The 53,470-nt window shown below is 40.2% G+C and overlaps 2 protein-coding genes and 1 long non-coding RNA gene across 3 annotated transcripts; all 3 read right to left on the bottom strand.

Moving 5' to 3' along the window:
- Nucleotides 1–21,899: 21,899 nt before the first annotated feature.
- On the bottom strand, nt 21,900–26,764 carry and2 (actinodin2). Its single transcript, XM_044021281.1, has 6 exons — nt 26,648–26,764; nt 26,155–26,246; nt 24,894–24,938; nt 24,215–24,378; nt 22,958–23,848; nt 21,900–22,752 (listed from the first exon to the last, which is right to left on the bottom strand). Exons 2-6 carry the CDS (start codon nt 26,225–26,227, stop codon nt 22,360–22,362), a joined length of 1,566 nt encoding a protein of 521 aa, XP_043877216.1. The 5' UTR covers nt 26,228–26,246; nt 26,648–26,764; the 3' UTR covers nt 21,900–22,359.
- Nucleotides 26,765–29,784: 3,020 nt separating this feature from the next.
- LOC122766755 lies at nt 29,785–35,115 on the bottom strand. The gene is made up of 2 exons (XR_006360105.1): nt 34,996–35,115; nt 29,785–30,404 (listed from the first exon to the last, which is right to left on the bottom strand). It is a non-coding gene; the product is annotated as an uncharacterized LOC122766755 (long non-coding RNA).
- Nucleotides 35,116–35,328: 213 nt separating this feature from the next.
- LOC122766207 (serine/threonine-protein kinase SIK3 homolog) lies at nt 35,329–51,220 on the bottom strand. Its single transcript, XM_044021308.1, has 6 exons — nt 50,855–51,220; nt 37,262–37,378; nt 36,656–36,719; nt 35,972–36,133; nt 35,683–35,807; nt 35,329–35,496 (listed from the first exon to the last, which is right to left on the bottom strand). The coding sequence occupies exons 1-6, from the start codon at nt 51,218–51,220 to the stop codon at nt 35,329–35,331; spliced, it is 1,002 nt and encodes a 333-aa protein (XP_043877243.1).
- Between the last annotated feature and the right edge of the window lie 2,250 nt (nt 51,221–53,470).

Below are 53,470 nucleotides of genomic sequence, written 5' to 3'. Positions count from 1 at the left end.
ATATGGGGATTAGGTAGATTGGTCACTCTAAATTGACCGTAGGTGTGGGAGTGAATGGTTGTTTGTCTCTATATGTGGCTCTACCGTGTATGGACGGATGGTCCTTAGTAGCATGTGGAAGAACCATACACAGCCACAACAGCCTGGCAACCTCCTCCTCCTCATGCTGCTCACACACTGCTGTGGGGATGGCATCCAATTCTTCAACCAGCATTTGTCGCAGGTCAGCCATTGTGGTTGTGTTGGTCGCTGTGTTCAGTGGCAGGCCATTTCATTCCATCCTCTCCACCCCCAAATTCTGGAGGTAGTCTGATGAATCCACTCTATGTGGGCGAGCGTTGACATGTTGGAGGATAGAGTTGGGTCACAGGCCGTGGAGATAGGATACGGGGCTGCCACTGGTTGCAGAATCTCATCTCGATGTCTCTCTGCATTGAGATTGCCTCCACCGATGACAAGCCTTGTTTTTCCATTGAGGGAGATAGATGCAGCACACAGCACACTGCCTCCAGAATAAGCAGAATAAGCTGTTTAGCACTGGCAGAGAAGATCTGGCAAGTTTTTCATGGGCACAACCCACGTACTCAACTCTGATGCTTAACCCACAAATGCATCTTCCTCACAAATGTGGCACTGTTTAAAAGGGAAGCTTTTATTGCAAAGAAGCGTTGTTAGAAAGAACAAAGAAATAATCCAAACACAAATGTCTTTACTTTTTGTGCTACTTATCTTTATGTGTTTAATTTTAGATTTATTTCCATCTGTTGTTGGTGTTAATTATTGTTATTGTGACGTATACATTGTTCTGAAACGCATCAAAACAAGCATTTTTATTTTGAAACTCTGCAAAATGTCATCGTAAATCCTCTTCACTGCAATATCATGGTGGAATATTGTGTTATTGGTATAATTTTAGTCTCATATTGCCCATAGTTCTATAGACCTGCCCCCTTGTGACCATAAATTAGAGTTTGACACCACTGTTCTCAGACAATGTTGCTGTTGCCTCCACCTGTCTCGACACAAAGAAATCTCTTCCTGTGTGCAGTGTGGGGATGTTGCCGTGTGGGGGGGGGGAGTAGCAAAAACACTGCTATGCTGAGCTGAAATGTTACAGTTTAATATGAATCAACACAGATTCATCTAAAACTCAACATTCATTTATCATGAGGAGGATTTGTTGTAGCCTTGTTGTGCTGCCCATGATGTATGCTTGTACCTAGCTGGAGTTTCTCATCACTTTGCAAAGGAAGAAAAAAAAAACGTGCTGAGGTTGATATGTGTCCCCCTAACATTCAGACATGTTGATGTAGGGTTAAGAGGCAACATATTCCCTTAAAAGCTAAACAGAGGACGATCACACACCTCCTGTCTACTCGGTGTCACACACAAATCTCAGAGCAGATGCCGCTGCAGCACGAGGATTTCTGTATCCATTCATTCATCTCCACCCACCGTGGGCCCTTCCTCCACCTCAGCACACATGGTTATTCTCTGGCTGGGATCCCACACTCTGTGTGGATAGTCCAACAGTATCTGGCACACCGCTCATCTTAACTGATCCTCTGGCTGACACTCCCAGCTCGCAGCCATGCTGTTGGCAGCAGAGGTGATCGAAGACAACATGTGTGTGTGTGTGTGTGTGTTGGATTTATACCGAGTCTGCTCTCAGCTGGAGCTTTAATTATAGTGGGTCGCAGGACACGTAGTACAAACGTTTAATGGCCAAAAGATTGATACTTTGCAGAAAATATCTGCTTTTCAAACATGAATAGTGCATTAGCAGCAGGGAATCTCTGTTCCTGCCGTGATTGGAGCTATTAAATACAATTTAGAATATCCAGAAACACAAGTGCAAGCCAGTGGCTGAGTGGTGGGTATGTACATTTATATGAAATAGGCTTTATCCTGGTGGTGGAAGGTCGTCAGTGGTGGTGGTGGTGGTGGTGGTGGTGGGGGGGTGTTGTCTAAATTAGTACATTTTGAGTGCTTGTCCTCTCCTGCATTTCCCCTCCTCCCGACTATCATTTCATTCTGTTTAGCTTTTTCCAGGCATTCCTTTGCATATGCTGGCATTTCTCACAGAAACGATATGCCAAGGAAAGTAATATGGTTGTCTGAGAGATTCATGGAAATGCCATTTCTGCTGCTTATTCAAAAATAATGATTAGACAAAAGGTCATTTACGGATGCAGTCTGTGTGTGTGTGTGTGTGGGAAGTTATAATAACTCATGTTGTGGGGACCAAATCCTCCTATAAAGTGACAATATAGGCGCTGTGATTCCTAATAGTGACAATATGTTAATTCATTAAATGCACGGCACAACATGCATGTGTGTGTGGTGCAGATCGTGGGGTTTTCCCATGCACCTGCAGCACGAGTGTCACAGATGAAGTGTGACCTTTAAATGTGTTTAAACATTGACATTTCTCAACATCTGTCATGCGTCGGTGTGTGAAACTCAAACCGTCGACTTTCTTCTGGCTCACATTTCCCTCAGCTATCGGCTCTGTCAGCTCCAGTGCCACACAAAGCTGCCGTCAACAAAATAATTACATCAGCTTGACTACCTCACCTCAGCCCAGTCAAATATGAATTCAAGTTAATGCATTTCTTTTTTTTTTTAAACAATGTGTTCCAGCTTCTGCCTCTCTTTCTCTGTGTGATGTAATATGGACATCGCCTCTTTCTCTAACGTCTACATGCTGAAATGTTCTATATCCTGGTCAGGACTTTGGTAAACCTATACTTTTCCAGTGTTTATATCTGAAAGCACATTTTCCCAAACAAGCCTGATGCCTCACCCTTTTCTCCAACTGAATTTCATTAAATTAGAAAATAAAGTCTGACTTCTTCTAAATTCAGCAATGTCAGTCGATGGTACTGACTCTTAAATAAGCTCCAACATCTAAAAAAAACAACAACAAAACCTCTCAATATGGCCACCCCGTATGTTATGGGTCTCTGTGTCATTCTCCGGAATTAACGTGGAGGACTCGCCTCATTTTTGTTTTAATCTCCGCAGAACATGAATGCAAAACTGAAATTAGAAAAAAAACATTTACATTTTTTTAAGAGTGCAGTTACGACGAACAATGACTCAAATCACTACAAATGTAAAGTGTAATGTACTATCTCTCCATTTATATATACACACACATGCGGAATGATAGCTTGCTAGCTAAAATGATAGCTAGATGTATTATCACTTAAGGAGTGCCAGAAAATATATTATTGTTACATTTTTGCAAACATACTAAAGGTGTTATAGAGTCTGAATTATCACATAAGTTCAGTAAAATAAGTAAATAGCAGACCATAATACAGTTATATACATTAAATATACATTGACAACCTGCACGAGTGCCATGACTTTCTTTGCGTCTGTTTTAACCGCTGTCTTGTTTCTTTTTCACTTCTTGTCAAATGTAGCTTCTGTGATTGTCTCTCCCTCTCTAATGTGTTCCAACACTCTCGCAGTGCCTCGTCTTCCCTCCTCCCTGTGCATATATAATCACTGTCTCATCCTCATTCTTTGTTCCAGTGGTTTTTTTCCCCCCGCATGTTTTTCTTGATCAGCCTATTTGCCTGCCGATGTTGGATTTGTTTGCAGCTTTAGACTGATTTCCTAAGTAACAACGAGAACTACGTTTTGATTAAACCACTGAACCGACTCCCTCTCTCAAGTCCTTTTGGAGTCTAGTCTGATAATTTGAGAGAAAGAGAGCGACAGAGCATTGAATAACCTTGAAGTGGAACTTTACAAGTCAGGTCACTTGTTTGGCGTTTTCTCTGTTTAGCTCCTCCTAGAGTTTCATTTGTTTTCAACTGAGCCAGCGAACACAAACCATGAAGCCATGTCCATGCCGGTCACAATCTGCTTAGCATGCTTCTGTGTTTTTCAATTATAGCCATTCAAAAAAAAGCTGGTCCGATGTTTACTTTAGGGTTTCTTTTTTTTATTGGCACCCATGGGTTCCACGAACAGACGGTGGTGGAAGAGGAGACAACAACCCCGTTTCAATGTCTCTAAAGCTGTGAAGTTAGTTCACAGTCCACCTTCGACATCCTTTTCAAATTCAGCCATCTCTACATTTTAACGCATCTCCATCTCCTCTAGTTGTGACGTTTTTAAGAGGGCTAGTGAGGCTTTTTAGATGAATTATCCTTCTGTATTTCCAAGAGTTAGCATCTACCTGCTCTCTGCTCGCTTTGCTGACATCCCCCTGTGTTCAAGTGCTACGAGCTGTATTACTGCGTGGCTGGTGCAACAAACCAAATCACAGAACCGACACAAACACTGTGTCATAAACACAAGATCATTTTATGACTTAATATAATACATTTCATACAAACAGAACCGTTAAAAGTACACAGAGAGAGTGGAATAACCTGCTTCATTTTAATAAAACACAGCTCAAATTACCCAGAGCATGAGCACATTCTCGATGACTTCCCCTAAAGGAATGAGGCAAAAGTAGCAACGTCAGCCTCCCTCACTGGCATTCAATCCAAATGTCAGTGTTTGCCTTTTCAGCTGTCTGTTTGCAGACTGACATGTCCCTTGAGTTTCTAGTTTGGGAAACATGCTTGCTTTCATTTGAAACCAAATGCTGTTGTCAATGTAAATCAGGTAGGACTGTGTGGCCAATCAATAGAGACGTGAGAAAGGATTCACTCTGGACACCCCCCGGGGACTCATCAATGACAGGAGTCTATTACTCCGGAGTGAGCAAACGTATGGAGGAGCTGCTATGAATTGCAAATGTGAAATTCTTGACTTGCCTGCTATGCAAACTCCATAATGTATTATGGCACACTTGGGAATATGTAGCTATTGCACGTGGCAAGGACTTGCTGCATAAAGACTAACTGTTCACTGAAAATGCCCATTCAGTAAGAATGGACTCTGAAAACTGTGTCTGCTTTGAAAGCACATTTATCATGACTCTCATTCAAGTAGAATTCAGCGTGTGCACATTTAACCCTCCAGGGAGGTCGTCTCTTTGTGTCATGCCGAGAATTCAGCCTGAATCTTTACTCTGCCTTATAAAGAGTAATGAGTACACTGTGTTTTTATTTTTTATCCATCGCTCCGTGTATTTCTGCGCTGTTTAAATTTCCATTAGGACACACTGTGCACTGTACTCAGAGTCAGAGTCACTGATTAATGTGGCTGATGCTCATTTCCCTCCACTTCTTGGTTTAAGCTCTGGGGTGATTACTAAACTTCCTGTGGGGATTTAAAATGTTTAGAAGTTGTCAAAACCTTTTAGTGCCTCTTCATGTTCACGCATAATACACATTACCATTAAAAGGCTTGCACTCCATGTGTTTAATGAATTTCCTGTGCTGTAATTTGGGTATGACGCGAGGATACTTCATCTGAAAATTGAACCGGAGTGATATTTAGCAACATTTATTGGTGAAGTTGGCTGTTGGAGAACCCAGGAAGCCTTCCGTTTGAATTATCACTCAAATATTATATTTAGTTTGTCCACTGTCTACAATTCAAACAATCAGTTTGAACAAACAATTAATTTAATTATGTGAAATGTGAAAAAAGGGCTTTAAAATGGTGCTCAAATGCTGTACATACATTTTAAAAGGTGATAAAACAAGGAAATGCAAAACTGAAGTAAAACAGATAAAGTGTCCAATATTAACTCAATTAAAAATACACACAATAAAAAAATTGTTAAACTTGCTGACAAGTGAAAATAATTTCACCTAACCTTGATTCATATTGTCTGTTACATTCTATCTTTATTGTCTCGTTAGATTGTTATTGTTTATCATTGTTTGCACTATTTACTACTTGTTATTATTGTCGTGTTTACGTATTGTATGCTACTGGGACCTCTTCTTAAAAAGGAATGTTATGTGACCCAATTTATCCTTAGTACTCGCTCTCCAACTTTCTTCACCATAGCAACAGTTCACCCACAAAGTCGCCCGTGTCACAATGACACAGAAAACTTGGCCATGACAAAAAAAACCTGTTGTATAAGATGGTTTATTCATATTTATGTGGCGAGTCACATTTATGACCATTTCAACTGCAATTTCTGTAAAATCCAATATTATTGGATCAGCCACACCAGCCATTTTCAAGACATATACAGTATGTTTGCTTTTTTTTTTAATTAAATGAGTCAAACATCCGTTTCTGGTGGCTGAATCATGACAGAAAATGTGACATTTCAGATATACACTGGCCGCTTTATTAGGTACACCTGTACAACTTCTTGTTAATACAACTATCGCGACTCGACGCACGTAGGCATGTAGCCGCGTTCAAGACGACCTGCTGGAGTTTAAACCGTGCATCAGAATGAGGAAGAAAGGCAATTTGCACGACTTTGAATGTGACATGGTTGTTGTAGAAGTATTTTACAAACTGCTGATGGCTGACTAAAAAGAGATTTTTGCAAAAATGCTATGATGATGCCAGAATTAAGAGGAAAATCTGGTTCTGAGTGATAAAAAGGCAACTGTAACTCAAAGACAACCAAGGTATGCAGAGGACAATCTCTCTCAGTTGAACCTTGAAGCAGTTACAGCAGCAGAAGATTTAGTTTAGTGTTGTGTATACCTAATGAAATGGCACCCAATCTCTAGCAATGACTTATTTGGAAGAAAGAAATATGTGGACCTCTTCCTTTATGAGATACAGCGTTACATAAACATGAGCTGAGGTTTAAAGGTGTCATCTTAAACTAGCTCTGCAGTCCCACTGCACTTAATTTATCCCTCTCTGCTGGTGTCAGGTCATTTAGGTCAATTACGCATCAGCAGCTGATGATGAGCTGAATGCCTGGCTGGAGTTTAGTGTCGTGAGTCTCCTCGCTGTGTGCGACATGCGTGTCCCAGCCCTGCAGCGCCGTGCTTGAATTATTGAACAGGTTCTGTCGGGCTGACCCGACAGTGACCCCCAAGCAGTGGCACAGTGTGAGAGGTGAGCGGAGTGTGACGGAATCGCTCTCCCCGCAGACCCTAAGATACAGTGCATGATTGGGGGGGGTATTAGTGAGAACGTATTAATGATTCATCAGTTACAACAAGTGGCAGAGTGGAGTTGACTGAGGATAAGAATCCAGAGGGATTTGCAAGTGTATTCATTGAGGCACCGGGCTCTCGAGAGGCATACGTTTCTATAGCCCCTCGTTTACGAGTCTGATTGTTGCTGCAGCTGATTATCAAACAGTGAAAGAGCAAAGCAATTCCCTGAGTGCGCCGCGTATGTGGTGTGTGCTCAGTGAGCAACAGGTGGGTAATTTTGCAAACACCATGCCCGCTCCTGGTTCTTCATAACAAAAACAAAACAAACAAAAAAAGAATGCCTTGTTAATTTTCACAGCATCGTTTTGTGTATGCACATCAGTGTTGAGCGACACAGCGGTACAATATTAAAAATAAAATTAAAAAAGAAATACTTCATAAAAATCAACCTGAAAAAGGCTTGAGGGGAAACGAACAGAAAAGAGCTGGAGTTCACTCTCACTCTCCTCCAAATGAGTGCCGAGGACTACTTTGTGCATGTGAGGAGAGCTGAGAGATAATGGTGGTCCATGCTCTAATGGAAGAGCTGCTCTGCTGACGAGCTGCTGCTGCTGTCAAAAATGAAAAAGCTGAAGCCTTGATGGTGCAAAAAAAAACCTCAAAATGTCACTCATGGCATCCTCTCAAAGACATTTTGTGTGTGTGTGACACAAACACATCCTTTATAATGTATATAAGAGTGACAAACAATAGGAAATATGGTCTAAGTGCATACAACTTAATTCACAATAACCTATCAATAATAATAATAATGCTTAAATATCTGAACAGCTGAAGAAAAGAAATCTACTTTTTCTTAATTTCAGTGCCAGTAGTAAAGGCAACATCACTCCAATCTTAAGAAAATGATCATCTTCATAGCTGGCAGCTGCCTTCAGTCTGAACACAAGAGAGAGCTCAGCAAGTCATTTCAATTCATGATTCTGTCTACTTTGAGTTTCTCTTATCCAACATTTAAAACCTGAAGAAACATGACTGTGATGTGTGATGACTGTGACTTGGTGGAAGTCGAGGTTAAAATATACAAAGAGGAACTCACATTCTGTTTAACATATGTCACGTGTGTGTGTGTAAATAAATATATGTATATATATACATATGTATATATGTATATATATATATATACACATATGTGTATATATATATATATATGTATATATATATATATATATATATATATATATATATATACACATATATATATATACACACATATGTGTGTATATATATATACACACACATATGTGTGTATATACACATATGTGTGTATATATATATATATATATATATATATATATATATATATATATATATATATATATAACAATAATAAAGCAGGTAAATAACAAGCAAACTAAAGAGGGCGAGAGAGAACAGAAGGTGCACAGCCTTGAGCACAGAGAGTAAAGGTTTCCATGTGTACAAGAGTGATGAGAGTCACACACAGATGTTCCTGTCATCTCTGTGTTCCTGCTGTTCCCAGTGGATCATTAAAGCAATCATTTGAAATTTCAGGAAATGCATATTTATTTTCTCGACAAAATCTGCTACAACTTCATGAATTGTATGGACAAGCTGTGAGAAATGCCGTTGAATGTATCAAGAGAAAACAGGCGTGCGGAACAAGGACAGAACGTTGGGTCGTGACTGTGTTTCTGTCATATCTGGGATTAGCTTCATAGAAATGAGTGTGCAAAGTGAAGCTGATGCAGGAACGTGTGTAGCCAGCAAAGGGTGACTCAGGTGAAACGTGGTAAGCAGTTGTGACATCACCCAAAAGAATCTAATGGTGCTTTTCCATATACAGATATCATGCACATAAGTATAGAGGAACTCACATCACACAAATACCTTCAAACTGTCTGAAAGGAGCAGGAAAACTACTGGATTAACTGAAATTTACAAAATGAACTGAACCAAATTAGCCAACAAGGACACTATGGAGCACAGAGACTAAATATTACTAGGGAGTCAGGGATAATCAAACACAGGTAAATCACATTATGGCGGGGAAGACAGGACAGGAAGTAAAAGTTAATGTAACCACAAGGAGAAACAAGGAAATAAAATAGGAGACAGAAAACCAGACACAAAGAAGTAAAATCCCAAGGTAAAGGAACAACAATAAAGTCCAAACAGGATAAATGACCTAAACAAAAGCACCTGGAGTAATCCAGAGGTCCCAACACGTCAGTTATGGCTGCCATGAGTGAGTGAGAATGCAAAGAAAAACCCTCGGGCTGTCAGGATTTATCGATTATGAATCAATTACTAAATGAATCGCCAACTATTTATGATATTCAATTAATCAGCTTAGGGTTGGGGTAAGGCCCCATAGTGTTTTATTTGGGGCCGACATTAATGGTCCCAAGTGGGTTAGTCCGTGGTGCCCACTTCAAGCTCATGCCCACTTTGCCCCCGTTCCAGGCTACTTGGGTACTAAGTGGGCAAATTATGCAGGACCCATGGTTTCACTAACATGGGCTTCCCATATGTGGGGCACCTATATTGTCATCCTAAATATAACACTATAGGCCATATAGACATGCTGGCTGGGTGAGAACATCATTTCCATGTTTGGGAAACAACGATTATCATTTTTCAACATTTGCTTGACTGAATGAATCGATGAATCAAGAAAATGATTAGATTACTCGACTAGGACAATACCAGTGAAATGCAGCCCTAACAGAGACATCGCATGTATCCCTCTGAGGCAGTGAATACTACTGTGGAAAAAAGAAAGAAATGGAGTCCAAGGTTGCTGCCATTGAAGTGCAGATGGCAAAACAAGTCGGCACTTCCAGTTATTATTCTCTCACAAAGATGAGAGACAAAGAACATGTCATTTCATCTCTGTTCTCCCTCCTCCTCTACAAAGCTGTAGCAAACTGTTAACCTTCAGCAAATGTGTTGTGACCTTCAAAAAGCACAAGATAAAGGGACATGGGATGGATGAGTATGTATGAGCCCGGCTTTAATCCTGCTGTGGCAACACATTTTCCCCTCCATAATATACTTGTTTTGTTGAACTAAAGTGAAACGCCTCTCTGTTGTGTTTTGTTCTTCTTCAGACGCAGTCCAATCAGATGTGTCCCAGATTATGAGAAGGATGGGGTTTCCAGTCGAAGCCTTAAAGGCGCTATAGATGGTTTCGCAAGAATGTGATCAGCAGAGTATCTGGGTCAAAGAGATGTAAAGAGTCTGACCTACAGTCAGCTTCCACTAAAAGCCAAGAGCAGAGAAGTTAAAAATTTATAAAAAAAAATTATCTAATAAGAATATTCAAGGCAGCATCAGATTGTGAATGCGTGTGTGTGTGTGTGTGTGTAGCTGCTTTTCCATTCACACCACGGTCAATATCAATAAATTCCCCAGGGCTCAGAGTCAGCAGCATTCTTCACAAACTTTAAATATGCTTTAATGGACACAAAATGGAAAAGGGGAAAATTGCTCAATTATTTCCCACACCTGTCAGGTGTTTCATTTAATAAAAACAGAATTAAAGTAGGCCTGGTGGGGCCCCATCCTATTATTCTATTAAGAGAAAATGGAAATCTCGAGGCAGAGATGCAGTGCGACATGTAATTTGTGCTACCAAGGGTTTCTCTCAAAACAAAACAAGCTTTGGTGGCAGAACACACAACAAACTACGCTATGAGATTCAAGATTCAAGATTCAAAGTGTTTATTGTCATATGCACAGTAAAGAAACACGTTTCCCTGTACAATGAAATTCTTACTTTGCTGTCCACTCAAAAACACCAGCATAAAGTAAAAAGTAAAAAGGAGATGCTTTTGTAAAAAAAAAAGTATAAATATACATAAGAAAAATATAAATATTACAAAGAGACTAAAATAACATATATGTGCTGTGTGTTCTCAGTGACAAATACACACAATAAAATTAAAAAACTAAAGACAGCTCTCTGGCTAACTAGTAGTGCTGAATAGTTCCTCTGACGTATCATGGAGGTTTGCCTCTGAAGTGACCAAAATAACACAAATATGGAAATACTGTATATGAAATTAAAGAGTGTTGGAAATGTTTTGGCTAATGTATGTGCACTCACAAAATATTTATTAACATTAGTCTTGTCATTTCTAAATGGTTTGAAAAAGTGAGTGTACTCTGTCCAATGAAAAACGCCAAGAAGTGGGCTGAGAGCTGAGTGAGGGAGAGTGTGGTCTGCATGTGACGCCAAGCTGCAGCTCTTTAAAAGGGGGCGGAGTCTGGGACAAGACTCATTGCAACTCAACAAGCGGTATAATTTGGTTTGGCACAGCATGGTACAGGTTGGAATGGTTAAGTCAGCGGGGCGTGGGCTGTGCCTGATGGCCGCGTGGGTGAGATGCACAGCGTGATGTCGTACTGGTGCGACGACAATGAACGACAACGTGTCGAATGCAACACAGCAGACAACAAGACGACAGACAAGACTGCTTTTCCTGCTCGGTTTGTCTCAACAAGATCAAAACAGACAGCAGGGATTTGCCTCGACTTCAATGGAATATATATTCTAACGTAAGGGAGTGGCATTTTTCTGTCACCAGACTGTACTGCAGCATTTCACTCTTTAATAACACCAGTTATTATGGTACCATTTCTAATGAAATTACAGAAAAAACAATGTGCGTACTGCACCAAACTGTGAAGATTTGTATCTGCATCAACAAACATTATTATCCCCATATACACTGCAGATTTTCACCTGAAAAAGTGCTGTAGGGGCTTGAATGTTACACTTGAAGATTGAAGAAATGCGGTTTTATATTTTTAAATGTGCCATCAGATGTTTCTTTTTACTTTTAGTGAGAGTGGTTTGACGTCTTTGTGCCTCCACATTGCCTCTTCAAACATTCCGACAACAACTCTCCAGACGTAAGAAACTTTTTTTTTTTTATTTAACTTGTTCTTAAAATTGTGTGTGAATTGATTTGCCTGCAGAACTATGTTTTTTTGTTTTTTTTTTTAAATATAGCTCTGCCATCAAACAAGGTCTTTGCTGGTGAAGGCACTCAATAAGCAAATCCTATAGTGATTCAGTGGAAGACAAGGCCGATTTTATCAAACTGTGTAAAATGCAGTCAGTTTGCAAAGTGAGAAAGAGGCTGCTTATTGTTAGAAAACTTTGAAACAGGACTTCTTGCACCAAAGCCTCTTAAATTAAACTTTTCATGAAACAGACTGCAGACAGCCACGGTGTGTGTGCTGAATCCAGAGTGTGTCGTAGAGACTGGAGCTGCAGTGCAACAGTGTGGCACGACTGTGACGGATGGCATAATGAATCTAAAGAGTGGCTAATTTCAGTTAGCATATTCACCAGCTCTGTTATTTTCCACTCATTGCTATGCAATGACTGCAGGTTTGATTGGGAGGTAATGATATGCGCAGAGCGAGGCCTCTCTGAGCCACAGTCAACGCAAACCTTGGCCGCACTGACCCGAGCAGCAAACTCCCACTGCATCGTGGTCTCCTTCACACAATCCAAGGCCAAGCATTAGTGAGGAGAAGTGCTGGTAGCAAATTGTTGTCTACAACACCCAAAGGACTACTACAGCCGAATAACAATAATGGAGATAGGGGGAGTTTTTTGATATAATTATGCACCAAAACCTCAAGGATGCCTCTGACTTCTTCACCTCCTTCCTCCTACAGTTTGTTTTTCTGTACATCTGTCAGTTTCATTTCCTTATTTTCTCTCTCACTCCCTTGTCAGTGTACCTCTCTAAGACTCCATCTGTCCGTGTGTGTTTGCCTGTATCCTTCTCTGAATCCCTTGTATCTATTCCCTCTGCCCACTGTATCTTTGTGTAAACATCGACATAAGCCACAGCTTTGTATTGTTCCTGCTCTCCGTTCTCATCACCGTCCTCGTTGGTCTCGGTGTGAGTCAGTGCTGATGAACAGCAGGCGTCTCCAGGTTTACCCACGGGGTCTGGGCTCTGTTGGCAGAGACGCCAAGCTGGGACAGATTGATGACAAAGCCTGTCAGGGCAGCTCAATGTTATTCAAGGCTAGATTGCGTCTGAAGGGACGTACGCCATGTGGTTAATGAATTAAAGAAGAGGCCAGCCAACATTGATCAGATAAGCAGACAACCATCAATATTCTCCTCATTAAGAGAGTTTATGCAATGGAAGAGTGATTGTTCAGAGACGTAACCACCTGCTCTGACATCTTTTAACATCTCAAGGCCTTCGTTTCAAAATGCTCTTGAAATCCAGATTTTAACTACACAACAAAACTTAGACTTGAATGAGTCCACACCAAGGTTGCATGGTTTAACTTTTCAAAATATTCAGTGTTGACTATAAACAGGAGCACAGCTTGCATTTGTGATGCAGGAATATAGCATCAATATAACCTGTCAGAAATATACAGTGTGATAAGATCACATGGACTTCTGGCCTATTTTCTATTGGCCAACATGGAGGAGGGTGGGGTTTATGAGCTATACAGTGAACAACCACCAGGGGGCAATGAATATGTTTTGAATTCACTTTTGTTGACCAGTCACATTTATCATTTGTATCCATTATACAAAGATAAAGAAGATATTTTTTTAGTACCTTAGTTCCAAGCGAGCTGATAAACTGCCGGCCACTGATTGGTCAGAGAGTGTCGTCACTGGAAGAGTCAGAAGTTTGACGTGCTGAAATGTAGATCAGTTAGAAAGACTTAAGAATCCACATTTCCATGACCGAAATAATAAATAATTATAAATGATAGATTATATTTTCCTTGTTTCAGCCTGATGCTCACAGTGAGTGTCACAGTGTGCTTTCAGACATGGAAGAATGCAACCTGTAACGTGAGGCGACACCGAGGGACATGACAGAGTGAAAGTATAATGAAGCTCTTGGAATGAGAACGGGCTGACCTGATTGAGAGCACATCCACAGCATCTTGACTTATAAGCTGCCACCCTTTCACTTATTCGATGGTATAGCCATCAAACCCATGGTGCACTATCCCTTTACCTTCTGTGCTTTATCTTCTGATTTTTCTCCCCTTGTCTCCTGAAACTGCAAACAAACTCACTTCTTTTTGCAACCAGCAGAGTTGCCCCCCGATGGCCATTCAAGAGAATACATGTTAGGCACTTCCACACCGACTTCAAACTGAATGACCAAAAAAAAGTGCATTACAGAGGCTAGTGGCTGATGACTTTATCATTGTGGCTTCCTGTGGTCTCCTTGCAACATCCCAAACTGGATTTTAACCACTCAGACTTCTGATGTTGCTCATAATTTGTGATAATGTGGTGCAGTAGCGGCAAAGCCTTTCAGTCTCCTTTCCACCTCACTGAGAGGACAATGCTGCCTTTGGCCTTTCAAACATGGAAATCAAAGGAGCAAATGCATAAAATACTGTCATTCATCTGATGAACCAACAACAAAAAATGACTTCAAAAGCCAGATGAAACAGACTCGGTATTTTCAGTTACAACACTGCTGGCTTTTTCTATGTAAAGTATAGAAGGCAAGGTTTATTAAGGAGGTGGGGCGTTAAATAGGATGGTTTGTGCAAAAAACAAAAGTGTGGCTGGTCAACATCTAACAAGACTGTATGTGGTTTCTCTCCACATTTCCAAGGCCATGACACAAAACAAAAGAGGGGAAACGCATCTAACAGGAAACATTTTCTCCACAACAGAATTGGCGTTGTCGGCAGGATACAGAAGAGAGAGACGGGAGGACATTTCTTACAGGACAATGATTTTGATGGCACAACTTATTGGTTCACTTCCACAGCTAAACACCACCATCATCATTAGCATGATTATTACGAATTCAAAACACAACAGGCATGATTATTTCCCACACAAAACAAGCAGGGCCATTAATTAGAACCAAAGCTCGTTCTCTCTAAAAATCTGTTAAGTTAACAGAAACATCCATCTGTAAAAAGTTCACGAGATGACTTTATTCCAAAGCAAACTGAGGGCTTATACAATACTGACCTTTCAAATGACTCACACTCTCTTTCTGTCACATTCACTTCCTCAAACAATGCTCAGTCTCCTACCCTGCTAATCATTTGCATTTCCCATCATCTCTAAAAACAGAAATATAATGCAGAGAGCCGACAACCACAAAATATAATTAGCATATGTAGCGCGAGTGCCGAGGCCCCTGCAGATTCACGCCACACAAACTCCTGTCAGTTTATTGCTATAGTGTACCTTTTCACTTTATTGCCTCACTCATATGAAAAGCAATACTGAGGACAAGGCAAAGAAAAAGAAATTCCATTCTTCAAATTGCTACTTTAGACTCAATCAGTCCTCTGCTGGAGAAAAGAAATGGCAAGAGAAGAAAAAAACAACTCTGCACTGCACTCATCTCTGGATCAGAGATACATTTCTGTGCCACTTCACAGTTGGTTCAATGCAAAATCGGAGTTCACGCTGCATGCATTTATTTTGTCAGTGCACCTGAGTAAAGTACACGAGGAGGAACTACGTACTGGTTCATGAGAAGAAAAAGTTTTTTTTCCTCCCTGAGCAAAGGCTACAGTGGACTCGCCATGCATAATGTCTAGCTAGCTCTAGGTTTGTTGCTCACAGAAATTGTGAGATGTGAATAATTCAGGGCATCTGTTCCAGAAACAGAGGAATATTTCCTCCATCCATCCATTCATCTATTCATCCATCCATCTATCCAGCACCTCAATGAGATTAGACTGCAAAAAAGCTTATACTAATTAAGCCCAGTATTAATGACACCTACAAAATCTGCAATATTAGAATCATAGATCTGCATCATCAGATTATTACTGTGTAGGTAGGATTGGATATCATTTTCACTGTATTATTTAAAGGAATACTTCACTGACTTGCATTTAGCGTTGTATTACTAGAGCAGGGATAGTATATTTGAAAAATTGTGCTTCCCAAACTCAGTTTCCCCTGAGACGAGAAATATCTTCTTTCTTTTCTTTGTTATGTGGCCACCAGTGACACTTGGACCTGTTAGCGTAACTGTTAGCAAAGATGGCGGACACAGTTTACATTCTGGGAATGAGGTGCCGTCTCGACTCAGGGGAAACTGAGGTTGGGGAGCACAATTTTTCAAAAATACTTCCTCTATTCTAGTAATACAAAGCTAAATGCAAATCAGTGAAGTCTTCCTTTCTTCTTCTTTTCGATTCCCAACCCCATTTAGTTGATCCTGATTGGACGTTTCTTGCCAGAAAATGCACATTGGGAGACATTTGCCAGTAAAAATATGATCAACAAAAGAGAGATTTTATTCAACCTGATTGTTCATCGTCTATGCAAAGTGAAAAACCCTAAAAGCGTTAATGATTTCTATGGGAAGGATGAAAAATGTACTTTTGGAGGTCAGCCTACCTCATAACTCGATGTGACACCCACTGTTTCTGTAATGAATCTACTGCTGCTGTAGTGGATGGAATGACACATTAACATTAATTCACAAGAATAATATGTTATACCTCTGTACATATGTAAAGAATATCTGTAAGGTTGCCTGGCAACCTCACCATGAATGTCAAAGCTCCCAGCTGTTCGACCACATGAACTGTCAATTTCCACATGTTAAGAGTTTTTTGTCTTTATAAATTATTAAAACGCTGGAGTGCATAAAATGTTGCCCCGTTGACGCACTGTCATACATCAGCGTGTCCACCATATTGTGAGAGGCAAGTCCACCCAGTAAACCAATACAGGTAGACCCCCACAAAAGTTTAAAACACTTACGTCTACGTTCAACAGAGTTTGATTAATCATTTTATATTAAATTATTTATCATGTAAGGTACTAACACAGAAGCAAATCAAAAAGTAAGACACTTCAACCTGAATGTATGTGTATATACACACACATATATATATATACATACATATATATATATATATATACATACATATATATACATACATATATATATATACATACATACATACATACATACATATATATATATATATATATATATATATGTATGTATATATATATATATGTATATATATATATATATATATATACATACATACATACATATATATATATATACATACATATATATATATACATACATACATACATACATACATACATATATATATATATATATATATATATATACATACATACATACATACATACATATATATATACATATATACATATACACACATATACATATATACATATATATATATATATATATATATATATACATATATACATATATACATATATATATATATATATATATATATATATATATACATATATATATATATATATATATATATATATATATATATATATATATATATATATATATATATATATATATATATATATATATATATACACACACACCTACATATACTGTATATATACACATATGTATGTATATGTATATGATTTAAAAGTTATAGAAGTGTGCTTTTGGTTCCATGGATCATTTTTAATAACATGCTTAAATCCCTCAGGATCTGTTTGCACAGCCCCAAGCAGCACATGAATGAGGCATCTCCACTGATGCCACTCACAATATTCATGTATATATGCTGATGATCGTGAGGCGACTACTTCTTTAATGTCTATGGTTCCGTCCTGTTTACGGTCTGTTGCTATGACTTGAGATATGAAGCAGCGTCATCTCTAACTTTCAGAAAGGAAAGGGAATGACTGTGGCGCTCCTTGTACAGCACTCAAAAGCTTTGAAGCACTTGCACACGTGATTTCTATCAACTCTGACTCTATGATCTGCTTTGTACAGGAGACTCCAACCATTCCAGGGTCAGGAAACCTTGTGAAGCGACGTAGAACCACCACTACTTTGTGCTCTTTAAATTCCACAGTGACAATTTATGTACAGTTAAGTCCTCTTCTGCTTCAGAGAGCAAAGTCAAGAGGCAGAGAGGGGGAGAAAGATGAGACTGAGGTGGTTTAAAGCAGCCCCCCACCCCCAGTCATAATCCCTTTGGCGTGGACCCTCAAAGTCCCTTGAAACACCCCTGACAGGTGCACATCCAATCAGATTGCATATCATTGACAATGTGAATTATTCACATGAACAGTCTACCGCTGTATCCTCCACATGGGGGGAGCCAACAATCCCAGCGGACATAGGGTGAAAGGTGGGGGTCAAATCCTGGACAGCCCATTGCGAGGCCAATGGGCTTTTTCTTGTTCTTTTCATTTAGTCGCCTTATTGTAGTGAAATTACCTCAGTTATTTACATGCATCACTAGTGATGTGAAAAGGCCTTTAATAATTTTATTTGCAATTGATACGAAAATATTATAAAAAAAAAAAACTTACTTACTGTCATGACTGAAGATGAGCTTTCACATGCAGCTCAGGTTTAAGTCAAAATCTCCTCACAAGTGGATCAGGTCGGTACACAGGTCCTCTCCGGCTGTTTCCATACAGGTGAAGAGCACACGCTGACGTTATAAGGGTCAGACGTGTACAGTCTGTCACGTTCCGTGATATCGTGCTGGTTGTCTGTGGATGTAAAGTACGCGGTGAACTCTGACGGCTTGAAACTGACAAAGTGAGTCACGCAACGTCAAGAGCTCTACAAGCAAACTGGTGGAGAAGAAATGCCTCATACTCTGAGGAAGGTTGAGTGACACAGGTGAAAGCAATCAAGGTGGGGCAAGTGATCAGGGGCAGCAACACAAACAGGAAGAGGAAGTGAAGTGGCCGATGTACCGAATGCCTGTTTTTTGAAGGATAAGAGAGTAAATTGTATTTCTAAAGCAGCTTTATCCTCGACGTGAGGGTTGCAAAGGATACATCGGTGTGTCCTTCAGAGGAGAGGCTATCCCAGAATTCTTTGCACGCCAGAAGAGAAGAAGCAATAAATTCACAACAAATTAAAAAGAAAAATAATAAAGGGATCCATCATGAATAGAACTCATAAGACGAATGAATAAAACTGACGGAAAGTATCAGATATAAAATATAAGAGAGGTTAAGGGTCGCGGTGCAGGCGTATCTGTGGCTCAGGACAGTATTTAACCTCTCGGAGAACAGCCTGCCAGAATTTATTAGGAGAAGAATGGGAATTGTTGGACTAGACTGTCTCATTTCTCAGTGTCTGACTTCTGTCTCCTTCACACTTGCAGCCTTGACCACTAAGACACAGCTTTCGTGTGTATTTGTATGGATTATATCTGCTGTTTGTCATTGATTTCCTTTTATTTTCCTATCTTTTCATCCTGTATAATTTTCTCTTTTTAATTTTCTCTGCCTTGGAGCAGAGGAGAACATTTTTTTTGTTTAGTTTTTTTCTTTTCTTCCTCGGTTATTTAGCGACAGGCAGAACAGAACAAAACAGTAGGCCGTGATGAACCAGTTGACTTAATGTGTTCTGCGGTGACAAGCTGAAAGGCACTTATCTTAATATCAAGATGTTCAAAATACACAGCAATTATTCCGCACACAGGCGTGAAATTGATTGCAAACATCTCCGTCTTCTTCTCCTGTTCACAGTGTTTGATCTCTGCTCTCCTGAGACCTCCTTCAATGAAAATATCATTGTGAACGATGAAAACGCTCGACGCAGCTTCTGCACATTATAGCCCAAAGAAATCAAACATTCATCTTTGGTAAATCGCTCTGTGGAGTTTGGACAGGTTTTCACTTGTATCAGAGACGAGGTAGCTCTATGCATGCGAATGGTTATTCAATTGAGAGAGCGATCTTTATTCGCTATAAATGGTTTGTGTTTTCCACTGTAACACACTCTGTGTCTTTCTATCAGTTGCTTCTGACAACCGTGCTGTATAATGGAGGCAGAGACTCATATACAAGTGAGACAGTTGTGACAGCAGCTGTTTACAGATGGCAGACCTGCACTCACTGAAGCACCGACAAGCTCATAATTTCCCAGCACCACCTGCTGGAAGCTGCTTGTCAGAGTGTGAAGTCGGGAGAAATCAGCTCCATTTGTCATCTTATTGACAGTGGAGGTGAAGTGCAGATAGATAGATATGCGCCTGCTAGCTAAAATGATAGCTTGTTAACTAATATGATAGCTTGCTATCTTAAAGATTAGTTTAATTTAAGTTATGAGTTACATACACAAACACATAAACTCTTTTTCATTACTGTCGTTTTGTAGTTGAAGAATTGGGATTTTTTGAAGCATTCATTCATTGAAGAACTTTCCCTATGAGGTGATTAAAGCCTCTTGTGTGCCACTACATTTTAAGCAAGTGTGAACCTGCAAATACAAACAGAGCTGCTGGTGTAAAAATGGACTAAAGCACAGCTTAGCACCATTTTGTGTTGCTTCAGGCAGTTTTAATTCCTGCAGCACTGCAGCAGACTGTAAAGTCCACACTTTACAGGACAACAGCTACAATTATAAGCATATTTCCACGGGGCTTTCTCGAGTGAGTGCTGTATTCAGCAAGCCATTACCGGGAGTGACTGAGTGTTACCTGCCTTTAAAACTGTCAGTAACAGCAGTGGCGGTGTTCGTCTGCGGAGAAGTTTGGCTGAAAGGCAGACCTGCAGTTTCTCTCCCACAGCTGGTTTTCATTTCTAAAATATGACGCTTCATCTATGGAGGAGAAGATGGCACTGTCAGACACAAACAATCTGCACTGTGAAAAATGCACTCATCAAACAAACTGTTTTGGCTTTTTTTTGCATTCTTAGCTGCTAAACTGCTGCTGAGGACTCAGCCTCAGTTACGACGGCATTCACTCACCATGTACAGTATGTTACACAAATAATTGTTTCGCTCATGCAGCAAACTATTCTGAACCAAAGTTTCACAGTTTCACAGCAAACTATTTTGAACCAAATCACAATAATATTTCGTGATAAGAGTCACTTTGTGCATAATGGAGCAACTCATTCACAGACATATCTGCAAGACATTACATTACATAAAGACAACATCATGGAGAGCAGAGAAACCCAACAATTCACACAATGAGCAAGCACTCAGCGGAGAGAAAAACAACTCTCTGAATGAACCAGACTCAAAGATGTGCAGACGTCTGCCTTGACCGGTTGGGGTGAAAGGAAAAATGGGGGATAGAGAAGAGATGGAGGACAGAAAAGGGGGAGAGAAGGACAAGAGGTAGGTGAGGCAGAAACAGAAGAAACAAATCAGGAGCAGAGTGTATCAAGTTATCAGAAAATTAAACTCAGATTTTTTTCTTTCCTGTGTCGCTGTCTGACGTCCCCAATGCCAACCATCATTTCTCTGAACTGAATATATATATGTGTGTGTTTGTCAAACACTAAAAGTTTAGGAAAATGCTGCAAATTTGTGAGTATCAAAAAAAATCTCCTGTCCCAGTCTTTTTCACTGAATTTGAGTATAATAGATTATCCATACATTGTTTACGATGCTGGTGCAAATCCCAGACACAGGGAGAAAGCTGGTTACACCCTGGACAGGTCGCCACTCCATCACAGAGCATGGTGACAAACATCAATGCACTCACACATTCACACCTACGGGCAATTCAGATTGAATTCAGATTAACCCTCTGCATGTTTCTGGACATGTGAGAGGAAACCACAGAACCCACAGAAAAGCCAGTGACCAGCAACCTTCTTGCTGTGAGGCAACAGTGATATATTATAATAACATATAGCTTATTAATTATATAAGACAATTATAAAATACTTCAAAACACGTTAAAAGCCAGAATCTCTGTGTAAGTGTAATGTACTATGGTTTTGTTGATTGTGTGTAAATAATGAGCTATTCCATTGTTGCACGTTAACTAAAGACACTGATGTGCTGAAATACTGTGAGTATTATATTCGCTCTGTACTTTTTGGAAGCGTGTGACTCATTAAACCTCAACAAAGAAATCTCAAATTTTTTCCATATCTTTTTTTTATTATTATTCAGAACTTCATTAAAAACTAAACAGGTGAATGATTGTGATGTTTGGAGTGAAAGAAAACAACATTAAATACACTCAGAATAACTCTAGAAACAGAGAATGTACAACAGGGAGACACAGCTACACCTACTTTATCACACATCTATACATGTTTTTCTACAAACATAAATACATGAAGTATTTAATCCACACGTTTCACATAATGTTTGGTTTAGTTGGCCCATCTATAAGAGTTTCCCCTTAAAATAAAGAGAGAACAAATTTAAAAACCTTCAGATTTTGTGGGAAAGGGAGTGACTGATTTGAACTGATGACTTGCAGAAGGTTGAGTGATCCATAAAGTCCAGCAAACTACCAATTTACCACCTTTTTTTCCATTTCTATCTAGCAGAGACTTTTGATTCTTCTGAAATGCTATAACTGAAATCTACTTGTACTGACTCATGACGCCCTTGAGGAAGTCTTCAAATCGTGGAACTGCAGACTGTGGGACAGGTCCTTCCTTAGCAGGCTCGTCAGCGGCTTTCTCCTCAGTAGCAGGCTCAGCGCGACGAAGACGACAATTGTAGTCCATCTCTGGGTCGCAGTCGGGGTCAGGCAGGATTATACCACCCTTGCCAGTCTTTGAAGCCTCAATGCCGGAGGGTGAAGCAAATTTACCGCAGTTGGGGTCAAACGGATGACAGAAGGGCTTGACGGGAGCCTTGATGTCAGCCTTGGCCTCGTAGCCAGATTTCACCGGGGTGCAGTCTTTGTCATAGTGCACATAGCAGTCGTGGCCCTCGCTGGTCTTGCCACGGATGCCGAGCTTGTAGCGGACCTGGTTGATTGAGCGGGGTGATTTGAGTTTTGGGTTCAGATAAAAAGCAGATCAGAGATGTGAAGTGAAAACATTATGAAACACCAATTTTTATTTTTAATACATCATTTAATAAACCAAATGGGAAAAACAGTTAAAAGGATCATTCAACAAGCAAGATTACGTTAGGCTAGTCAAAATTTTAAACTAGTCTTGTAATTCAGACCTGGTGTGCGGGGATCTGTGGTGGGGGCTTGCGCAGAGCAGCGGCGACTGCTAGTATGCAGTATGGATCATAGCGAGGGTCACAGGACAGAGGAGCAGGTGGAGGAGCGGGTGCACCCTTGAGGGTGTACTCCAGGACAGGCTTGGTGAGGCCTGACAACTTAGTGGCAGACAGAGGGTTGCAGTCAGCGTCAAACAGAGGGTTGCAGTGTTGCTCTTTAGGAGATTCCTCAGAAAGGGGAGCGGGAGCAACAACGTTGGACACACAAAGAGGATCTGATGGGTCACAGCTGGGGTACATCAGGTGGTAGAAGCCAGTTGGGGCCTTCTGGACCAGGGGGGGCATGCAGTAGGGGTCCCTGGGGTCACATTTAAGGGCAGCGTAGGACGGAGCAGGGGCAGAAGCTGGACGATACCCATACGCTGCTCTCAGATGGTACTGCAGACACTCCACATCCTCTGGGTTGCAGATCCTCAGCAGCTCTGCTCTCTGGTCAGAGCCCAGGAAGGGCTCCAGGACAGGGGCATAGTGGTAGAAGCCAGTCGGGCTCTTCAGGGGCATTGGCAGCATGGGAGTGAGGATGGGAACTGGAACCTTGGATGCAGCTGGCTCAGGCTCTGGGGCTGCACCCTTAGAGACAAGGGGAAAGAGGCAGTAGGGGTCGACATAGGGGTTGCACAGCCTGACCGCAGCGGACTTGATGGAGGAGGGCATCACCATTGAAGCCTTAGGCTTACTGGTGGACTCTGAAATACATTCTGGGTCATCAGAATCAGCGCAGGTCTTGTAGATTTCGCTGAGGTGTGTGAGGTAGTGGTTGAAGGTCGGCCCCTCCTCTGACCTGTGCTTGTTCTGCAGGTAGGCCATGTACAGACGATCCAGATCCTCAACCTGAAGAACAAGATGTAAATGAGGTAAAAATGAACAAATCTCCTCTTCCTAACACAAATTAAAAATAAAAAAAAGAGGTCAAATGAAGCTTTTGCTAGATGAGCACTTTCAGATCATTCCTTTGTGGAAGAGCTTTTACTGCAATTAGAGCCCAAGAATACTATTTTAAGAGCATAATGGCATATTCATATGTTAATGGAGGCATCATCTGATTCAACAGAATATTGCCATGGAATAAAAGAAGCTATCATAAATATATCTCATATCATGTTGCAGGTTTTTTTTTTCAATACAAAAGCTCCTTTTTAAAAGCAAATTAAAGCACCACTGTTAAAATAAAACAATATTTCATCAAACTCCACTTACTCCCTCCTGGTTGTGGGAGTCCATGAAGTGCTTATACCATCCCCAGAAGTCAGGCAGGCGTTTGAACTGTGGCACAGCCAGGACGGGGACGTTCCTTCTGTTACGAACAAGTCTCTTCAGGTTGGCCATGGCGTCAGCTTTCACATCATCAGACACTGAAGTCACTGGTGGGAAAGAAAGTGCCATTTTAAAATGTGTGGACACAAACTGGAATTGTCTACTGTATTATATATTTATATTTCAGACACAAACCATCTACATTTACACCGTATATTGTACTGTTCATAGTAAACTGCTTTAAATGAACGGTTACTCTCATTATCTCTGCAGAACATTTGTAGATTTGATGGAATAAATATCAGTGTTTTCTTCATCATTAGTGCATCATTATCACCATCCTCCTCTGTACTTCTTTTCATTGCTGCTTCCTTCATCATTATTATTAGTAGTAGTAGTAGTAGTTGTATTATTATTATAGTTATTATACTTTTCATCATCATCGTCATTATTATTACATGAAGATATTAAATAATAGCTGACTATCTAAATGGAACATTTATTATAAGATTATAAGGATTGCCATCTGTAAGAATAAAGTAGATTTTTTTTAACGTGCATGACGTGAATGATCTCAGAGGCCAGCGTGTCCTACAGCACATGCCACGTCACTGGTCCTCACCTTCTTCCTCCTTGTGCTGCTCCACTGGCACGGCCCCCAGGAACTCTGTAAAACACAGGCAGCAGCCACATTAGCAGCAGCAGGGACATTAGCTGACGCGAACCAGATGTTGAGCTTTCCCTTCAACATTAGGGAAAATGCTGAGCTGCCTAATAAGCCTCTGGGTAAAACGCGGCAGGTGCTGGAGCCCTGGCGCCCCGGCCACGGGCTGCATCCTGCAGATTAACCCCCTCCTCCTCCACCAGGTAACTCCCTCCCCACTCTACACAGGCCGCTGGAGTTTATGCAACTAATGGGGGGCCTCCTGAAAGTTAACCTGTAAAACTACAAAAGAGTGAGAGGGCTCACACAAACCTATTACCAATACACTGTAAAAGCAGAAGATGGTAAAGAGGCCATTTCTGTTTCCCCTCCTGTGGAGAATATTTTGCTGCACCGAGGGGTTTCCTTCAGAAGTTTATTGGCAGTATAAAAAACACTACAGTCATAAAAGCAAATTCCTCTTGTACATGCCCATCCATCATAATGTATTTTTGACTAAGGAATCAGGGGAAGCACTCAGTGAAAGTACAGCAATGTCATTTTCTAGTCTGGTCTTTCAAATCCTGCCCGCACACTCACTGCAGGTTCAGGCGTCAGGAGCAGCTCAGGGTTAAGTGTCTTGTGCTAAATTATAGCGACATAATCAGCAAAATGTAATTAAAAAATATTCAAATTGATTGTGATTGAGACTTTTGAATAGACGACGCACAAGCGTTCAGCTCTCCAGACTCACACTGAAACTGTCTGAACTGATTTCACTTGGAGCGTTCCGTTCCATCTCATTTGACAGACAAAGAGACACCAGTGAACAGTGCCTGTGTTTTTAATGTATTGCTGTGACCTCAGCTCCTGCACTTTAAATGTCATTCTAACACTGTGCACCGTTACATTACTGTTTTTGTCCAAAATGATTGTTTGTAACCTGTCTCCTACATCTAATCTAATGTTTATTATAGCGTGTGCTGCTTTTACCTGGTTAAATAAAGATTAGAGAAATAATAGTGTATGCAGTATTTGACTCGTGGTAGTAATAGTATCAGAAGTGATATTGTCTGCTAATACTGTGTACACCTCTGTCAAAGATCAGACAAAGTTGGAATTTATTCATTTATTTTATTTCACTTGCAGGTCGCATCGAGATTAGAGTCTCTTTTGCAAGTGGGGCCGAGATAAATGAGACAAATTTGAAGTCGGTTCAAGTGTGTAATTGAAGTCTCACCTGGGAGCAGAACAATGGCTAAGAGGATTCCTGTGTGGATCAGAGACAACGAGGGTTGTCGAACTCGTGCCATTTTCAGCTGTATGTGCTTCCTGCACGGGGAAAAAGGACAGAAACAATTTTCAGTGACAGTGTAACACAACTGTATTCAACTCTTGTGTGTCGTTCAGCAAAACTGTTTCTCTGTGGACGCCAACTCACAAAGAGCAAAGTGAAAGCTTTTATTTTGGAGGCGCTGATATCAAGACAATAGCGAGGATTGGGGACATGTTACAATAATAAGAGATTAGTGACAGAGTTCCAAATGAATGGATGGAGCAATCAAAGCTTGAAATAAGCTTATCTACATGGAAGGGTGTGACATAACCGTTGCTGTGCTCAAACTCAGAGATTGTCTTCATAAAGTTCATCCAGAAAGTTGCAGAAATGTACCGTCGCTCTAATAAATGAAAGCATTAACTTTAGCACATGCAGCATTTACATGTGTCCTTACCTGCAAAGGCGCTGGTGTTGTGGCCTCCTGAGATCACCTCTGGATGCAGCAGCTCTCACTGTGTTCTAAAGCTGTCGTAAGTGTTTACCTCTCCACTCCCCTGTACAGGACAGACGAGCGGGGAAACATTTTTAAAGAGCACCCATGATCATTAAAAACAAAAGGGCATGTCGTACAGCTCTGGCGTGCTGTTACGCCCTCAGTGATTGGCTCCTGCGCTGCCATACATCCAACCAATAGGGGTCCTGTAATTAGGAGAGGTGAGCAGCACGGCCGCTCTCAGTGAGGGAACATTAACAAGGTGCTATTTAGCACCAGGTTTCTTTCCTCACAGGTTTGGAATTTAAGGGGTCATCGTGCGAGGTGACACTGTGTCTAAGCCACTAGTTGATTTTCAGATTTTCGAAATTTACATAAATGGCTCAGTGGGTGTGAAGCCGTGAAATCCACACAACAGGAGGCCTCTTTTTCAGGAGGCATATTATGCAGCCGCCGCAGAGGCAGCAGGGATTTAAAAAAAAACGAAAAGAAAAGAAAACAGAGCAAGATATTCATAGTTTTCTGATGATGCACAAGAAAAAGCATGTATAAACAGAATGGAGCATCAAAAAAAGAGAAGTAAATAACTTTCTCTCCCACTGGAAAGAAACAATGCCTGTAACATTTTGTTTTTTTAATGTTCTCATGTTTAGAGACTGACTGGAGAATAGAAACTACCTCTGCAACGTTAGCTGCGTTGCATCAGTGTACTGACAGATGTCTGCACAGAATCTTCCAGGACTACAGGAACGCAACTCCTTTCACTTCCGTGACGAAACAGCCAAGCAGCGGTTGCACCAGCATGTTTGATAATGTTAATAAACTGGGGGCAAGCCGTCATGCCAGAGGTCTGTGACACCAGCTGCGCTTTTACTGTCGCTCAGCCGTGTGAGGGCAAAACTACTTCATTTTACACGTTTCAATCCGATTTTATCAAGAGCATTTTCCAATTGTACAATTAAGAAAGTGATTATTGCTAAATAAAAGGGTTATTTCTCATGACGTGGAAGTTGGGACTGAGGTCATTAGAACAAGGCGACATACAGCAAGACACTAATGAAGCAAACTGCTGCTGCTACAGAAGCCAGAACTGTGACGAGCAGCGCGCCAACACTGCTGGATGGTGCCACGTAGCCTGGAGAGCCTGACAGTCTGCACATGTGGACTGTATATAGTCACTTATAGAGTATGGAGTATGAATATACATACAAGTTCATTAAATGAACCTTTTCACTGAGAGAAACCTTAGCGTACGGATAGATGGAGGTTACTTAATTCTTGTATAAAAGTTTTAGAATTGAACCAAATTGAATGATTATTGAACGATTTGGTTTTAAGTGTAGTTTTCCTTAAAGGATACAGTAGACGTATCAACTGTTTATCAATAACCCCTAGCTGACAAGATATCACCCTATCTACCCTTCATCTAACTATAATTTGTTAGGAAAGGAAATGATAGGATAGGATAGGATAGGAAAGGAGGGGATGGGATGAGATGGGAAAGGAAAGGAAAACATGGGATAGACTTTACTTACTATCTTGAACTTTACAGTGTCTGCAGTGCAGTATAATACAGCATATACCTCACCTCCCTCTTGTCCTTTCTCTCCCCCACCTTTCCTTTGTCCCCCATTTTTTCTTGTTGTTTTTTTTCTCTCCACTGATGCCTCGAGTGTTTCCTCATTGTGTGAATTGAATGTTGTGTGCAGAGCCTTGAGATAATGTATGTTGTGATTCAGCGCTATACAAATAAAATAAAATTGAATTGAATTGAATACCATCGGCTGGAAATCACTCAAGTAGAACAGTATAAATATACTATATTAATTTCTATCCTTATTGTCTCTATTTAGATTAAAAACTAAATGTAATAATTCCGCCTCATGCATCATCTGCTTCTCATCACTTCCTGCCTCATGCTTTAGTTTTCTATAGATGATGGCGAGGACTATGACGCCTGTCATTTAATGGTTCAGGAATAAGTGGGGCAATTTTTATTTCATGTATAAAATCACTTTTATTTATATCAAAGGAGAACACGTTTTTGGGTGATGTGAGGCAGGATGTGAGTCAATTGCCTCCGTTTATTGCACAATCTTTTCAAAGCACTAATACTGATGCTAATGTGGTTGCTGGTGTGCCAAATGATGAAGCGCCCCCCTTATTTGTGAAGCCTAAACCAAAGTATAGTTTCACATGGTCTTGTCGCAGGCTGCAGCTGATCATCTGAGATTTGGCTTTATTCCCGTAATATTCTAAAAAAGTGTTTTTTTTCTTCAGCATGGCCCCAATACTCGGTCATACTAATGGACATGTGATGATAACACATTTCTCAGTTTTGCACTCTTTAGAGGTAACTTATCTCCAACTTCTGCTACAAAACCACTATGTGCTATTTTCCAAACCTGGGAATATTATTAACCTTCAGATCAGCATTTTCATTGGCGCTGATATCAAGGGAGTCTCACATCACGGTAAATAACTTAGGCGCCGCATTTGATCAAATCTACCTGAGAGACAAACTGAGAATGACAAATACTATATGTTGCAATGCAAAAGCTCGGCTTCTCTCGTCCATGTTCTGTATGGAAATCCTTTCTTGAAGCGGTCCGTTTAGATGGAGGTGATGTAATCTCGTGTTTACCTGAGGGTTGATATCTGTGGACGCCAACATGTGCGAGGTAAATAGTTTTCCATTTGAAACACTTTTCTCTTTTGTGTAGTGAGTGCAGTTTGTGCCTGATGCTGAAGGCTCAGGGAAAAAACTGCCTATGAAACGAGGCTCTAATAAAACAATTCAATCGTCTTTTTAATCTTTGTTATCATCAACTCAGTGTAGAGCTGTGCAAGCAGGGAACAAGTGATCACAATTAAGTTGGTTTTTTTCCCTCTTGTATATAAAATGGCAAGAGCAGAAAACAAAAATCTGCACGAGGAAGTTAAAACAAAACCTTTTTAGAGCTTTGGATGATGAGATCAACTAAGAATGACTTTCATCCATTCATTTTCTACCACTTTATCCTCTGACCATGTTAAAGACCTAAACAACAAAGAAGTGTTTTTGAGACACTAGAGAAAAAATGCACATGAACATAAAGTAAAATATAAAGTGTTATTTATTGAGTTTTGACCGGTGTCACTCCCATCACAAAAATACAATGTAGACATATGTACAAATTCAAGATGTTAACAGGAAACAGTGTTATACGAGCAAACACGGAGAACATACAGGATGTGACTGTCACGCAGTGTCGTTCAAATATTGTAAACAATCTCAGCAGACCATCACTTCACAAATACCATCTGCAGTGCGCTAAAGGGCGGCAGCATATGGAGCCTTTGCCCATCATATGTATAATTACGCCTCTGAACAGGTGTTCTCGTGCACACAGGAACCTACAATCCAGTTGAGAAGCAGTCAAAGACATGAGCGAGATACAAGCTCATAATTTTGACATACCATATATGAAAGAATCCTTGGGCTCTTGAGAATTTCACAACATCTGGAGCCTCGGACGACTTTTTAAGGTGCTTTAAAACAAAGCGCTTGAAACTAGGACAACTATGAAAGGAAATTGTATGTTATTAGTCGCTAAATGTCTGGTTTGCTTTCCACAGAAAAATGTGCCGCCGAGTCGTGTGGATATCATCCATCACCGCTCTGCAGACAAGTTAATCTTTCACTGTATGTCCTCGTCATCGAACAGATCTTCAAAATCTGTGGGAGGAAAATAAAAACACAGTTATTACGCCGAAGTGACATAACAGCTGGACGACAACACTGAAGCTGCATTTCTTACGTTTCTGCAAATCCAGGCATTTTCTCATAAAGTGGCGCGTCGGAGGCGCAGGGTGATAAAAAATAAATGGATCTGGGAATGCACTTGGTGAGGAGTCTGCAGACTGACCTACCTGGGGTTCCTGCCAGTTTGTGAGGTCAGAGGTCAGCAGGAGAACTGTATGAACATGCTTGATAATACGCGCTACATCACTCGCTGCAGGTAAACCACACTCAACTTTGATTATTTATTTATTTTAAGTAAATAGGAGGACAAATATTTACTTAAATGTCTGCCCTGTAGTGTAGTATACTCAATCCATGTGCAGCACCTTCTTTCAAGTACGCTTTTGTTTAATACTGCAACGATTGATTCATTGATTATTAATCAATTACATAAATAAAACACTGTTTGCATATGTGATGACATTTAAGAGCACCTTGTTAGCTGCTCCTCTTAGCCCTGCCCCACACGTGAGGATTTTCAAATCTGACTCTCTCAATTTTATAAAGTTGGGTGACCACAGACACAAAGAAGGTTTTAATCCTGAGAAAGCCCAGACTAGACAGTCGTGTCAAAACAGAGGACACACGTGGAGGAGATTCCAGGGATTTGCGATCTCACATAAACTTACGTGACTTAATGTGACTTCTCAATATAAATGAAAAAGAAGGCATACTGAGTTAACAGCTGTTGTGTGCGCGCGATGTTTTGGTTATCGCAGGGTCCTGCTCATGCCCCAATCGCTGTCTGTTAATCCCTCACTCTACAGGATCGCTTGGCCAGATAATCTGTTCAAAGCAGCCTCTAACACTGGAGGCACCCACGATTGTTGGAAGGGCCAGATCGGGACTGAAAACTGGCCAATTATCCACTAGTGTGGAGGCATTAGCCTAATATGCTGTGAACCCTGCATTACTTTAACTAGTGCTCATGCACTGCAGTTTAGAATATTAGAATATTTTCAATGAATTCATTAGAATTCATTGAAAAATCCCATTGCATATTCAAACAGCATAATTTTTCTTGAAATGCCAACAACAAAATATCAACAATTCCTATCGCTTTAACAAACTATTGTTCCTTAATGTACAATGAAACAATATATAAAACGGGGCAGACCATAGCTGATGTATGGGTGGGTTGTGTCAGGAAGGATCATCCTCTGTGGTGACCCCTAGAGAGGGAGAAGCCAAAAAACTATATATAAAAACATTATACCCTGCTGTGTTATGTTCATTTAAAGGATCAAATAGCTTTTGCAGCTCCAGATGAATTTCATTTGCTGGGAGAGGGGCCTCTTTTAATAGTAAAGTTTGCAGACCTCAGTTTTAGGATCTACCAGGAGCAAGAGTCCACTAAACTCACACACACACATTTGTGTAGAGTGCACAGCTTGCACAAGTAGAAGTTTATAAATATACTTTAAGTAAACTTTGTGTGTGACTGACCAGTATGAATAAATGTTGGTATTGAATAGTCTGCATTCCTGCGCATAGGAATTTGCTCTAACTGTGCGTCGTCGGCCGGTCCAGTTAGTGCACAAAGTGCTGTTTTCAAACATGTCATCAAACACACAAAAACACACGAGACAAGACAAAACAGCACATGATGGGACACAATATTTTGAGGCTAATTAAAGCCTTATTTTACACTGAGACAATGGAGGAGGGAGCGCCTTCAAATATGAGCTGTGTCTGTTGTTTTTGCCTTGAAGTGCAGTTTCTCAACAGGTTATCTGGTCGTGTATTCAATCAGTTCACACATCTACTGTGTGTGGAAAGTGTTATTTCATCAGCTACGTATAGAGTAGAGTCTTTTGATTTAAACTTTATTTAAAACTCAGGAAGCAACCAAAGTAGAATTAGAATTCCTTCTTTATATGCACACTCTAATTAGTGATCGTGAATTTGACGTCTGCATTTAATCCATCCTTTTTACACACCAGGAGTGAACACACACACACAAAGCGAGTGCAAGAGCAGTGTGCAGCACTGCCTGTGAACAGTGGGGGTTGGGTACCTTGCTCAGGGGCACTCCAGACCTAGACCTGTCCAAGGATTTGTAGCTGTGGCCCCCTGGTTACAACCCCAATTCCACTTCCACTTGGCCTTCATTAATATTTTTTAGGGAGACCCTATTTTTCTCTTGGATATGATTTGGTTACCAAATCAAAATGATATTAGGTTTTACAGATATGGCTGTAAATTTTGCACAAATTTGCTCTTGTCAGATATTGCGATCCGGGTCACGATAGTTTGCCATCTTTAAAAAGTGAACATAGAACATAGAACATAGAACATGAAAGAGTAATAGGTTTTTTTGTGGACAGGCATTGAGTAAATGCCTAAAATGATACAAGAGAATTCACGATTTCGCTGGAAATTCCAATATATTGCAGCACTTTTCACATGTAACCTGAAGGACTAGCCAGTTATTAGATTGTGTTTCATGAGGACCAGAGTTTCTATGTATCAAAGATAAAATGCAATATAGGTAGTTTCACATAAATATAATTTTATGATAAAGGCTTTAAAGAAAGAAACGTATGCCAGTGATTATTTCACGCTTTTCCATTATGCAATTTGAGTACTACTCAACTCTACTAGTATCCTGGTTAAGGGTTAACCCTAACCCTTTTCCAAAGTGGTTCTTTTCAGTGTACAGAATCATTAGAATCAGTCAATTAAATGATTAGGTTGTGATTCGGCTCACCATCGCTGGATTTCTGAAGTGATGTCGCTAAAAACACCAGACTTCTCTGTTAAATACTGAGAATTTAGTAATGCCCTTACTAAATGTTGAAGATGAACGCGTGTTTTAAGTATTTTTTTTACTGGTCTACAGTTTGGCATTGTTCGGTTTGATTCCTGTGTCAGTCCTAACACTTGTGACTCTTCCAGTGACGACACTCTCTGACCAATCAGTGGCCGGCAGTCTCTTGACGTCACATTTTAGTAACGACTCAGTTTGCAAGTACCAAAAAAAGCACCAGGAACTGTCACAAATGGAAAAGCAAAAAAAGTCGAAAACTAGAAAAGTGCTGTTGAAGAATGCTGCCGTTTCAAATCCCTCTCATAATCAAAAAATAATAATAAAAAAGTTCATTCATTTTTACCACATTTTGGCTGGATATGGGAGCATGGTACAACACATGTGAGCAAAAACTGTCACAGCAGTTTGATTTTTGTGACTGACTGAATAAAGTGAGCAAGATGTAGATTGGTAATGTTAAAATCCTTTCACAAATGTAGGCTGTGGGATCAGGAGCCACTTACAATGAGCCTTAAGACAGTTCAGTGGCACACTTTTCTATCAGAGGGCAGAATAAAGGCTGACACCCTAAATGAGCCTCATAGAAAGCGCTACTACCACTGAGCGCCCGCTGAGAAGGCTGTGTGGAATCTGTGTTGCATATGGCAAGAAGTTAAGGCTGTTTGATGTAGCAGCGCCTCCAGACAGAGATCACACTACATTATAAACCACAGTTTGTAAAAGGGGGGCCTGTTGCAAGGAATGTTTGGGGCCCAGTAAAGAAGATTCCTGCTGTTGGAGCAGCAGTTTACCGACGCCAAAGGGTGAAAAACATTATGTGCTAAAAGATTGAATCCGCCCTGACTGACAATTTCCTATTTGATGATGACAGACAGCACGGCGGACTATGAATAACTTGCATTGACACTTGTATTACAAGAAGAGGATCATTACAGCTCAAAAGTGCTGCGAGGCTCTGTCTGAGGATACAAAATGTAATCAACACTTTTCAAAGAAAAAAGAAAAATCAATAAAGAAATCTGAGATGATTCAGATCATGTGAGAATTGTATGAAAGGTGTCTGCTGTTGCCAAAAATCCAACTCTGAGGACATTTAACATTAGTAACAAGTATCCAAGGTTGACACTAAGTGTCTCCAGGGCTATATTTCACACATTCGTTCAAATTAGTTAGCCGACTTTGGCACTTGGCACTTTGATATTGCATCCACTACTTTAATTTCAAATTAAATGTGCTAAAACACAGATCCAGAGGAAAAACTGTGTGACTGTCCAAGTACTATATAATACTACTATAAGTACTATATGTGGGCTTGTTTGTGTGTGGGTCTCTGGAGAATAGGAGGTGGTTATGTTTTGCCTCCTGACAGAGGATAATAACTTTAACATTAACTTCATATATCTATAAAGGACATGCTCTCATTTAGTCTCCCTGAATCACTGAATTAAAAAAGATGATGCTCATTTAACATTTAGATCAAAACTCATCCACAAATGAAAACCCAAATGTATACCTTGTACGCATTTGCAGTGCCGGTGGTGAGGGCAGTATTGACTTTTTTAAGTATCAGTAATCATAAATAACATAAATGTTGTGTTAGCACTGTGGTAGAGGTAAAATGAGTTTTGAAGGTCGAGGGTTCAATTCATGCGGACGTTTCCCACTTAACTTCTCGTTGCTCCTGATGGCTGTGCCAGCAGCGTGTGCATGTAGATGCTAAAACATGGCGGGTGTGTAAAGAAAAAAGCCATTTACCATTGAAGAAGTCAGCATGTACTGCCTTTTCATTGGCAGCGAGGTCCATCAGCAGTCCTGTGCTTCCCCCAGCCTGCGAGAGAACAAACATGCAGGCCAGAGGCAAGTTTAACCAGGAAAAACAAGTAGGGCAGCATCAAAAAAATATACTGAATCAGATTCATCTTTACACATATAAAAATACAATACATACTTTCAATATAGCAAATCCATCTTCAGGCAGCTGGAGACCAGCCGACATCCCGGATGTAAATGACAATTCTTCTCTCTACACCTGGCTCACACAACTGTTTTCTATGTATTCATTGCTGCTGATACTCTCAACTCAACAAGTCACCCTATGAAGGATATTGGAAGCCGGTAAACGAAATTATTACCTGTGGACATGAAGAAGGGGATGCGGAATTTCCCACTGAGGACACGTGCCCGCAAATTTTGTAGAGTGCTGCCATCGAAAGGCAGGGCGCCACACACCAAAACATATAACACCACACCTAAGCTCTGTAGAAACAAAGAAAAGAAAAGAAAGAAGTGAGAAGAAAGAGCAAGAAAAAAGAAAGTGAGTGAAAGGGATGTTTTTCCAACGATGTTATAATTATTTAAAGGCAACAATTCAATTCAAGTACTATAGTTTAAAAAGGCAAAGACATTTAGGATTCCTATTTCTTGAAATGTTACAGTACTCACCCATATATCTACTTTTGGACCATCATACTCTTTCCCCTCAAAAAGCTCCGGTGCAGCATAGGGAGGGCTGCCACACCATGTCTTCAACAGCTGGCCTCGAGAAAACAAGTTACTGAAGCCAAAATCTGGTGGCAAGAGACAAGGTGTTGATTTAATCTCCTTGTTCCCCTCAACAGAGTAAAAGGAGAAAATTGGATCAAACAGGGAAAAATGCTCCCCAAAGCACATACTGTCAATTGCCAAGATGGCCCGAAATCACTAAATGAAGTTTACCCAGTGAAACACGCACCTGCGATTTTGATGTTGAGGTTGTGGTCCAGGAGCAGATTCTCTGCCTTCAAGTCTCGGTGGACGATGTTGCGACAGTGACAGAAGTGCACCGCTGCCACAATCTGCTTGAACTTCTTTCTGGCGTCTTTTTCTGCCATACGCCCATGAGCCACCAGGTGGTCTACACACAGCGCACACACACAGAGCACAGTTCAGAAATGTATCACTGGTTCTCAGGCCACAGTGTCATCTGCTGTTCCAAGTTTCATTAAATGGACTAGATTCTGTTTGAATCATGATTTACATGACTGAAATACTAGGTATAGTGGAAAAGACCATTGGAAACATGCATTTCAACTCAATAAAAGCTCTTAGTAACAGAAGAGACAATACATCGATTCTTAGCTACATCTCGATTTGGACGTGGATGATTCTGAATTGATTCACAAATACAAAGACAAGATGCATTAATTGTTTTATAATCAAATTGTGGCCCCTGATTCGTAATCCTAATCTAATCGTGAGGCACCTAAAGATTCCCACCCCCAGTGAAAACCATGATGGATGACCAAAATCACATTATAAGATGAGTGGCTGTTACATGTGGAAAGGAATGTTGCACATTCTGCATAATTTGATCTGGAAAAGCAAGCTGCAAAAGCAGAGGCAATCCAACAAGGTAAGAGGGGGGAACTCCCCTTACCAAATATCTCTCCACCGCTGGCGTACTCCGTTACCAGATAGATCATCCTCTCCGTCTCCATCACCTGAGGAGATAAGCAAAAAGATGACAAACGTTGACCAACAGACCCTCGGACAGACTAACATCTAGTGATGGGTGGTTCACCCGTTATGCAACCGAATGAGTAAGCACAGTTTGGCATAGAAACAAGAGGATTTATATAGAACAGACGCTGTCAGTAAGGTGTTCAGTGCATGTACAGTATCTGACAGCATTGAAGTTCAACATTAATCATTCAATATTTCAAGTACATTTTTGTGATTATGTGGCATACTAGATTGAAACAGTAGGAGTTTCAGATGATTTGCTAAACAAGTTGGGTTGTGAAAGTGCTGGAACAGGTGTGGGAAGGGTTCTTTTTTTAATTATGATGCCCATGAATCTGGAAAAGTGAGGGGGAGACGAAAGCATATGGGGACATTTCTGCCGTCAACCCAGTACATTTCTGAAGCACAACAACACATCAGATCCTGTTAAACCGACACATATTTCATTTGTTTTCTCCTGGGCAACAGCTCTCGGGTTTAAGATCTTAGTCTCTTGTTGGTTTTGTGTGCGAGTGTGTACCTGGTAGAGGCGGATGATGTGGGGGTGTTTCAGCAACTTCATGATTTGCACCTCTCTGAAGATCTTTTTCAGGTTCTCATCATCCAGCTGGGTCTTATCCACTATTTTTATAGCCACCTAGAGACACAAAGACAAGAAAAGGATTGAGGGAGAGATAAGAATAAATGATGAGAGAGAGTAAAGTGGTGGTGGAGAGTGTAAGATTTGGAAGGCAGAAAGACAGAAATAAAGATAAAAGATAAATTATTTTTATCGGTTTTCTTTAAGTGTTCACAAGATCTTGGGCCATTATAGAAACAAGCAATAAATTAATGTTAATGGTATTTAGCTGACACTTAAATTACCGGCAATAATTCCAGGGCATGGCCCCAGCACCTTTGCAGTATCACTGTGATGACACAACAAACAGAGGAGACAAGTGCTACGAAATCATTGAGGAAAGAAGGTGCGAGTCAGATCAAGTCTAAGACGACATACACACTACTAAGCTTTCATTTGAAAACTACATTTTTCATCTGCATCCAAACTAACACGCCTCAAAATCAGTCAGGTCTACAGGGCATTCACATGCCGGTGTGATCAGGAAGCGGATTATCTTCTCTGCAGTTGTTTGCTTATTTTAAGGAAGTAACACCAATGAGAAACAGTACTAAAAACTGTAAGAGCATGGATTTCTACTACGAGACAGATGACAAGGAGAAACTGAAGAAAGTGTGACCGATAGGAATCAGGAAGTGAATGAGGGTAACTCCATGGTAGCTTTCAAAGTTCTATGTAAGCTAAAATGCAGCCCTGGACTTTTCAAACTAAACAGAGTCAGTTGAAACTTCTTAATTTTGGGGGCTTGAAAATGTTGGAATAATGTGGACGACCTGCCTATGTACAGCAGAATTTATCAGTTTTTAAATAAACGTGGAATAATGTAGATGAAGCCTAAAATGACCGAGTACAGACACTACATTTCCATTCAAAGTTTAAGCTGAACTAAGGTTTTAGTTGGACCATGCTGATGAAGCAGAGTACCTTGTCCCAGTATACATAAATTGGTGAGGAATCGAATTAAAGAGTGACTGCCTATGCAAAGTGGTGATAAACCCTCTTCCAGCCTGTAAGTGACCAGCAGATACTGGTTTAGCTTTCAGCTATTTGTTAGCTTATGCAGTATTTTCCACCTGAGTCCTACCATCCGTGAAGTAAAAAAAAAAAGTAAAATCTGATAGAATCCAAAAATGTATTATATTACATGCTTCATGTTATACAGTTGAAGAATTATATCTTTGAAATGGATTGAAATGGACAAGAAGTAAAAGTGTCAGCACCAACAGCTTTGTAGTTGGCTGTATTGGACTGATAGATAGACAAAGTTAGATACACATGGTTGTGATATAAGGAGCAGGCACAAAAAAGTAATTATCAAGCCATTCCTAGTAGGAACACTTGCATATGCAAAAGACAAGGCCAGCTTGAGTCTGTAACTCATTCGCCAGTTTTTAAAAATGTCGGGTTTGATTCTTGGGTCAGACATTGTGCTTATGACTCTTCCGATGAAGACACACTGTTGACATCACATTTTAGTATAGTCTCAGCTCGCTTGGAACCTTCCCAGAGCAGGTACCAAATAAAGCACCAGGTATCAGGTACTATCCCTAATGGAAAAGCAAAATAAATGAATAGAGTCAAGCAGTGCTAGAACTCTATAATGGAAAAGTTCCATAAGAAAAGTATTTTCCTAATCACTAGCATTTTTTAAGACAAAAAGCCAAGCTGGGAATTACAAAACATTGTGCTTCCTTTACATTTGACCTTCTTTGGATAGACCTGCAACTGCGAGAGAGAGTATCTTGCACAATTGATGAGTCCTTGACAATGGCTCCGGCAGTGTGGATGTTGATGATGTGTGACAGGAGCTTTGCTGTGCCACTTAAGAATGGATAGACGACTTTAATGACTTAACCAAGCAAAGCTAATGGGACTGCCCCGAAACACTGCTCCTGCCAAAAATAAACAAGTGCAGTCTGTCTGTGTGTGGAAAAACATAAACCATGTGTCCTGCATCAGTGAGCACACAAGTGCCACCCTGAGCTCCCTTTTCCTGAAAGCAGACACGAAGATGAGTCCAACTGAAGCCCAACAAGGTCGACTTCCTGTTACAGACAGGAAGGGGAAGTGGGGGAAAGCCAAGAGGGGGCTCCTGAGAGAGCACATAACGTCTGACATAGTGTTGCTCGCAGACGATTTGTTCGAACACTGACGCATACAGTCAAGTTCTCCGCTGTTTTAGACTCACTAATGCTGCAGCTCAGCTGCCCAGTGATGAGGAGGTGGAGAACGGGTACTTTTAAACTACACTCTGGCCATATGGAAACGAATGGCCAGAGTGCTGCACTCTAATCTCGCCACCTTTCATAGTTTCGGCTGCATTGAGAAACCTGCAATGAAAAAAACAGCAGGCTGAGACCTCTCAGGTCCTCTCACTGTGAGGGAACGGTATGTGTACTGGTACATTAAGTGATTTGTTCACTGAAAGTACTGTGAATGAATCAGCGAACTTGGCTACTCGTACACTGAACGTGTAGTGATATTCAGCAGCTTAAACTCTCAGAAACAGCCTCAGCAAATCCAAGAACAATGCCAAACTGTAGATCAGTTTTAAATATTTAAAAACACTGAAAACATGCATTAATCTCCATATTTAACAGTCTGGTGTATTTAGAGACAGCACTGCCAAAAGCTGGCAAGTGAGCCGAATCACAACCCGTTCAGCTGTATTCCAGTTCAGTGACTGTCCGACGAAATGATTCAGTGAGCAAATCTTTTTAATTAACAGATTCTAATGATTCAGTACATTGAAAAGTACTTCTTATTCCATCACTAGTCTGACAGTGGCCTTCATCCAAATCGTTGTGTTTCTCTGAGTTAACTTTATCATCATTTTAAGATGTGTCCAAAAATGCATTTTGCGAGTTCACAGTGACCGTTGAACGTGATATAAATATATGTTGTCCATGAGGCGAATTAGGTGAGTCGGTGTGCTCTAGTCATTGTAAGTATATGTAACACTGTTATTGTTTTGGTGTTCTGTGGCCTCTAAAAAGGTAAATCAGAGGAACTGATCCAACTAGGCAATATTTGCATATGCAGCTTCTGCCGACATGATCAAGCAAATTAGAGAACAAATGACGTACATGCAAAATGTAATTTCTCATATTTGTTCTATTCTGAAATTAAGCAAACATAGTTTGAAAATGTGTCATCTGGATCAGTAAAGCATTTGTATTTCTGATTTCTGAAAATATTCTTCAAACTAAAATAAGTTCCTGGTGTTGCTGAATATAAAACCTTGACCAAAGTATTTGATTACGGACTAAATAACAAAATTAATTGGAGCAGCAAATACATGTCACACACCGTTTTGACAAATCGACTGCTCCTAATCTTACCATAGAAACATCAGTGGCAATGGCAGCTGGGTGGTTGTACTGCACAAACAAACATGTGACCATGTTGGGCATCCAGGTTTAGCACCAGTCAAAGTACAATGTGTTGAGACTTTAAGTGTGTACCTCGGCAGCCATCTCCTTTGCACTTGCTTCCATGACTGTCAAAAGATTTTGCTTCACCCACACACACAAACACATGCACAAACACATGCACAAACACACTCCGTGGAGGCTGGCTGTAATGAGATAAAGTGTCACATAGCCCCTCTGATCACAAGACTGTGACATCAACATAGCTCCATAACAGAGCAGCTGGTGCCCAGCAGCAGAGTCTATTTACTGTACATTTAACCACGCACATCCATACACAAGCTTCACAGTACACATCATAAGATTTTATGTGACTTGGATGCACATGGCAGCGATTCAACTAATGTAAACTGTAGAGGTTTAAAAGACTGATCACTGGGAGCTTGTTAGAGACTTATTCACACGGCAACACACGGAGAGGACGAAGATGACCTCTGTATAAACATTTGCAGTGTATTCAGTGAGAAAACAAGTCTCTCTGGTCTGATAACATTTTGATTGAACAGTCAGGTTGCATTAATGTGCATCATGTCTTGACAAACCCCTGTACCACTCATCATTTATTAACTACCACCTCAATGGTATAGAATGCTGATGACAGCACAGGGACTGGAACACAGGTCAGAGTTGTGGAAAGAATGAGTGTAGAATGTGAAGAGATTTCCTCATCGAAAACCAGATGAAGAGTTCTCAGAACGGATGTTTGTCAATAATTATCTAGACTAGGGAGGTCCACTATATTCTAAATTGTTCCACCACTGCTTCTCATTAAAGTATAAATTTTCCTTTAGTTAGTGTTTTGTTGTTTGTTGTCCCATGCTCACTCACAACATTGCACTTTCACACAGTCGTCCATGATGTTTTTAGCCATCCTTGTAAGACACAATACTTTCACTTGTGAATACTTGAGTGTCATGATATGCTCACATGAGTTTATCTTTCAATCCTGTAGTCTGACGTCCACAAACTGAAATAAATCAGTGGGTAACAGTGGGTGAAGGTACACTTTCAAGACTGAAATTATCATTAGCACACAGGCAAGATAAACAGCATAAAATATGAGCAATAGACACAAACTTATTTACACCTTGAAGAGGTGAGAGACTGTATGAGACAAAACTAACACAGGGCCAAAGTTAAACATAAAAAAAAACTTTGCCCTGAATGTATATATTCTAGCACTATCAATGTTCAGTTTCCAATCATGTCGATTAGGGCTTATAATATTCAAGGTTTTCAAGAGGCTTAGCAATAATTCTGACTTCCTTTGATGGCCTAGCCAGAGCTATGACCTGAACCAATTTTAAAACATCTTAAGAGACTTGTCCAGTGACAGTCTACATCCCACCTTACAGAGATAGAGGGAACTTGCAGTAAAAAAAAAACCTTGCAAAAAAATAATCTCCAAACTCAGGTGTGCAAAGCTTGATGGGGCATCATGCCCAGGAACACTGAAGAAGCAGTGCTGCAACTGCTGCAAATCAATGCCTTGCAATACGAGTGAGGATATTTCATTTCTAACTTTCTATTTCTCTACATTAACTTTGTTATGTGGGGTGTTAAGTGAAGAGGAAAATAAATATTCTCGAGGTTACTAATAAAAATTATTATTTTATTACTCTATTAATAAATATAACAATGGATTAACCCAACACAAATATCAAAAACTTGTCTCATTAATATTTCAATATTTTGTTCAATCATGTTCTCTTACAAATAACAATGTAACAAGATGAAACAAACAAAAAGCATAGCCCAGTGTTAACTCTGGAAATCTTTGTTTTACAGTCCAACATAATACTCTCCAAAATAAAGCAAAGCAAGAGCATGTTCAATTCAAGTATATGTATCAAGATCTGACATATTTAGTTCAACAGTGAATGTTGTCGTAGATGAAGATCTCCGTTTAGGCGAGCACTCAGTGCTCACAGTGTTCAGCACAGAGCAGCGTTACCTCAGCCTGTGATATTGAAATTAGATTTTTATTTCAGAACTTGAAATAAAACTCTTTCTGTGTTGCTGAACATAGTTTTAAGATCATTTGAGGCAAGACATTTAAAAATGTGGTTTATATATATCAATATATCAATATGACAAATTAATAAAACATCTCTGCTTAAGCGGTTAAGTGGTGCTCTTTTACCACCGCCTTGACTAACTGCTCCGGGATGAGTTCGCTTCAGGTGTTCCTGCATAGCAGTTGCACTGCTGTGATACGCCATTCCCAACTTGCAGAGCTTACAAATCACCACATTGTCGGGTCTCTGTCTAAAATACTCCCACAGTTTAGATGATCGCGAGGGAGTTTTGAGCTTGTTCTCCATCCTTTGACCGGGAGTCGGCATCTAACTTCTAAGGAAGTTATGCAAGTTGACAAATCGCTCCAGCACTAATATATACTGTATATATACACAACCAATCATATCAAATCTAACAATTAATAAAGTAATCAACAACCTCTGAAAAGGCTTGTAGCTGGCGAAAAAGACCAGAGGTATTTGTGAAGTGATGAAGTTGCTACAGTGCTACATTCAAATGACATAAAACATCTAGAATAGGCAGAATACAACAAACAGTTTCACATTTCACACACAAGGTTAATGATTCATAATGATGACATTTTATGACCCAAAGTTTGTTTGTTCAATTCATAACCTTTCTGTCGGTACAAACTGAACCTTTTTTATATAGCCATTAAAACTATAAAATGATATCGCACTAGAGAGCATATTGTTATATTAAATTATTGAAAAGCCACAGTGTTCCGCCTTCAAGGATTCTTGAGCTCTAATACTGGACAAAATCCATGCATTACTCAACTATAAAAGGGATCTTTAACAGATGTATATATGTATATATAGGGTGCAATGTCTACAGTGTCTCACACAAACACACACACACACACACAGAGCGGTGCAGTGATATAATGTATGAGGTTAACCTTCATCAAGAGGTGACACAGATAACACTCACAGGAACATAATGCTCAGGCTTAACTCACATGAGCACATGAGACTCTTAAACTCGCACATATGTGCACATGGGTGTTTAAGAAAAAGTCAAAGAAACACCATTGCAAGTCACCACTAGCTGGACCACTTTCTGGGAATAATATGCATGTGTACGTACACTGTGAGTCAGCACATTGCGTCTCAGAGATGTTCTACTGGTGTGTTGTGAACTGTGTTGTGAGATTGTGTGGTAATGACTCAGTTGAATGTGTCGGGCTGAGAGTATAAGACGGGGGACACATACTACAGTGTGGAAAAACTGGACACCACACATTCGTCTGCCATGCTGTTTTCTCCTCATGCACAGAAGACGACTAAGTTTCAAGTTTGTGTTATCTAGTATTCGGAAGACTTCAGAGGACACGTGGACATGAAAGAGTATGACCGACCCTAAGTAACTATTGGTACCCAGTAGAGCTAAACAATTCATCAAAATTTTATCAACATGATCTTCATACAGCAATTAATTAAGTCACAGACTGAAGCAAGTCTTGTTGTCTTCAGGTGTCCTCCATCATCACTGACTGACTTCATGCTACAGCTACAATGCATAGAGGATCATTTCAAATGAATAACTGAGAACTTAACTACTAAGCATATTATCCAGCTGATCAGTACAATAGTGATTAAACTTAACGTTGTTGAATTAGCTGAAACCAAACCTGAATAAAAATGTTCTACTGTTAAAGATAGAGTTGTACTGTGATTGAGGTTTCCGTATTCTGCGAGTGAATGTATCCATATGGCCCACACATGCACAGGCCATGTTTTTAATCCTAGTAAGGATTTTCAAAGCAGCAGAATCAAACAAATACCTCAGATCTTGTCTATCACAGCGCAACGGTTCTTCTAGATGAAAGAATTACATCAGCATTGCAAACCACCATCTTCACTCAGTAATCAATTCATTAGGAAAAAAATGTCAAGGACCAAGCCTGTCCATAACACTAAAGGTGGGAAATTCAAGCTCAGAATATGAAATGTGTTGCATCTGCAACCTGTCAATAAGACATTTTCATGACAGAAAAAAGCTCAGTCAAGTCACCTCCATTCAGAATTGGTAGGACTGGAGCTATCCCCATTACTATGGAAACCAGCGTCACTTTGTTCAAGCGACCTTTCCCAACCAGGAGCCTTGGAAACACACAATCGCCTCGGACAAAAAGCGGTGCTAAAGATGCTGGTAGTTGGTAGAGTTGTGATTTTCTAACTGACAGTGTTTGCTGGCATGTAATGTTTCTATTATGTTGCAATGGAGCTACATGGACAAAAACGGCTGCCTTTAGTGACGCACACAGACATACGTGCACTACAGAATAATAGTGATGAAGCCTTCAGTTTTCTCCATCATACCACCATGACTATGTCTGGGCTGTGTCTCTGGAACTGTCTCCCCTTGTGAATGCAGCAATGTGGGGCAAGAAGTGAGGGAGAAACACATATAGAGCTGAAACAATTCATCGACAACTATTTTGATAATCGATAATAGGTTTGAAGTCTTTTTTCATGATTAAAACAAGATTTCTGATTGTTTAAGCTTCTTAAATGTGAATATTTTCTTCATTTCTTTGCTCTGGATAACAAAGAAATCATTAAAAGTTAACCATTTGATCTGAGAACATCATCATTTCCAGGTTTGACAAACAAACACCGATCAACATTTTTTAAGGTTTTCTGATATTTTATGGACCAAACGATTCATCGATTAATCGAGAAAATAAACGATAGATTAATCAATTATGAAAATAAACGATAGATTAATCAATTATGAAAATAATCGTTAGTTGCAGCTGTAAACACATATATTCACCTAAAAGAAATCACACACAAGTATGCCTTTGTGTGGTTCTGTGAAACAGAGAAAGCAAGATGGTGTGTCAGAACTGTGCACAAGGGGGTGAGAATGTGACAGAGAGTGAGTGAAATTGTTACACAGTACATTTGGCCTGTCCTCTAATGCCTGCCATCCTGCCTGCCTAGCCCTCTTCCTCCAGCTCATCCTTTCCTTGCCTAAAAACACTCGAGAGGAAAGGGGAAACGACAGGAAAAACAACGGGGGGAAAACAGTTTTACCAGAGAGGCAGGTCAGGACACGCAGCGCAGTGTCATCATTGCCAATCACGCTAACCTTGATGTGGGCTCAGAAAGACAGAGAACACTTTAAAAAGTGTGCCTTTACTTAATCATTAGCATATCTATGAGGTGTCACGACTCTCCGAATCCTCTATTCGATTTTAAGGTCATGATACAACAATATGTATGTAACAAAAACCAGTAACTTGGAAACTAACTGTAAAAAGAAGAGAGGTCATAGAGTCATGTAGCTCTGCGACCTGCTTGGCATTTCAAAGCGTGGTTCCTGTACATTAATTAAATGTTTAAATCCAGCTGAATAATATCTCATGTCAGATGCTACAAACATGTCTATAGCGCTAGTCAGGAAGCTCCAAATGAAAACAAAAGAGTTGTTTTTGTAGTTATGTCTATGTCCTTATGATGCATGCAGAAAGAGATGTCCTGTTCTTTACTACATGGTCACAACAGAGCTTACACACCCTTGTTCAACGTTGTCGACAAAACTCACAGGGAACGCAAAATATTTCCACACTGGGGATTTCAGAGAAGCGGGAGGAGTTTCAGGTTTGTGGATGTGTCACCCAAATGAGCAGTTGCCCTGGTTAGTGGGAGGAACTAACTGTATAGCCGTGCTACAATGACTACGACCACAACAGTGTTTTTTTCTCCTCTTGTATGCCTGCAGGACGTAAATCGTCAATTGTGAAGTTGTTTTGATCAATATTTGATTTACAAACAAGATTGTGACGACTTCCGGGGCATTGAGCTGTTGCTCCAAAACTCAGTAGCCAATCAACAGACAGCTTCCTAAGGCCCGCCCGCAAACAAAAATCCACGGCGCAAAGAACACTTCAGGGAGCGCAAACATCAAGTCAGGGAGGGTAAACATCTAGTCAGGGAGCGCAAACAACAAGTTAGGGATCGCAAAGAACAAGTTAGGAGCACAAAAAACAAATGTATTTTCAAACAATAAAATAGTATATTTTTGAATGATTAAATACATATTTTTTTTGTTTATGAAAAAGTGTGAAAAGTGTTATTTGAAAATATTGACACAAATCTAATTCCATAACAAAGCAACTTCTTCAATCAGTCAAATGGTTTCAGTAACCCCATATCTGCATTCTGATCAAAAGAAACACAAATGTGGTAAATTGAAACATGTTCTTCTGGCTTCCATGCCCACCTCATGTGAGCTCATGGACAAAGGGTGGCCTATATTGTCACATGTACCAAGCTCACTGACTGTGATTCTGCTGAGAAGACAGAACTAAGTTTCTGTTAAAGGTTAATGTGACAAGTGCTGGTGTTGTAATTAAAAATAGTCACAAATACTAAAAGCAGAAGTATTTTATGGTGTCACCGGAAGCCTACAAAAACAAATATTTTTAAAAAGGAGTCTGATTAGATGTAATGTTTATAGAACACTGAAATCAACATTTGTGAAGACCATAGCAAACCATGGCCTGACTTTTTCTAGCAATGCAACTGTATGAGAGAATGAAACTCTTGTTTTGACTTCCACTTGGCTCACTGACCTTTGTTTGCGGCAGATGAACTTTCACTTGTACATGTGCAGCACACTATCTATCTGCAACTGAAGGGTTGCATTTGGTGACTGGCTGCCTCCAAGGTTCATGATTAGTAGCTTAACAAATGGTTGAATGTGTGTGTGTGTATTTAATAAATAAACTTTCGATAAATTGCCCATTCAATGATTTAGGTTAAACAGAGCAAAAGAGGGAGAAAGGGACTGTGCCTTTATGGGCTTCAAAAGCTACCAAGTGTTAAAAACAATGTCCTCAGTGTGACTGCACTGCAGGCGATCATCCAGCTCCAGCCAACAACTATAATGGTGTATTTCTGCTCTACTCGCCTCGCCTCAGCACGGCACGACATGGCACGATTAGGTTGCATCTCCACTACAAAAAAGTATCTACTTAACGTGGGCGGAGTCATCACTGCACAGCTTAGTGAAACTGCGGTGACTTCATTTTATAAGTGACACACACAACACGCAAACGACTCATGTAGTTGTTAACCCGCGTTTTTAAGATTGTTAAGTAGTTTTAACTGATCGACAATTTGGCATTGTTCAGCTTGATTTCTGTCCACACGTCTCCGGAGCCTCCTATTCCACAGACTACAGTAGCAGTGGTCTATTATGTGGCTCGCGATTGCCGGCGCTGTCCCTACACACACCAGACTCCTCTGTTAAATATAGAGATTTCCCTGGTAGTTGTTGGAGATTAACCCCTGTTTTTTAGGATCATTAAGCAGTTTTAAGTGACCTACAGTTTGCCACTGTTCGGCTTGATTTGCGTGTGGGACGTCTCTTCCTGTGACGGCACTCTGGCCAGTCAGTGGCCGGCAGTCTGACCAATCATCGCATAGTACCTATTCAGCACGCTTTTGGAACCTCGCCTGAGCAGGTACTAAAAATAGTACCTGGTACCAGGTACTATGCTAGTGGAAACGCTACTTAAACCGTGCCGTGGTGAGGCGAGTAGAGCCGGTGGAAATACGCCATAAGAGATGTTAGAATTTGTTTTTGTCTAGTCAGCATTTCTAATTGAATTGTCAGAAAAACAAGCCCATGACATAAGGCTCTACAGCATATTTTTGTGATGACTGATCATCATCATATCCATATTCATAATATCCATAGACATGGGAAAGCACAGCCCTTGTTCCTCTGCTATTCAAAAGCAACTGAGGTCACTACAACTTCTGCACTAGATGATGACAATCATGAAGTGACTGGTCTGTATGAGACCACCCTCAACAGACAACAAGGCATCTCTTTCTGTCAGTCCATATACCACTATAATTTTCTCCTCCGTCTGTCTCTCACCCTGTTAGACAGGCAGCCAGCCACAAACACACACATGGAACACAGCCTCATAACCAACACATCATTCTGTCACCATTATGTCACTACTGTCTTTGTTTTGCTCATACAACATCAAACATACTGCCCCCTACATATTAGTGAAGTCAGATGAACACACTACAAGAAATGTCTTCTATAAAAAAAAAAAACAACATTCACTGACTTAAGTTTATTTTGGCCTCTTGAAACTACATGGACGTTTCACTGGGCCATGTTGTGCAAAGTACACACTGACCTATGTCTGTGTGTATGTCAACAAGGGCATAGAGGGGAAAGCTGCTCACTCAACTACCCTGACACACCTTTATTTATGCTATTAAATTTAAAGGATGTTCATCAGCTGAAAAACACATATTGCTGAAACTGTCTGAGTCCAGGCTTTAGTCATCCAAAATTCAATTAAACGTTGCTTACGATGGCGCTTCTCTACATCACAACAGCCTTTCCTCTAATACAAAGTATGGTCAACAGAAGCCCTCGCTGACAGCCTGTCACATCAAAATGGCAGAAATTGCAGTAATGCTTAAAGCATCAAATGAGGCATTCTGATTAGCAATCCATCCTGGCCCCTTTGGTACTACCATATCAGCTAAAACATACTTGGAGTTACAACGGATTCATTGTTTAAAATCTGTTTAAAACAGTTGAGCACCTGATCAATTAGTACAAACACCTCTTTGAATACCTTCCTATATTCCAACAAAATATCAAGTTGAAAGCATTCTGTGTGGAAAAAAACACACCTGAAAACACAATTTTCAAAAGCCAGGGAGTTTAGTGTTACAATGTAATATACCCAATCAAATGAACTATTATCATTACTTTATGACAGTTTCGGGTGGTGATTATGTAAATGATTGAGTCTACTGCTATACAGCTCCCAACTTTATGCAAAGTTGAAACTACAAATTTTGACATGTCACAGTTTTCTAGTCCATTTTCATCAAACAATTAACTGCACTAAATAGGGCCTTAATATCTCAAATTGATAGATCACAAGGCTGTTATACAGTTTTAACCACAGGACTGACTCACACCACACTAGTTGCATTTTTGTCAAAGAGATACCAGAAACGTTGCTGATAATTTAAAACGCTATTCATTTATAATTCAAACCATTTCGTTACATCTAAATGCTTTTATGGTCTGAACTCAAATTTAAGGAAAATTAGCAATTTTCTGGGCAGAGATGCTATATGATTAAAATGTTATTTTTGAGTAAAGCTTCACTTCACTAGTTACTGCAAAATGTGATGGGTCATTACCGCATGAGATGCTATGAAAATAGTCAGTACGATATTCTACAGCTCGGAGGAGACATGTATTGTTTCATAATTTAGGATTTTTATTTTATTATTTTAATGACGGCTAACGTTAAACCCTTTGCCTGATGTGCTACACATGGTACATCCTAAGTTGCAGCCTTAGTGACTCACTAACTAAGTGGTTTCAAATTGATTTCGATTTCAAAACTATTTACTGTTCAGCCCAAATCTCTGACTCTGTCATAAATGACTTTAGCGTGATTCAAATGTTACTCCTGTGTTTCATTTTAAAGACAGCTTCCGATACTTGAGCGACCTATAACCTTGGAAGTATATTGTTCATTCATAGTTCTCCAACTTTTAACCTTGTGCCTCGGTTTCGGTCTGAAACACATCTGAATCTAGCCAAACAGCTAACTAGCTACGAAGCTAAGCTAGCAACTCCAGTCGGAACACTGTGTGTCTCCCCCTTTTCATCTTCGTCAATACCCTTCTCTCCGTCCTCTGCGCTCTGCCACACATTAACCCCAGGCCTTTCTGGCGTTTGTTAAAACACTACACGTTAATGTATGCGATATCATCTTAATCTTGACATTGATGTGTTTGTCTACAGTAGTTGGAGGTGATGCCCCGTGTCGAACGCACCCTCTCCCTCTCTCCAACACCAAGCAGCGGTGTCACCAAAGCGGGCTGGCCGTTGTCTCCCTGGAGCCTAAAGGCCCCAGCGTCATCCTGAGTAAATGCTCGAAAATGTTTGAAATGACACAATGACAACTGCTACTTGCTCGCCTCGAACGCTCCTGCATTAGTCGTCTTACCTTTGCTTTGGTAATGACGTGCGTGGCTAGTTTAACAACCGCGAAATTCCCCTTGCCGATGGTCCGCTCGATTTCATAGTGGCCCACTCGAGCTGGGGGGGGCCTGGTGGCCGAAGTGTGGCCAGGACTGGTGATGCACCCAGTGGTCGTGCTGGTGCGACTGGGGTGGCTGATCCCGGAGGATGGCTGGCCTCGGTTCTGGGAGCCCATAACTGCGTGGGTCGGTCGGGCAGAGTGCGTAATCCCGGGCACAGTGGACCCAGCAGCACCTCCGCTTGACACGGCCGCCATCTTCTCGCCTCTCTGCGGGAACAACAAGCAGCCTTGCGCAGCGCGCATCTCGGGCACGCCCCCGCCCTGCGTCATTTTACGTGGAACGCTCTTCCGCAGCGCCCGCTCTAGGTTGTAACCACGGCAACGATCAGCGTAACAAATGACTTAATCCAAAGAAACGTATTGTGGTTGCCCTGACAACAACGAAGTGCGCATTATCACTCCGGTTCCCATGATTCAGTGATTCCTTGCAAACTGCTGCACTATGTATGATCAGACTGGCTGGTGAGGCCTTAAAGAGATACACAGCAAACATTACTACGGCAGATTGAAATGATCAAGGATGAGATAAACAAACAATGTCACCCCATCATTCTGCTCGAATAAACACGCTATTGTGAACGTTTACACAGTTGATTAAGTCATAAAACCACCAAAGGGCCCAAGTAAAGTTTATTAATTAATACAATTTGTACACTACACAGGTTTTTATTATGATTTAAAAAAGGAACAAGATAAACACCTCTGAAGAAGAATATATCTATGTCCAGTCTATATTATGAAAGCACTTCATCAGAAACAATTGTGAGATAGTAATAGTAATAGTAATTTTCCCACAAAATAAACACACCATTTGGGAATACTTACTGTATATATATAATTTAGATAGATTATGTTGTTTATGTTTACAACTTTCCAAAACTACTAATAAAAAACCCCACTGTTGATAAAATATTGTTTTTTAGATAATTGCAGCTGCTACTGTTGATTAGCTTTCCACCAGTGTCCCTGAGATCTCGTCGTAAACACTGGGAGCACTGACTGAAATTAAATTCTGTGTTTCCAAAGTCTCTTCAAATGGAACAGGAGGTGAGGCGTAAACACATTCACACATGCTTTGTTCAACTCCCGCACACCTGCAATAGGAAGACAACCTGACATTCACAATAACAGTAATGTTTGTTTGTTTTTTTTGTTAACATTAGTTTTATTTCACTGTCATGTATCATAATTATTTTAGATTAAGTAAAGAATACATGATGAGCAGAGTTAGAAGTCTGAATACATTTGAAAAGTAAAACACATCAAAGAAAAAACCCATCAAAACCACTCATTAGTAATGCAAAATATGCAAGTAAATTCATAGGATTCAAAATAGTAATGCAAAAAAGTATATTTATACTATATATATTATATATATAATACAGATATATATAAAAATATATATTAATATATATTTTAAGTTATTCTTCAGAAATGCTGCATAAATGTCTATTCTATTCTGTACTGTTCTATTCTATTCTATTCTATAGCCCTCTCATTGGGATGTAGACAGCACCACTCAATGTTAGAAAGGTGTTCCTGCATCCTAGGCAGCTGCACCACAAACAGTGTGAATCATGTTCACACTGTTTTGCGGTCACAGATTTACTTGTTTTGAAATGCACTGTTTAATATCACTTACCTGGTGTAATAATAGTGTGTAAAAGCAGATCCTGCATTATGACCCAAGGCTAACAGGCACTGTGTCAAAGTAATTAAAAAAGAAGAAAAAAAAGCAAAGGGTTTTTAGATTCAGATTCCCAAATAAACACGTGGTTATTTTAGACAACAAAGCAGTCATTTGCAGTCTGTAATTGAAGAATGCATTGAGGCACCAGGGGCAAGTTTTTTTCCAAAACAGTGATGGGTTACATAAAGATTACTGGTCAAGTTACATTAGGCAGTTTTGTAATCAAGTAGTAGTCCAATAACATTTTCAAACTGCACTGCAATGCAAAGTAATAATCATAAAATCAGCATTGTCCACAGTCTAAGTACATTTTAAACATCAAATGTAAACATGTGTTCTTAGCTTCTTTGATTTTCTAAGTTTTAACGGGATTGTGTGGATGTGAAAATTACCCAGTAGTTATAGTTATGATTATGAGAGGTATGATATAATCCTTTATCAGCACCACAACCTAGATATTGGGAAGCCCATGGACAAGAGGAAAGGAATTGAGCTCATATCCAGAAGGTCGCCAGTTCAATCTTGGAAAGGGCCTGAGCAAGGTACCCGGTAAAGTCTAATCCCATTGCTCACCAGGTGCAGATAAATGCTGGCTTGTGAGTGTACGAATGATGGGTTAAATGCAGAGGTCAAATTCACTATCACTAATTTGTGTTTGTGCAAAAATTACTAATTCTAATTTAATATGTGCAGCACAGATAGTAAACATTATCAATGCCGGGAACTATTAGACATACACATTCATACTTTTATTTATATTTCATTTGCTTTTATGTGTGTATTCTAGCCCTCATTAGCCCTCTTATTATTGTATTATCATTTGTATTGTA

Source organism: Solea senegalensis, linkage group LG1, assembly GCF_019176455.1.
Source record: "Solea senegalensis isolate Sse05_10M linkage group LG1, IFAPA_SoseM_1, whole genome shotgun sequence".
In the NCBI taxonomy this organism is placed as follows: domain Eukaryota; kingdom Metazoa; phylum Chordata; class Actinopteri; order Pleuronectiformes; family Soleidae; genus Solea; species Solea senegalensis.
Note: the sequence above shows the minus strand (reverse complement) of the source record. Positions and strands in the feature narration are given on the sequence as shown.

What these genes read in the sequence shown, in the direction of transcription:
- and2 (XM_044021281.1), bottom strand. Translation starts at nt 26,227, where the DNA reads ATGGCACGAGTTCGACAACCCTCGTTGTCTCTGATCCACACAGGAATC. An exon ending in AGCCATTGTTCTGCTCCCAG is followed by an intron (nt 24,939 to 26,154) that starts GTGAGACTTCAA and finishes TGTGTTTTACAG; the next exon opens with AGTTCCTGGGGGCCGTGCCA. An exon ending in GCAGCACAAGGAGGAAGAAG is followed by an intron (nt 24,379 to 24,893) that starts GTGAGGACCAGT and finishes CTTTCCCACCAG; the next exon opens with TGACTTCAGTGTCTGATGAT.
- LOC122766207 (XM_044021308.1), bottom strand. Translation starts at nt 51,220, where the DNA reads ATGACGCAGGGCGGGGGCGTGCCCGAGATGCGCGCTGCGCAAGGCTGC. An exon ending in ACATCATCCGCCTCTACCAG is followed by an intron (nt 36,720 to 37,261) that starts GTACACACTCGC and finishes TTATCTCCTCAG; the next exon opens with GTGATGGAGACGGAGAGGAT. An exon ending in CAGCGGTGGAGAGATATTTG is followed by an intron (nt 36,134 to 36,655) that starts GTAAGGGGAGTT and finishes CGCTGTGTGTAG; the next exon opens with ACCACCTGGTGGCTCATGGG.